Source organism: Cupressus sempervirens, chromosome 10, assembly GCF_028749045.1.
Source record: "Cupressus sempervirens isolate cs-2001-9-10 chromosome 10, ASM2874904v1, whole genome shotgun sequence".
NCBI classification, from domain to species: Eukaryota; Viridiplantae; Streptophyta; class Pinopsida; order Cupressales; family Cupressaceae; genus Cupressus; species Cupressus sempervirens.
The window spans coordinates 79,607,731-79,679,819 of record NC_143127.1 but is presented as its reverse complement, the minus strand read 5'-3'; positions in this window follow the sequence as shown (position 1 = coordinate 79,679,819).

Below are 72,089 nucleotides of genomic sequence, written 5' to 3'. Positions count from 1 at the left end.
TGTTTAGTACAACCAAATCCATTGAGTATAGACATGGCCTCTTCAACATTATCCAGGAATTTCAGTCGCCACAATGAGGACCTTTGTTTTAGTTTTTTTGCGGCATCAGCTGAAGAGATGTTGAATCTAGTGGTAATGAAGTACAAGAAGAGATTTTATGAAGGGGCATTGTTGCTGTTGGCATCATTATTGCAATCTGGAAGCACAAAGAAATTAGTGAACGACTGGGATAAGGTTTGGAAAAACAGGTCATGCCACACAAGTGAGTAGAAGAAGAGCTTGACGATCATGGTGGAACAAAGTGAAGTAGACAAAGAGCGAACAAGGGTTTCTTGCAATCAAGGGCTTCAACAGCATTGACAAACTAGATTGGATGAATTGTAGAGTACAACTAGATTAGATCATTCCCAATGGACTCCACGGTCATTACATGTTTTCTTCTCCCCTCATCTCCACCTTCCAACGGAGAGTAGAGGTGGCAAATTATCTACAATGTTAACATGGAGACCAGTAATAATCTAAAACCCGTAATGATGTCATTATAGTTGTTTGCCAAATAATCTGAAACCATGATCTAAAAAGCATTTTTTGACGTGACTTCTTGGCATGAGACAAATTTCAGTTGGAGTGAACTCCAATGAGAAAGCCTATCGGCTACTTATTGAGTTTTAAGTTACAGTGGAAAGTAATAATATTTAAATTACTTTTTCCATATTTTTAAAAATTTAATATTTAATATATTCTTATTAAATAAATTTGTTGGTGTAATAAATAATTTCACAAAAACTTAAATATTATTAATATCTTCACTATATATATAGATATTGTTGATCTTCCCCTTTCCTTTAATTAGTGCTCTGGTGTCTTTCTTTACTTGTGTTCCTTTTGGTACTTCTCTTTCTTTTACTTTTTTGTGTCATTAAAAATTTAGTTGTTCTTTAGATCTAGTTTCTTTATCCATTATGTCCTCCCCTCCCTCCTTGCCGTTGACCTTTTTGCCCTTGATCTTTTCCCTTCTTTTTAACCCCCATTACCCCCACCATGGTCTACAATATATATTCTTACTCATCCTTCAACTCTTTTTTGTCCTGATGATGGATCATAGAGTGTGATCTGAAACGTTGACGCAAAAACTACAACACAATCTCTTCCAAAACTTGTTGTTGTATTCCTTCAAGTATACAAGCATTAGCTTTTGCTCACAAAAGGCATATTTCTTAAGAGCATACCTATTAGGAGTTCCAACAAGGAATGCTTGTAAATCTTGGTAACACGCCTTGGATGGACCCTGAGCTGTAAAAACCTACTCATAGTGGTGCACAAAAGCTTGGAGAATGTCTAGTAGGTCAATAAGAACATGTTGGTCTTTTTAAATGCATTTGGTGCCAACTACCAAATGATGAGCCTGAACAGCATTAAAAAAATATTTAGAAGCCAGATCCTCGACCTCCAACCAATCGGAACAAGCTTTGATCTAAGCTCCTTGAGAAACATAACTATCTGCAACTTGCTTCTAGTGTCAAAGATTGGCGAGCCCAACCTAGTGATCTATATCAAATGGATTCATGGCAAGGGCTTCTGAGGCTGTATGTGGATCTTTACTTGTGGCTTCATAAGATCTTTTCTGGTACTTAGCCAACTATCTATCATAAATGTGAAGAAACCTCACAATATGTGTTAGTCTTAGAATGGTTTTTGACACTTGAGTGCCAACACACTTAATCATTTTCTACATTGGAGCCGAGTACACTACATATGCCGAGCCACAACATGAGCTGAGTCAAGAAATCCAATAGGTGCCGAGTGATCTTCAGGTGTTGAGCAGCCTTCAGACGCCAAGTGAAGATCAAGTGCCGAGTGAAGATTAACTGCCAAATGACTTTAGGTGTCAAGCATGATACAAGTGTCGAGTGACATTTGAGTGCCAAGTCATAGATGATGCCAAGCAATATAGAAATGCAACAAGTGCCGAGTAAGCCAGTTTAATATAAGTGTCGAGCATCAGAGATCAGTAAGTGCCAAGCAACACAAAATGCACATATGAGTTTGTAACATTACAAATTCAGATGTAAACCATTTTTATGGCCGACATATGATGAATCTCGAAGGATTAAAAGATAAGATCGAATCTTTTTATTTTTCCCATGCAATCAAGATGCAGCCAATAAGAAAAATGGAGACATGTAACCAATAAGAGAAGTGTAAGGAATGAGTGGGAAACAGAGATTCAATATGGATCATAGATCCATACCTAACCCTAAGTCTTCAAATGTCTTTATAAGGAAGACAAAATTACATTGAACCCAATGATGGATGGACAAGGGTGTTCAAGGGAAAACTATTCTCAGAGTGAAGAGTATCAGATCACAAAGGATCAAGATCAGGGAAAGCAGATCAAGTGCCTCTATTCAGCAATCAAAGGATTGTAATCTATCAAGTTTATTATACCTAATATTCTCTAGCAATTGTATTAGGAAGAAAACCCTATGGTGATAGGTTAGCTTAATAGCTATTTTGTAGAATCCTTTAAATAGGTGATTAAATCCTTTAACAAGGTAACACTTCATGTAAAGTGTTTGAAATCCTTTAACTAGGTCACTATTGATACAGTGTAAAGCCTTTAATAGGGCAAACCATCAGAAGTGGTTAAACTTTATTACTGCAGTGATTTTGTGGGTATCATCCCCACCCCAACTTTACCTTCTTATTTCTAGAGGGTTTCTGGGTTACCAAAATCTTGAGTGTTATGTGGTGATGATTATGTGTTTTTCATAATTGTTTGATATGTTTATATGCATGCAATCTACTTTCAGTTAAAAAGTTTTAATGTTAAAAGTACAGTACTTTTGATTCACCCCCCCTCTTAGAAGCATTATTCCTATTTGAATATTCCAACAATTGGTATCAAAGCAACAAGGTTCTCACAAGAAGAAGTTTAACAACTTGGAGAAAAAGATCTAAATATGGAAGTCTTCAAACTTGGGAAGATTATTGACAATCAAGTGATTGATGTGCAACTGGCTCTACACAAAGTAGAGGAAGCAAGGGAAGAATTGAGAAAATCCTTGAAGAGAAGGAAGGATATAGCCATAGCTGAAAATGATATAAACTACAAGGAGATTGATACCACAAAACTGTGTACCAATGGAGACACTAAAGAGTTTGATGCAGCAATAGCAAAACTGATGGAGAAAAACAAAGTTCAAGTAGACGAAATAAGATCTCTCAAGATGGAACATGAATCTCAGGCAACAATGTTATGTGAAATCACTGAACAAAAGAAAAGAGTAGTTGAGGACAAAGTCATGATGGAAAATGACAAAAGAAATCTTGCGAACAGACTTGAAGAAAAATGTACTGAATCATCAAGGATCTCAAACATGCAGATGGATACACTTGCCCAAATAATGAATCTTCATCATGAACTCAACATAAAAGATATTGAGATCTCCACTTTGAAGATGCAGAATGAACAACTACAGAATGAATTGAATAGAGAAAAAGAGGTAGTAGAGAATCTCAACAAATCAAGTGAAGCCATCAAGTACTTTGAACAATTGATGAAATTTCCAAGATCAGCCCATGATACATCAAGACTTGGATACAACAACACTGAAGTTGGAGAATCATCAAAGAGCATTGAACAAAGAAGTGACAAAGGTAAGGATTCTAAACCTACTTGTCATTACTGTAATAAAAGGGGGCATACTACTAATATTTGCAGGAGTAGAAGAATCAATCAAACAAACACCCAAAAATAAAAGTTACTGTCACATATGCAACATGCAAGGACATATGACACAAGATTGCAGATCTAGAGTTACAAGGACATAAAGATTTGATGGACATTTTTATAATTGTAAGAAGTATGGACACAGAGCATTTGAATGCAGATCAAATCCTATGTGGACATCAAATCATCAAACTAAAACAAAAGGAAATGGAAGTCAATACCATTGGGATTACAACACCAGGCATAGCTATCATTATTGTCATGAATATGGACATATACCCCAGAATTGTACAAGAACACATTTTAGAAGGAATTATAGCAAGTGGCTAAGCCAAACCACATGTTTCAGTTGCCTGAAAACTAGACACATTAGCAAAAACTGTCCTACAAGGTCAAAAGCACCAAAAATTGAATCAAACAAGGGAAAATAAAAGATTGATGAGGAATACATTAGAAAAAACATGAAGAAGACATGGAAAAAGAAGAATGAATCAAGTACATCTAATGAAAAGGTGACTTCACCCACAAGGTCAAGTGATCATTTCTCATCCAATTAATCTCAAAGATGAGTTTATGGGGTTGATAGATACAAAGAAGTATCATACATCATCCCTAAATCATGAAGAAGTAATGCAAAGTACAAATCTGCATGAAACAAGATGCCAAGACAAAATGATGTTGATACATTCTTTGGATGCCGAGTAAAATCTTAGTGGAAGCCGAGTTCCTAACAGCGACCGAGTTGATGACTGATGCCGAGTTAAGAAACTCCTATGGAATCCAAGTAAAATAAGAATTTAGTGCAAGTTGAGTAGTGTCAAAAATCCTTCATAAGTCGAGTTTGCAGTTGAGCATTTAATGCGATAGAAATAGGGTATATTATCACAATTTCAATCATTTTTCCTCATCACGATCAAGAAGCAAAGGAGATAAAGAGCACAGAGCAACTTCGCAACAGAGAATCCAATATTCCAAGCAAATTGCAACCTCCTACAATGAGTTTTCATCAATCTTAAGGTATTCTCATTTGTGCCGAGCTACATAGTTTCGTATTTCTATAAAAGAAACCCTAGTTTGCATAAATGGCTTTGAGTTCCAAGAAAACCCTAGAAAAAGAGTTGTTTAAAGTACAGCTAGTGTCTAATGAAGTTAGGCAGCCTAATTTTTGCCCTATTCTTGAAGTGGCATACAAAAATGACCTAGTCGAAGCCCTTTCTTGCATACCCCAAACGTTGTCATAGTTTAGGATGTAAGAAGATGTTACTATTGCAAGATAGGAGCCCTAGGAGACATGGAAATTAGAGAAGCCTTTGCAAAGCTATGTGTCAATAGAGTATTAAAAGATGAATATAAAATTGTTGAAAGGAAGGGTTTGACACAAGTTTTAAGTTTTCCCACCGTATTCAAGACAAAGTGGATCAGACTTGTATTGAGCAGAATTCATGATGGTAGTCTATGGTTAGAAGATGTCCCTGTCAAACTAACAAAAAGAATAATTCATAGGGTAACTGGATATCCTACCCTAGATTGGCACAAGACCTTGAGAAGTGAATCCAAGGAGGACATTGAAAAGAATACAAGTGCTCAGTGGAACAAGAGAGGAATGACTATTAATACCATTCAGGATTCTCTAATTGAGTTCGCTGTTAGAGAGATTGCCCAAAAATTCTACCAATCTAGTAGACTCAACAGTGTTCCATGCATAGTAGTAGATGTAGGTTATAAACTGGTGAAAAAGGATCATACTTATGATCTTGCTAAACTACAACTATAGCAGATAAATGAAAACCTAACTGCAATAAGAAGGACAAAGGGTGCTCAATGTAAATTTGGAGCAATTTTGGTTTGTATATTCTTTTATGTTCAGAATGAATTTCCTTCTTTCGGAAAAGTGACATGGAGGAGTGCTAAGACTATCATATCCCAAATAAATGAGTATATAGAACAAATGGGAGAAAATTTTGATACTCTAATGACAAGCTATTTTGAGGATTTCAAGAAATTCATGAAGCAAAGGGTGAGAATACCAGTTTCTTTAGTAGAAAAACATATTAATGATATATGTTTCTTAGTTGATATTGACTTCACCTACATTCAAGCTGCAATTCCAAGAGTTAGATGGCTAAGGCCATTTGGTTATGAAATCAATGTTGATGAAGCATCTGCAGCAATAACTGCATTGTTGGCAAAAGAAAAAGATAAGAGTGCCCCACATTTTGGCACTTATGATGTGGTAAGATCAAAAATAAATATGGAATTAAAAATTTCCTCCACATTGAAAAAGAAAGATAAATTGATGAAGAAAATTAAGAAGCAATTTGGTGAAGGGGTAGAGGCTGAAGCTGAAGATAATGATGATGACAATGATGATGAAGAGGATGAACAAGAGCAAGGCCCAATGGAATTAACTCAAGGCCTAGGTGAAGACAAGGAGGAAGGTGTTGAGGAAGAAGAAACCAAGGAAGCACCAACCCAGGCCGAGCCAAAGAAAAGAAAGAAAAAAGATTAGCTTCTAGCTCAGTCCAAACCAAAGAAAGCTGCTATGTCATCACCCCAAAAGCCAACAACCAGAGTTGCAACAAGGGCCTCAACTCAAAAAGCCAAAGAGAAAGAAACAAAGAAGAAACCAATCAAGAAGACATAGGATGAGCCTAGGAAAAGAAAAAGATATGTAGCTCAACCTGATACTGATGAAGAAGATCAATCTAAAAAAGTAATTCATTCTTCAGTTGATATAATATGTAAAAAGATTAATTTAAGCAATATAAATAAAGTTGATTTTAATAAGTTCACTAAAGAAGAACATAATAGAATAGAGGAATCAATTTATGGAATGATGGCATAGTTCAAGTACACCCCTCTTGAACTAGTGGACAATTGCCAGATGAACTGTCAAAAATTGTAGAAGACAGATGGCATTTCTGTTTAAGAATGGAAAAGGAGATGAGAGAATCAACCCTAGCAAGCATACTACCTGATTTGACTAAGGAGAAAGTAGAAAAAGAAATCAAAAGGCACAATGCAAGGTTTACACCAAAATACAGGTCATTCTTCATTCTCCAAAACAAAATGGAAGATATTGTACAAAGAACAACCAAATCATGGAAGAACTTGTACAAAAAGATTGAAGATTTTCTTGAAGAAGAATACAAGGAAGAAGCTTCTACTCCACCAGAAGAAAGAAGAAAAAGGAGAGAAGAGAAGATAGAAGTAGAGCAAGGTAGAGAAGAGAAGAAGGAAGAAGAAAAGAAACAAGAAGAAGAGAAGAAGGAAGAAGAAAAGAAACAAGAAGAAGAGAAGAAGGAAGAAGAAAAGAGAGAAACAGAGGAGGGGACACAAAAGCAAGATATAACAGCAATAGCTGAGCAAGAGCAGCAACAAGATCAGAGTGTGCAAGACACTCAAATTCCGCCTTCTAGCCCTCCTCATGTACCCATCACACTTGCAAAAACAATAATTGTACATGATGTTCTTGACACTTCTGCTCAGAACATCAATCCATTAATTGCAGAGGATCTCAAAGGAATCCTTGACCAATCCACACAACAAGCAAGATTATGTACAAATCCAGTATTGGTCAGTGTGGATGAATTGCAAAAACTAGTAGAAAACACTGTTAGAGATAAGGTGAATCCACAATAACCACCTTCCAACATCTCTACAACTACTAGTGGTCAACTTCAAATGCCAACAGTCATTTCAACAGGCATAGTTGACACCACAGTACATAAGCCAAGTGCAGCAGGAGAAAAAGCAATAGAACAAACAGGACAAACTATTATATCTAATCCTACAGCTCAAACACAAGGTGGACTTGCTAAAATTACAATAATTGATCAAGGTAGACAGAAGGAGGAGAAAACAGAGCAAACCCCTAAAGAGCAAGAGGCAATACAAACATTGATAAATTTTCCTACCTTAGGAACTCCTTCACAACAGCCATTACAAATATCAGCACCAGGATCAAGTTCTACCAAAGTTGCAAGGGTACTTCACTATGGAGACCCTGAACTAGATGAGGAGATAGTCATACCAAGCTATGACTCAAAAACAATAAACATTGATCAAATCAATGAGGTACAGGAAGCATTAGATAGAAGGAAGAGGCAAGAAATACTCATGAAGGAGTATAAACAAAAGCAAACAATGCATGAGATTAAAGACATCTTTATGGATACCTTCAGTATTCAGTCACCAGATGAGTCAAAGCATAGTATGGAGCAATTATCAGATATTGTTGAACAAGTGACAAATGCAAAACTAGAAACAAATGCAAAACTCATGGAATGGTCTGAAAGAAAATTTCAAGGAAAAGTTAATAAGAAAATATCCAGTGAAACAACATTTTCTCAGATAGAATTAGCAAAGGTCATAGACAAAGTCAAAAAGGTACTTGAGAATATATTCTCATTATACAAAAATTTGTGTGACTTTTTATATTTCACACAAGAGACCAGCCAAAAGATAAAGAGCCTGGAAAGAAATTTGAATATTTCTAGCATGCAGCTACCTAGAGATCCAGCTCAAAGTGAGAAGCATTTTTCTCAAATGCTTCACACTTAGAAAGAAATAGCTGTATTAACAATAGAAGAGGCCACCATCAAGGCCAAACTATTACAGCTCCAATCTTCTATAACCCCACATTTGGAAATCCTCCATAAAGAACAAGTCTATGCTGAAACTATTCTCAAGAAAGCTCCTAATCTTTCTACTTCAGAAGGACTTATTCATCTTGCTACAGAGACTGCTCTTCAACATAAATCATTGGAAATTGCTTTGCATAATTAGGATGCAGCTCTTAGGATGATTATGGAGTTAAACAACACATTTTTGGCGAAATATGATCTTAAACCTTAAAACCCTCTGACATAAGTGTCAAAAAGGGGGAGATAATAAAAACAAGGGGAGACAAGATAATGGGGGAAATAAGACAACAAAGGCGAAGCATGATATACATCATCAAATTTTGGTCACCAAGACAACATTGATAATGGTACAATCAACTCAAGGGGAGTTACAATACTTTTGAGGTATATATATTGTACATTACAAATTTTGACTATATATACCAAGCAGATTAGTGCATGTACTCATAAGGGTAGTTAAGTGTTTTGTAACGCCCCACCAAGGGATCCAAAAGAATTAACCTAAAGTTTCACTAAGTTAGCTAAACATTTTTTTTTTTAAAGTAAGAAAGTATAACATACACATAGTAGCGGAAGCAATAACATGTAATCATCGACAAACATACATTGTAAGTTACATTTCTTAAAGATCCCAAGATGTTGAGTCACGTTTAAATTTAATTAATTCTAAGTCTAACAACTATCACATACATATAAAAGAATAATCAGAAAGTCCCATGTCCATAATATACATTTGTTCCGAATGCCTCGAAGCAAATTAATTCGGAATGCCCAATCATCCACTGTACAAGTCATAGGGTATGAAAGGCTTAAAATAATATAAATGTGTAAAGATCAAGATACAACATCCTCAAATCCATGATACAAAGTACAGTAAAAATATATGAAACTATTCACCATACATGATACATCCATACATCCATAATGATAAAACATCTATCATAAAATCTAACCATCCATTATAATAATCCAAGAACATAGTGAAGGTAAATGCCAATCACGAAAACTCCAGCCACGGTGACCACAGAACGGATCTCAATGGTAAGAGTAAAAGCACTACCACCCGACCGCATGGAACCTAAATGGTCCACTCCCACCGCGCTGAGGAGATATTCTCAAGTCCCAAATAGGATAATGAAACCTATAATCATAAATACTCTCTAAGTCCAGGAAATCCTATAAGTATGCTAACTCAAGGGTTCCTAAAAAGATCGACATCTAAATCCTAGAGGTACCACAAGACACGTAGGAAACCTAATATGCAAGTGGGAAAGTGTCATCGCAAAAGTCATGTAGAAGTTACCTGAGCAATCCCTTAGGAATCCCGGGTCCCTACTGATCCTGTGGCCACTAGTATCCTCTCGTACTGACGAGGCCTACTATGGAATGCAAGGTCGTAACCAAGCGATCTCTCTACCCCATCCTAGTCTGTACTAGCACTCAAGGCATGGGAGAGAACATACAATTATCTTGTTAGGTTTATTTTCTCTCATTTAGTGTAAATGTTTTCACTTATTAAAAATGACTTACAATGGGTTTCTCAAGGCAGCCTCTTAGGGCACCGACCCCCATTGCAAGCCACTTCCCGACTCTACGCATAGATAACCTACCCTAGGCTCATGAAATCATAAATCAAAGAATCATAATAAAACCACCTCAGTCCTATACAAGCAACTGAAAAAGACATCATAAAAGGATAAGCCACAAAATTACATCAGTTCTTCATGAGCAACAGATAATATCAAATAGTAATCATATGATCACGACAGTTCTCTATCAGCAACTGAAGGCATCAATGATAAGTCACAAAATCCAATGGTTCTACAATGAGCAACCAGAAAGTATCTCAATAGTAAATTACAATACTGATTGAAGACTCCAAATGGTCAATTCAACACATGACATCATCAAGAACATAACAAACATTTCAGTCTAAGCAACCAGAAGGTAATACAAGTATAACTGATCGAGACTCAAAAATGGTTATCAAATATAACTGATCGAGACTCAAAAATGGTTAAGTTAGGTATCTTAAATACATACACCTCAGCTTCACACAAGGAAACTGGAAAGCAATAACAAACAGTAAACACAATCATGTCATAGAGCACTTCATCACATTACCATGGTCGGGTTAAGAAAGATCGGGACCAAATCATCATGACATCACATTCACAACCCCGAGCCTCTGGTAACAACCTAAACTGGTCAACGCTAAACCAACCCCATAACATTCAAAGCACAAAGACAACATCAAAGTCTCAGAGATTGGATTTGAAAGTATATTATTGAGTTAAGGTAAGGTTTATGTTTCAGTTTAATGTCGAATTCAAGTAACTAGGTTTTCACAACTACCCTTTACGATTAACCCATTTCTATAATAACTTTCATTAAATCAATAATCCAAATCTATAATTTAGTCAAATAATATTCATTATTAATTAACTTAATTAAACTAATTTTAATTAAATTAATCAATAATTGCTTTTTCTACTTACTTATCTTAATCTATTCATTAATTGTTAATTTATTAATATTTAAACCAAAATTATTAATAAATTAATATTTACAAACTATGTTTAATGCATTTAATATTTATTTATTAAATATTAATAAAGATAAAACTATTATTAATTTAAAATATAGTATAATTTTATTAATTAGAAATTTTAAATAATAATAAAATTTGTTTTAAATAATTAAAATTATATATATAAAAAAACAAAATTAGCAAAGTTTTTTTTTTAAGCCAACGTTTAAAGCCCGTCGGCTTTGCCACAGGCCTGCGATCGCAGGGCCTGCGGCGGCAGGTACTCTGTACCTGCCGTCGTAGTACGTGCGACGCAGGTACTATTGGCCCGCCGACAGTGGGGGTGGGTAAGGGGTGATTCCCTCCCCCCCACTAAATACATTAATATATATATTATTTTTTCTTTTTTTTCTTTTTTAAATAAAAACAACGAATCTATTTTTAATCAATCTCTTTTTTTAAAAAATTTAATTTTGTTTGAATATAAATATATATATATATATATATAAATTTATAACTATATATATATTAAAATAATTTCTTTTAATATATATATAAATATATGCATTGAAAAATTGTTTCCTTCTCTATATTGATATAGAAAATATAGTCAATCATCCGAACGTTTAATTTAAAATTTCAGTCTAAGATTCAACCCTTCCCATTTAAATGTTGTATACAGAAGTTTATAGACAAGTATCTAATAAATTCTAATATTGTAATGTTTAAACATTCATCATAGAGAATTCAGATTTACAAACCCCAGACACGAAGAAGACAGGAAAGGATAATTACATATTTAATCGATAATCAAAAACACAAGACCCTACCTGATCCTGATGCTATTATGAAATCCCCAGGAACTGTAAGAGAATTCGCTCCTCTCAATAACCTTCTTCCCAAAATCTTTCTTTGGTATTCGCCTTCTGAAAATCGCTTCCAAAAGTTGTCTCCCCAAAAATTCCCGTCCAACTTCGTATATCCCAAAAATGAACCCCTCAAAGTTGTGATAAGCAATTTCTCCTCAAATCGGGGCACTAATTGTGCGTTTACCCGAGAAGACTCTTTGCACAACTCAGTTAACTCCAAATTAACCTTTATTATCTTTTCTTTTATTTTGCATTCAATTTTCATGCACATTAAGTTGATTTATTAAATAAATTTATTTAATATTCTACTTGACTTCTATTTTAAATTAATTTATTACTTTAATCTCATGTGCACTTTTAAGAAATTAAAATAACATTATTAATTTCTATATTTTAATCTTTTAATTTATTACTCAGATTTAAACTCATGCTTAGATCATGCGATCTAGAATTCTTAATAATTTAATATCTTTCAACTTTTAATTTATTTTAGAACTTAATTGATAACATATTTAATTAATTTAAATAAAAATAATATTTAGCATTTATTTAAAAATGAACTCCAAATATATTATTATTAAATTAAATAAATATTATCTTGTTCTAAATTTATCTTTGAACTTTAACCTTCAAATTTAGTTCTTTTATTTAATTAATTTCTCAATTAATTAAATATTAAAGATATTATAATAATTCTCTATTAAATTAAATCATTAATTAATCTTTTTAATTAGACTTAATTAATAGAAAACACATCAAGGACTCATATAAAAACATACGAAACCCTACAAAGAAAAGCATATACTAAATCAAAACAAAAAGGTTATAATCCTGAAATTACATCATTTGATGCATTCAGAAGGTACTTAACTCAGATACTTGTCCTAATTATCAATTAGGAAAATTGGCTAAATGGTTTAGGAATTGGACTTAAGAGTTTATCTCCCCTCTCTTACCATTGAGACAGTGCGATAGGGTACGCTCATCCTGACAATTCAGGGAAGTCGATACCCGGTACCTGCAACCTGCATAAAAATCCATGCATGTACAAATGCAATATTCTAAGCTAAACAGATAATGGCAGGAAGTGGTGCATCGTGTAGATCTCGACTAGCAGGTGACTATGACTCCCTTCCTTAACCACATCAGAAACAACATACATAAATAAAACAACACGCACACCATACACATGCAGTATGGGATAAGTATCCATAAGAAACACATGGAATAATAAACCATCTAACTAATCATCATCGATAACTGAAACCATTGAATAATCATCATACATGCATGAAATATAGAGTACCAAGTAATCTCATCATATAATAAACTGAGTGTAAAACAACATTTGATAATCTCTAAAATAATAATACTAATCATCAAACATAAATTGGCCTAAAAGAGTTTGGCAATGATATCAGAAATGTAGCTCGAAAATGTAGACTAGGGGCAGGCACTACATCCACCCCCTAGACTTAGGCTTACTCCTGGAAGCCTATAAACAAATAGGGATATAAATCTCGTAATCTAGATGCATCCTCCCATGTAGCTGAAGAGTCATCAGTAGGATCCCATTGGACCCTTACCTGCTCTATGGTTTGACCCCTGAGGGTCAACTCCCGCTGCTCTAGAATACGAATTGGCTCCAAAGCCAGATGCCCGTCCTCTACCTACAATGCATTCCAATCAAGAATATGTCTAACATCAAGGATATACTGTCTAAGTACCGAAACATGGAAAACATCCTGAATGCGAGCAAGGCTGGGCGATAAAGTAAGACGATAGGCAACTGGACCAATCCTCTCAAGAATATCAAATGGTCCCACAAAGCGAGGTGCTAGCTTTGAACCCTTTCCATAACGGATCGGACTCTTCTGTGGACGCACTCTCAAGAAAACCTTCTCTCCCACAGCAAACTGCTTATCTGACCTATGGGCATCAGCATACTTTTTCTGCCTATCCTGTGCCATTGTCAAGTGCTCTCGGATACGCACCACCTATTGCTCCATGTCACGAAGCATCTCTGGACCCAACAGGATGCGATCCTCAAGGCTATCCCAACTCAAAGGTGTACGGCAAGGGCGTCCATATAAGGCTTGGAAAGGTGCCATGCCAATAGAACTATGATACCCGTTGTTGTAAGCAAACTCCACTAGGTAGAGATATTCCTCCCAATGAGTCTGCCTATCCATCACGTACATCCTCAACATATCTTTGAGAACCTGATTTACTCTCTCCGTCTGCCCATCTATCTCTGGGTGATATGCTAAACTAAAATTCAACTACGCTCCAAGATCATGCTATAGTGATATCCAAAATGCGGAAGTGAAAACATGATCCCTATCTGAAATGATCCTTCGGGGAATACCATGTAGTCTCACAATGTCACGCATGAAGACATTAGCCACTGAAGCTGCAGTGTAGGAAGACCTGATTGGTGCAAAATGTGCCACCTTAGTCAACCAGTCCATGGTGACCATGATAGCATCATGACGACGAGGAGTCATAGGTAATCCTACTATGAAATCCATAGAGATGATGTCCCACTTCCATGAAGGAACGAGATTCGGTTGCAAAAGTCCTGTCGGATGCTGGTGTTCTGCCTTGACTCTCTGACACTCAAGACATCTAGCCACAAAATCAGAAATGTCGCGCTTCATCCCGGACCAATAGAATAAACGTCTCAAATCTGCATGCATCTTCTTGACACCTAGATGTGTCGAGTAAGGTGCACGATGGGCCTCTGATAGGATCAATAAGCGAAGCTCATCCAGTAGTGGCACATAGATCCTTCCTGAATGTCTCAAAAGGCCATCTGACTCTAGGACATAGCCTGAAAACTTACGCTCCAAGGGTCTCCCTAAATTGATCTCACTGCACACCTCCAGATACCATGAATCAGTGGGGAGTGCCTAAAGTATCTAACACCTCAAATCGACACTAAGAGTCATAGATGATATCACATGTTTCTTGCGACTCAAAGCATCAGCTACAACATTCTCCTTCCCCTGGGTATACTTTACCACAAAGTCATATTCACACAAAAACTCCATCCAACGCCTTTGCCTAGCATTCAGATTAGGCTGCGTGAATATGTACTGAAGACTATGATGATTGCTATGTAGTTCAAATCTGTGTCCCAACAAGAAATTTCTCCATCTCACTAAGGCATGAACTACTGTGGCTAACTCAAGGTCATGTGTAGGATAATTCAACTCATGATCCTTGAGTTTGCGTGATTCATATGCAATCAATCGACCATTTTGCATTAGAACTGCTCCAATACCCTCAAGGGAAGCATCCGTACACACCATGAAACCACCTTCTAGATTAGGTACTGCTAAGATCGGTGCGCTGGTCAGAAGCTCTTTGAGTTTCTGAAATGCTTCTACACATTTTTCTATCCAAAGAAACTTCTTTCCTTTCCTCTGAAGGGAGGTAATAGGGTGTGCTATTCTGGAGAAGTTTTGAACAAATTTGCAATAATAACTAGCTAGACCCATGAAACTACAAATCTCTAACACAGTAGTGGGTGCAGGCCAATCTACTATTGTCTGGATCTTCGCAGGGTCTACAGAGATACCTTCGCCTAAAATAACGTGTCCCAAATACTGTATCTCTGATTGAAAGAAATCACACTTTGCCGCATTGGCATAAAGTTGATTATCTCTTAAGCACTGCAAAACTAAACTCAAATGTTCCTCATGTTCCTTTTGGGACCTAGAATATATTAGAATATCATCGAGGAACACAAGAACAAATCTATCAAGATAGGAATGAAACACCCCATTCATTAAGCACATGAAAACTGATGGAGCGTTCGTCAGCCCAAAGGGTACCACTATGAACTCATAATGCTCGTAGCAAGTTCGGAAGGCGGTCTTATGAATATCAGCCTCCTTGATGCGAAGTTGATGGTATCCTGACTTAAGATCAATCTTAGAGAACACTGTAGCCCCCTTGATCTGATCAAATAAATCATCAATCCTTGGTAAAGGATACCTGTTCTTTATTGTCACCTTATTCAGCTGTCTGTAATCAATGCAAAGGCGCAAAGAACCATCCTTCTTCTTCACGAAGAGCACTGGAGCTCCCCATGGTGATACACTAGGTCAAATACTACCCTTGGCCAAAAGTTCCTCTAACAGCAAACGTAACTCACTTAACTCCTGAGTGGTCATACGGTAAGGAGCTCTAGAGGGTTATGTGCAGGATCATGGTGTGCCAAAAAGTGGCAATGTGAAAAAAAAAGAGTTGGAAGGTTAAGCCGAGCCTTATCAGATATCCGATATCATATCGGATATCCGATTTTAAATCCAATATCCGACTAATAATTAAAATCATATAATAGTATGATATATTATTTAATATTATTATTATTGATATAAAATAATAATAATATTATTAAATAATATATCATACTATTATATTATAATAATATTATTGTTTAATATTATTATTATAATTATTATTATACTATAATATAATAATATTATTATTATAATAATTATTATACTATAATATAATATTATTACTATAATTATTATTATACTATAATATAATAATATTATTATTATTATATTATAATCGTATAATATTATACTATAATAATAATATTATAATAACATATTATATTATAATAATATAATATAATATTTCATATATTATAATATATAGTAATGTAATATAATATATATATATATAATATAATATAATAATAAAAAGTAATATCTTATAATATAATATATAATAAAAAAGTATAATATATTATAAATTATAATAATATAGTATAATAATAATATTTTATATTATAATATATATAGTAAAATTAATATAATAAATATAAAATATAATATAAAAATATATAAAATGTAATATATATGCTATATTATATATATTATAATATCGGATATCCGATACATGTGCATGGATTAAACACAAAATCACAGACCCGCGGCCCTTATTTTCACGTGAATTTGGGCCAGTCAGATCGGATATCAAATAATAAATCGGATATCAGATAGCAAATCAGATATCAGATATCAGGTATGTTCCCCCCCCCCCCTGACTCATTTTTAACCTAAATTTAATAGATTTTAACAAGATTTTGTTTGTTTTAGTTGAATCTAGGGTTTTTTTGACAAAAATGGTTAAAATTTAGATTTTTTTTTAATATATATTACGTTTTGCAATTCAATAGGAATGGCTGATCAAAATGATGACACTAAGGCAGGGAATAATATTCCTTGCAACCCACCACCAAACGATCCAGTATCCCCACAAAACCGTCCACCAAATGATCCTCTAACTCCTCAAAACCCTCGTCAAATCGAGGATTTGATAAATGAAAATCTCACTGAGTTGAGAGGTTTGCATAGAACATACAATAATGTACCTACATAGGCTCCTATGTTATCCACGTTAAACACCATAGTGGATAACATTGAAACTCTTACAAACCAACAAAATGCCGCTCTTCGTTGGCGTGATGAAATGCACTAGATGTTTGATGATGGTTTGGATTATGATGAGGTTGTGGCCCTCAACATAACCAAAGACGATTTGGAAAGCCTTTTTGCTAACCCAGAAACGGGTATACCAGTTGACCCAAAAAAAACCAAACTATCGATTAAATGGTGCACAAATGACGCCATACATGCAAATTTTTGGGACCGTTGGTGGATTGTATTTGATATGCCTCCACATGGAAATTTAGACATACCATTTTATTTCCTTAAAAAATTATATGCAGAATTTGTGTTGAAACATAAAGTGAACTATTGGAGCATGAAGCCCAACATGGGCTTAGGACTAGGAGCTCCTCAGGATAGACCCTCTTCCCAGCAGAAGAAACTTGGCACTTTTGTCCCCCCCCCCCCCCCCTGATATCTCCCCCCCTCCTCGAGTGTAGCATCCAGATATTATGGCAGAGGCTAGCTCTCAGACCATCAGAGCCATTCATAGGCTGAGTAGCCTAATGATATCTCAGGCTAGGTTAGTCTTGCCTCCTCGTGTTGATGATGTTGGTGTCAGTTCATCATCGGCTAGCTCATCACAAGTTTGTGTGCCTCACACTTGCATTACATGCAAGAATATTTTCCTGGGTCCCATAGGTGATCTTCTTGAGTATCATTTTGTATTATACGAGGATACACCAGACGCACATGCAGAGGCTACATACCTTGATGCAAGAGAGGAGGGGAATGTAGAGGCATGGACTCCTTCGGTGTTAGTACGTGTATACATATTTTTGTTATGACATATGTGATTTAAAGTTAATTTTTATAATAGAGTAATTTTAATTTTTAAGCCATACTGACTTTTACATGTATGTGATCTTCATTCTTGTTTAGTTGATGACTGAGGAGGAGCTCAGACAGATAGATGATGCTACACTCTCAGCCATTTCATTTGGCCTTGAGACATCTACGGTACATTATGTTGTGTTCGCATTTATTTTTTCTATTTGATATTGTAGCATATATGGTTGCTAATCTTTCTTTTATCTTGCAGATACCACCTGCCCCGATGGGACAAAGTGCGGGGGGTGAGCCAGCATGCATTGACAAAGGAAAGGTAATTAGATGTTTTCTAATTGATTAAATATTTATGCATTCTTGTAAAATGTTTGTGGTAATCTCATTTAATTACATTATTTATTGTATATAGGGTGTGGCTACTGGCGATGAGCCTGTACAGATTCGGCATCCTTGATCATCAGGGATTTACATTCGCACAGAGAGCCCCATTGTATGTATAAGTATCATTTATTTTTTATTTTTTTAATTCATGCAGAGGAAAGTATGATTGTTGTTCTATACAATTTCTATGATTTTTTCCGTACCAATAATGATTCATGTCTTGCATATGTTCATTACAACTTAAATAGGCTTATATGCACCTGTCCAACCGACCAAGTTGGTTACAAAGGTTTATTTAATCAAACAAATACCAAATTACTACTTTCCCTCCAAAACTAATATGACCGTTTGAATTTGAAATTCAAATTTCAAACTATAGTTTTTATGCATTCCCTAACTTTCTAAACTATTCCATTGACTCAAAATTGGTCATATGGATTTGTTAAATGCAACTAAGTAAATCTCCAGAAAATTGAAGTTTTTATTATTTCTTCTCCAAACCACCGTACACTCTGATCTCCCCCTTTCAACTGAGATCACATATGACATATATAAAGGTCTACATGACCGTTGGAACAACCATATAGGCGTTCCCAACCATAAAACAAAAAAACAACCACTTTTTGCTAATACTATTTAGACTCTAAATACCCTATTCTAAGGCCTTTTGGTCCCATGGAGTCACTTGGTTTATAACCACACCAAAATGCTTGTGGGCCTTACATGTGCCTTTATTACAAAACATAAACCAACTTGTAAAATATGGACCAAACCTTTATTTCAACTTCCTAATCTACTTGAATCCTCACTTTCATGGAGTGGCAAGGTGTTCGGCAACAGAGATACTTGTTCCCCCCTGCCACATAGGTTAGGTGCCCTGCACCACCTTTCCTCTCTCTCATACTGAACACTAGTCCACCAAGTGAGTGATGTTCCTCTCAGTCTTGTTGTTGCTACTTTTACCTTCTTATCTGCCTCTATGTCTTCAAGATCAAAGTAGTTCTCAAGGGCCTCTATCCACCCTAGCACTTCTTCACTATCCATTTTACCCTGGTATATTGGAAAATCAATATGGTTCTTCCCACCATTACCTTGTATTGCCTTAATGATTCTCATAAATCTCCTTTCTTCAGGATCATCTATTGTCTCATGCTCTTGCCTTGCATTACCAACCTCTTCTTCTTCATGGTTCTCTCCATGATTTCTTCCTCTAACCTCTTCTCCTCTAGGTTCTTGCCTTTCCTTTTCTAAGGATTATATCCTTGCAATAAGCTTCAGCCTCTCTCTTCTCATCTGTGTTTCTTCCCTCACTCTAGATGCTTCAAGTTCTCTCCTCTCTCTTTTCTCTTTTGCCAACTCTTCTCTCAATTCTTCAAGTAGCCATTTGATTTTTAGGAGGCATTTTCACAACAATTTTTCTTCCTTCCCAAGGGCCAACTCACTGATTCTCTTTCTTTCCTCACCAAGAAATCTTTGGACACCACTTATGTACCTTTCAACTCTGGGACACACAAGGAGGAATTAGACACACCAAGGCTTCAACAAAGGGACCAACATACTAAGGATTTTCAAGATTATAGGTCTTGGTCACACTCCTAAACACCCAAACTTCAAAACCCTCCTTAAAATGGCTTAAAAACTAGGGCCTGCTTGTCCAAACCCCAAAACTCAATTCTAGAACGTTTTGACTTGTCTAATGACAAGATATGATCATGACAACCTACATGAACCTATCAAATGACACATCTACCATATGAAATCCTAAAATCCTATCTCGTGCCCAATTACAACTTTCTTCCACATATGAGTCCAACATTATAACTTTGTATGCTTCCATGAGCCATAATTGGTGCAAGGATTGCCCAATTGACTTCAAGAGATGTTCCATGACCTCTGTAATGCCTTGGATCTTCAATGTTCCCCTGATGAGCATGGGATGCTCTTGCATCACTTATCTTCATAAATAAATTCAAAACTAATTTTCGTGATATTAACAACTACTATTTTGTATCTCATAGGAGACTCCTAGTGCACATGAGGTTCGATGGGATAGTTATGTAGATTTGATGACGCAGCCACTCACTCCTGAGGAGGAGCCTACAATATTAAGTTGTAGTTTGAATTCATGATTAAATATGTTATAAATTTAGCATGCTATGAATTATAATGTTATAGTTTAAATTGTAGATTCATCTGACAAAGGTATTTGAACATATACAGCCCACAATCACAGAGGTACCAGCATTGCCGAGGGCATACGAGAGGACTCCTGGCCGGTGCAGGAGGTCGACAAGAGAGGTATTTATTATGAAACTTTGATAGTATTAATCTCCAATACGGAAAAGATCATTATGCATTTGAGTAATTCAATGTTAGATACGTAGAATCATATAAATTTAGTAGTCTAACTTTGGGTTTTCCTTTTTTGTTTATGTAGGAGGCATCCGATCCACCTAGTGCAGTGAAGAGGCTGCATTTTGATCATCCACTAGCACCCTAGGCTAGTATAGTTTTCGTAGGATGCATCATGAGACATTTTGAGATGGCATATGCCACATTGTATATAGAAACATTGATATTATACACATTCTGATGGCACGATCAGCCACATTTTGTATATGGATCTATGTATTTTGATATATATATATTTGAGTACTTTGTCTATGGATACATGATCTTTGATATATATTTGTGTAAAATTTTGTCTATGGATACATGTATTTTGATATATATTTTTATCATTTACGTGCACAATGATATACATATTAATTTAGTATCTAGTATTGTTCAATTTATCGTGGATCATGTGTCATGCCCTAAATTTTACTAGTAAAAACACAAATTTTTTTTTTTTTTTTTTTAGCTTATGAAGTCGAATAAGAAATTACATATTGTAAAACAAGGTTATCATTGAATAAGAGTTCAAGACTCATGTGAATAGTGTGAAGGTGTTAACATTTTAGTCACAGGTGGTTTTCAAATAGATTGGATGACAGTCTAGTTCAAGTTCGTGTCACGAGTCAAATGAGCAAGTTCAAGATACAACAGTCATAAATTAGTGAGGTAATTCATATCCTAACAAGCCTCTGATACTAATATTCTATTAGGGTCTGTCAGTTGTATCATATGGACTAGGTCGTGATTCTAGCATGTAAGGGAAGGGGATCAGAATTACTTATTATCCTCATTACCAATGTACACACATTCATTAATCATTACAATATATATTAATGTGACAATTAGTATATTACTATATCCTCATTATCTATCAACATTTCTTCCTCACCAAATTATTGAGTGCACAACAAGATTGTAAGCAATCTACTAAGTTTTAAATTTATACAATCAATGGTATCACATAACATCTATGGATTGTTATTATCAACTAGTCATTTACAATACCACAAGGAGAAAACTTTCTTTCACATTTTCAAATGATAACAATGATGTCAAAGCAAATCTGTGACTCGTACCAATGCTTTCATAACAATATAAACTCCAAATGAAACATGCATATACAACCTTATCAATATTTTCTTCTACACGTACATTAGGTAAAAATGATACAATCTCCTTCCATCACAATGGGGCAACATAAGGGACTTTTCAAAATCATAAGGAACATGGACATTGAAAGATATGGACAATGAGTAGCATGAACATTGTCCAACATGATCGTTGAGAACATGAACAAGCTGGTGAATCCTCCTTCACAAATGAGGGCACAATGTCAAGTTTTCTCATCCAACATCAATATGCAAGATGATCATTCCAAGCCATTTCCATTGCTCCCTTGGACACAAATCTTCATATGCAACACAACAAAATAACAAGGACCATGGGTGCTTTCCACCCAACCATAGGCCTCCAAGAGACCACCCCCGCGCTAGGGAACAAGGCTCAAACTGGGATACACATACAATCTTTCAATGCATAAATATTACATTTCAAACTTGAACAATTTCCCCCCAAGACTATTTCACAATGGCTTCACAAATGGAACCATAAACATAGGGTGAAGGTGTGTTCTAAAATGGAGACTTGCCATACCAAACCATATTTGCAATAAACAATTTTCATGCCCTCTCGGGGCTATCATAATTCACCAAATTTCATGCCCTCTCGGGGCTATCATAAATGAACCATTTAATGCCCTCTCGAGGCCTCCACATTTCCTCCTCCAAACCCACTACCATCAGTTGTAACTCCTCAAACTTCCTTTCTACACCATACTTTCCTTATCACCCCCAGCAAGATATGAAATGTTATGGCATACAATGGAGCCCATACTCCAAGGTTCTCAATACATTTTTCAAACCCAACTTAAGCCCTTCACCCTGGACTTCTCTTCCCTTCCCACAAGGGTGAGTGTAAGTCCCAATCCCATAACAATACTCAAGCACAAAACAAGAAAACAAAACCAAGTAGAAATAAAACAAGAAATTTTGGCAAACACCCCACTAGTTTGGCCAAGACCCTCTAATAAAGCCTTCCCACTAACTTATTTTAGCAAAAACACTAAGCCACTCCATCCTTACGAACTTTTCTCCTCTAACGATTCATCAATAACCCTCACGAGCTCTGAGTTATGACCCTCGAAGGATCGACCTCAAAATGCACTTAGAGCACCTTGAAGACTCCTCGGTATGGGGTGGCCGCAAATGATGGATGGTCTTCGTGGCAAGAACAAGGGTGTAACTAGGATTCAACCGCCCATCCGAAGCTAATGGCACTGACGATTCGATGCCAAGATTAGCGGTTTCAAAGTTACGCTGTGGTGCACCTATGAACTGAGGCACACTGCAAGTTTTGGCATCGAGCGAGATCATTGTGTTGAATCCAAACGGAATGTGATCTCTCAAAAATGAGATAGGTTATTTTAGACCTCAGGATCACCGTCCTGTAGCATTTGACAGTTCATCGACAGCCCTCACGAGCTCTGAGTTATGACCCTCGAAAGATCGACCTCAAAATGCACTTAGAGCACCTTGGAGACTCCTCGGTACGAGGTGGCCAAAAATGATGGATGGTCTTGGTGGCCAGAACAAGGGTGTGACTAGGGTTCACCCGCCCATCTAGAGCTAATGGCACTGACGATTCGATGCCAAGATCAGTGGTTTCAAAGTTACGCTGTGGTGCACCTATGAACTGAGGCACACTGCGAGTTTTGGCACCGAGCAAGATTGTTGTGCTGAATCCAAATAGAATGTGATCTCTCAAAAATGAGATAGATTATTTTAGGCCTCAGGATCATCATCCTGTAGCATTTGACAATTCATCAATAGCCCTCACGAGCTCTGAGTTATGACCCTCGAAAGATCAACCTCCAAATGCACTTAGAGCACCTTGGAGACTCCTCGGTACGGGGTGGCCGCAAATGATGGATGATTGTTTGAAGACTACTCCATGTGTCACTATCTTTCTTGAAAAAAAAATTGCTTTTGAACATCAAGCTTGAAATATTATCAATTATTGTCAAACTTTTTCAACCAAGTCAACATGTCAAATGCAAATATTTGTTTGCATTTTTTGCTAAGGGGAGTTTCATAAATTGACTTTGATTTTCTATGTCTCTAGTGCTTGAACATACTTTAAATGGCTCTTTGGTCTTAGAGCTATTGGTATTTTCTAACTTCATGGTCTATGATATGCATACTAAGAATTTCTTTCACTAAATGGTTTCCTTGATCTATTGACTACACTTAAATTTGTTCGCTTGTCATCTCTCTTTCTATATGTTCAATACAAAGAGCTAGAAGAGACAAATAATCTTTCTTACCTTCATCTCTCTAAGCACATGATAGAAATCAATTCTAAACTTGAGAAAAGGTTAGAGGAGAATATTGCATTCTTAAATTAATCTCCCTTAAGACCTTTACATACACACGGGGCATTCTTAAATTAATCTCCATGGAAGAAAATTTCATAAAACTAAAGATTCCATAGTGTTGAAACATAAAATCCAAGATCTCATTTATGATGGGATTTTTGATACCTCTAATGACTCATCCACTCATAGCCTTCATATCCAACTTCATATCATGTCTGTATGCATGTGCTATCTTGCTTATTGGCTTTAATTGCTTATCCTACATGATATCTTCTTTCATGGATTTTATGGCTTATCCCAAATGTGCTTTATACAACTTTTCAATATGAAAGTCTTTCAAAACATTATACAATATTATGACTCTTTATGCTTTCAAATGCTATGATTGGTTGTAAAATGGAAGAAATCAAGTATTCTAATTGTTCATCCGTACTTTATGGATTTTTCTTATTTGATTAGTTTGATAAAAATAGTTTTAATAATCATAATGTCAGCTTTATGTCAAATAAGGAAAAAACCAAATTTGTAATAAGATATCCGCATGCAATTATCTTTCATATAGTTATAAATGCTCTTAAAATTGTCATTATAGCCTTGTATCACATGCAAATATGATTTGGAAGAACTTGTTCAATATCTTCCTCTTATAATTCCTTACAAAGAACCTACCAAAATACAAAAACCATATACAAAAAACTACACATTTTACATCATAATACATCATAAATTTTAGAAATTCTCCCCAATACAACCCCCCTCCAACTCTTCATGATGTACCTACATTCCAATATCATACAAAAATTAGTAACTTATTGTATTAAACAAGATAATCATCAATTCATTAAATCATTATGAAGAAAATAACATAAGAAGTATATATACCTAGTCAAGTATTCCAATAGGGTCCTCTCTCTATTTTAGGGTCTCCAACAAGGCTTCATGATCAGCATTAGCGATAGTAAAAAGTTCTTTTACTTTTGGTCTTCCTTGATGCTTCAATAACTTTACATTTTTTGCTATAATAAGATGCGAATATATGAGAATTACTTTGTGCTTCTGATAGTCTTCGAATGCAGGAATTCTGTTCCTTCTAAGCATGTATGTTCGCAACCATGTTCCAACAACAACCACTGAACCAGTAGGATACGTGAATCCATCATCATCTGTTATCGGTTGTGCAAGTTTTTGTTTTCCTCTTACACAACGTGCTAACCAATAATTGGATTTCTCATCATTCCCCTATGGTGCAACCAATGCAAAGACATGTCCTAGCTGAAGTAGATCTAATAGATGATTATGATCAAGTGAACTTTCCATGTCATCATTTTTGATAGAGGGTATGATAGACAATGGAGTAAGATAATGTGGAGCCCATGTGTCCACCCACTCACTTGACTCACAGTGATCCCAATCACACTGAAAACAAGTACGACAAAAACAAGCTAGTTGTCGTGTCCAAATGGTCCATGTACTAGAATTAGAGCTTCGAAATGAATGCATTTTTGATGAGTTTGTCACTGTAGCACAATCTGATCTATCACCTATGGACCCTTCCTCAACTAACCAAAAGAACCTACGTACCACTGAATTAAGAGTCCCCCCCTGTGATAATGCTAAACTACACCAATCAACAATGCTACAAGCATCAAGAAGCTCTGTTGTTGAAATCTTCAGTTGCTCCTTAACTAGAGATCTCTTCACACATGCCCCTGCTCCATCATGTTCCCCTTTTCCATGGCCAGACTCAAAAAAACTCCAAATATGAGGCATCCCTCTCTCTACATGCATCCTACACAACCAATAAAACATGCGAGCATTCTTGAATTGACCTATACAGTTATCTGACTGAATGATATGTCTATCCATAGCAATTGCATGCTCGTGGAAGAAATTAAAAAAATTCTCGAAACAATGTTGCACAAACTCATGAGAGTGAGATCTATCATCACTCATATAAAAATGATACTCTCTAATAATCTTTTGATTATCTTCTGCACTATCAGGGGCATGTCTATATGTTATGTGAACAAAAATTGCAATTTGAATAGAGTTGTAATACTGAGATTGTGTCTCATTTTGAGGTTGCAATGTGTAGTTCTCAGCAAAATCAACAACTGATATAATAGTGCCAATGGGAAAAGTCTCCTTACACGTTCTAAATTGTTGATCCAACCACTGAGACCTGTGACTATGTCTTGCATACTTGTAAAAAATATTTTCCTTGAAATCTGAAATAAAATTAGCCACATTGATATCTTTTCCAACCAATTCACATCTAGAGCTCTCACTCCCACTCTTCAATGTGTATTTCACCATTTCATAGACCCTTTTTTTCACTATTTTCTTTCCAAGATCTTGTTCACACCCCTCATGGAAACATGTGTCAAACTTGGATAAGCCACCACATTCTGAACACTTCTCATTTAAGCAAGCATTTTTATAAAAGGAACAACCATCAACTCTACGACATAAGAGTTGATCTAACAAGTCTCTTGATGATTTTGGAAGCCCACTAGCCCCACAATCCTCCAACATTTCCTTACTATGCAAAATAGAACGGATGGAGCATAATAGTTCATGGTGCATAGAAAACTCAACATGATATTTGCAACAACATGTATTTCAAATTTTGAGTGGCACACAATAAAATGGCTTCAAAGATTCAAAAGCCCTTTGTGATATATGAACACTTGGATGACTCTCTCTAAATTTTTTGAACAACATAGTTTGACTTACCTCCAAATAGTGTTTAGGATGTGGCGTGCGGTCTCTGATACCAATTCTCAACTTTAAGACATCTTTAGCATTGGGTGATACTCGTGAGTTAGAGTGCCAAAATTGTATAATTTCTTCCTTAACATCGTCGGATAGCTTCTTATCAAAAAGTGGAAGTCTCCCACCAAATGCCAATGTTTCATTTTGAAGAGGATCATCAATTTTATCTCGTCGACTAAGTGCTCTTCTCAAAGTAGTACGATTTAGATTCAAATCAATACAAGTTTGTCTCATATATCTACCCTTTCTCAAATGATGACTTATGAAAGAGGTTTTAATAACCCTTCGAGCAGCTCTATTATCTTTCTCTCTGCTATTTTTTCCAACGCTATTGAGAGCACTGAAAAGATTCTTCACAATAATGGCATTTCTTTCCAACTTTTTATTGACACGAATTTTCAATTTGGAAAGCATAGGTCTCATCTTTTGCATCTTTAATAAGTGCATGAAAAGCTGACATTGCTCTACCGCTGTCTTGTTGCCGAAAAACATATGATATAGTCTTGAAGCCCATAACCGAATGGTTCTTTCTGATTTTTTTCCTTCCAAACTAGTCATAATCGTTTCATCAATTTCAATTATCCATTTTGGTGTTTTAGAACCTTCATGTCGATTATAATTAGGAGATATGTAAGGTTCTTGTGCATTAAGTTCCTGTGCATTGTCATCTTCGACATGGTCAATTATGCAATTTGGATTATGACTTGGTGGCATTTCTTCTTCAAAATTTTCAATCTCTACATTTTCAATTTCCGCATTATCATTTTCAATAGGTACATTTTCATTCCCCAACTGTACATTTTCATTATCTGACTCTATGATTTCACCTTCTATTAATTCATCGTCAACTTGATTGATATTTAGCATACCTTGTCTTTTTTTTCGGTGTTTCATTTTATCCTTTTCCCTATATGCTGTAATGTCTTCATTGGATATCTTCCTTTTACGTTTATTCTTTCGACGACTGCTGCTCCCCATTTAGATGACAAATTCGAACACCTAAGGTTATATTTTCGAATTCTTTTCGATTGGTTGGGCCCCAAAACACGACTTTTTACAAATCCCATGAAAAAAGAGGTAAAAAAGTAATGTTGTCGGGTCTGTAGGGACAGTCAAATATTTGAAATTGATGCCAGTAGAATCGAATATCCGATAATAGATCGGATATCCGATATAGGAAAAGGACTTTTGGGGGGAAAACTTGCTAAGGTTTTCCTCCTTTGCCACAATAATATTAATATTATGAAAATATTTGGAGGCAAACGACTTTAATTTATAACTAAGTTAATAGTATATTAGTATTAGTATAAAATATCAATAATATTAATATAAAATAGTATTAATATACCTATAGTATCAATATTATTATTATACCTATAATAGTATTAATATTATTAATATAGATATAATAGTGTAAATATATAGTGTTTATTTATATTAAGCTACAATATATAGTATTAATATATATTATTATTATAGCTATAATAGTATTATTATTATTACTATACATATAATAATATTAATATTTAGTGTTTATTTATATTATAATTATTATCCTAAAATAGTATAAATAGTATATCCTAAAATATTACATTATATATAGTAAAATATTATGTTATTATATAGATATATTAATAAAATATATATTAATATAATAATATTTATAATATATATTATATTTAATAAAAATATTATGTTGTTATATATTTATATTATATTATTATACATATTCATATAATAATATATAATACAAAGAGGGTCGCCATTTAATGGGTCAAAGGGGGTCATAGGTCACCCTATGACCCCGTTTGACCCATATGAACGACTCGACTATGTCCCAAGAGGTCCTAGGACCCCTAGGGACATACGTCGTCATTTAATGGATCAAAGGGGGTCATAGGTCATCCTATGACCCCTTTTGACTCATATGAATGATTCAAATACGTCCCTAGGGGTCCTAGGACCCCTAGGGACATATGTCGTCATATAATGATCCAAAGAGTGTCATAGGTCAACCTATTAACCCCTTTGACCCATATTACCCATTCAAATATGTCCCTTGGGGTCCAAGGACCCCTAGGGACATATGTCGTCGTTTAATGGGTCAAAGAGGGTCATAGGTCACCATATGACCCCCTTTGACCCATATTACCCATCCGAATATGTCCCTAGGGGTCCTAGGACCCCTAGAGACATATATCGTCGTTTAATGGGTCAAAGAGCGTCATAGGTCACCCTATGACCCCCTTTGACCCATATGAAAGATTGGAATATGTCCCTAGGGGTCCTAAGAACCCTAGGGACATATGTCGTTGTTTAATGGGTCAAACAGGGTCATAGGTCACCCTATGACCCCCTTTGACCCATATTACCCATTCAAATATGTCCCTAGAGGTCCTAGGACCCCTAGGGACATATGTCATCGTTTAATGGGTCAAAGAGGGTCATAGGTCACCCTATGAACCCATTTGACCCATATTACCTATTCGAATATGTCCCTTGGGGTCTAAGGACCCCTAGGGACATATGTCATCGTTTAATGGGTCAAAGAGGGTCATAGGTCACCCTATGACCCCCCTTTGACCCATAATACCCATTTGAATATGTCCCTAGGGGTCCTATGACCCATAGAGACATATGTCATCGTTTAATGGGTCAAAGGAGGTCATAGGTCACCATATGACCCCCTTTGACCCATATTATCCATTCGAATATGTCCCTATGGGTCCTAGGACCCCTAGCGACATATCTCATCGTTTAATGGGTCAGAGAGGGTCATAGGTCACCCTATGACCCCCTTTGACCCATATTACCCATTCGAATATGTCCCTAGGGGCCCTAGGACCCCTAGAGACATATATCATCGTTTAATGGGTCAAAGAGGGTCATAGGTCACCCTATGACCCCCTTTGACCCATATGTACGATTCGAATATGTTCCTAGGGGTCCTAAGACCCCTAGAGACATATGTCGTCATTTAAAGGGTCAAAGAGGGTTATAGGTTACCCTATGACCCCATTTGACCCATATTACCCATTCGAATATGTCCCTAAGGGTCCTAGGACCCCTAGGAACATATGTCATCGTTTAATGCATCAAAAGGGGTCATAGGTCAGCCTATGACCCCCTTTGACTCATATGAACGATTCAAATATGTCCCTAGGGGTCCTAGGACCACTAGGGACATATGTTGTCGTTTAATGGGTCAAAGGGGGTCATAGGTCACCCTATGACCCCCTTTGACCCATATGAACAATTAGAATATGTCCCTAGGGTCCTAGGACCCCTAGGGACATATGTCGTCGTTTAATGGGTCAAAGAGGCTCATAGGTCACCCTATGACCCCATTTGACCCATATTACCCATTTGAATATGTCCTTTGGGGTCCGAGGACCCCTAGGGACATATGTCATTTTTTAATGGGTCAAAGAGGGTCATAGGTCACCCTATGACCCCCTTTGACCCATATTACCCATTCGAATATGTCCCTAGGGGTCCTACGACCCCTAGTGATATATATCGTCGTTTAATGCGTCAAGAGGGTCATAAGTCACCCTATGACCCCCTTTGACCCATATGAACGATTCGAATATGTCCCTAGGGGTCCTAGGACCCCTAGAGACATATGTCATCGTTTAATGGGTCAAAGAGAGTCATAGGTTACCCTATGACCCCATTTGACTCATATTACCCATTTGAATATGTCCCTAGGGGTCCTAGGACCCTTAGGGACATATGTCATCGTTTAATGAGTCAAAGAGGGTCATAGGTCACCCTATGACCCCCTTTGACTCATATTACCCATTCGAATATGTTCCTAGGGGTCTGAGGACCCCTAGAGACATATATCATCGTTTAATGGGTCAAGAGGGTCATAGGTCACCCTATATCCCCCTTTGACCCATATGAACGATTCGAATATGTCCCTAGGGGTCCCAGGACCCCTAGAGACATATGTCATCATTTAATAGGTCAAAGAGGGTCATAGGTTACCTTATGACCCCATTTGACCCATATTACCCATTCGAATATGTCCCTAGGGGTCCTAGGACCACTAGGGACATATGTCGTCGTTTAATGGGTCAAAGGGGGTCATAGGTCACCCTATGACCTCCTTTGACTCATATGAACGATTCAAATATGTCCCTAGGGGTCCTAGTACCCCTAGGGACATATGTCGTCATTTAATGGGTCAAAGGGGGTCATAGGTCACCCTATGACCCCCTTTGACCCATATGAACCATTCGAATATGTCCCTAGGGTCCTAGGACCCCTAGGGACATATGTCGTCATTTAATGGGTCAAATGGGGTCATAGGTCACCCTATGACCCCCTTTGACTCATATGAACGATTCAAATATGTCCCTAGGGGTCCTAGGACCCCTAGGGACATATGTCATTGTTTAATGGGTCAAATGACCAATGACCCCCTTTGACCCATATGAACCATTCGAATATGTCCCTAAGGTCCTAGGACCCCTAGGAACATATATCTTCGTTTAATGGGTCAAAGAGGGTCATAGGTCACCCTATGACTCCCTTTGACCCATATTACCCATTCGAATATGTCCCTAGGGGTCCTAGGATCCCTAGGGACATATGTCATCGTTTAATGGGTCAAAGAGGGTCATAGGTCACCCTATGACCCCCTTTGACCCATATTACCCATTCGAATATGTCCCTAGGGGTCCTAGGACCCTTAGAGACATTTATTGTCGTTTAATGGGTCAAGACCTATGACCCCCTTTGACCTATATGAACGATTCGAATATGTCCCTAGGGGTCTTAGGAACTCTAGAGACATATGTCATCGTTTAATGAGTCAAAGAGGTTCATAGGTTACCCTATGACCCCATTTGACCCATATTACCCATTCGAATATGTCCCTAGGGGTCCTAGGACCCCTAGGGACATATGTCGTCGTTTAATGGGTCAAACGGGGTCATAGGTCACCCTATGACCCCCTTTGACCCATATGAAAAATTTGAATATGTCCTTAGGGTCCTAGGACCCCTAGGGACATATGTCATCGTTTAATGGGTCAAAGATGGTCATAGGTCACCCTATGACCCCCTTTGACTCATATGAACGACTCAAATGTCCCTAGGGGTCCTAGGACCCCTAGGGACATATGTCATCGTTTAATGGGTCAAAGGACCTATGACCCCCTTTGACCAATATGAACCATTCAAATATGTCCGTAGGGTCCTCGGACCCCTAGGGACATATGTCTTCGTTTAATGGGTCAAAGAGGGTCATAGGTCACCCTATGACACCCTTTTACCCATATTACCCATTCGAATATGTCCCTACGGGTGCTAAGACCCCTAGGGACATATGTCATCGTTTAATGGGTCAAAGAGGGTCACAGGTCACCCTATGACCCCCTTTGACCCATATTACCCATTCGAATATGTCCCTAGGGGTCCTATGACCCCTAGAGACATATATCGTCGTTTAATGGGTCAAGAGGGTCATAGGTCACCTTATGACCCCCTTTGACCCATATGAACGATTCGAATATGTCCCTAGGGGTTTTAGGACCCCTAGCGACATATGTCGTCATTTAATGGGTCAAAGAGGGTCATAGGTTACCCTATGACCCCATTTGACCTATATTACCCATTCGAATATGTCCTTAGGGGTCCTAGGACCCCTAGGGACATATGTCGTCGTTTAATGGGTCAAAGGGGGTCATAGGTCACCTTATGACCACCTTTGACTCATATGAACGATTCAAATATGTCCCTAGGGATCCTAGGACCCCTAGGGACATATGTCATCGTTTAATGATTCAAAGGGGGTCATAGGTCACCCTATGACCCCCTTTGACCCATATGAATGATTCGAATATGTCCCAAGGGTCCTAGGACCCCTAGGGACATATGTCTTCTTTTAATAAGTCACCTATGACCCCCTTTTACCCATATTACCCATTCGAATATGTCCCTTTGGGTCCGAGGACCCCTAGGGACTTATGTCATCGTTTAATGGGTCAAATAGGGTCATAGGTCACCCTATGACCCCCTTTGACCCATATTACCCATTCGAGTATGTCTCTAGGGGTCCTAGGACCCCTAGAGACATATATCATCGTTTAATGTGTCAAGAGGGTCATAGGTCACCTTATGACCCCCTTTGACCCATATGAACGATTCGAATATGTCCCTAGGGGTCTTATGACCTCTAGAGACATATGTCATCGTTTAATGGGTCAAAGAGGGTCATAGGTTACCCTATGACCCCATTTGACCCATATTACCCATTCGAATATGTCCCTAGGGGTCCTAGGACCCCTAGGGACATATGTCATCGTTTAATGGGTCAAAGGGGGTCATAGGTCACCTTATGACCCCCTTTGGCCCATATGAAAAACTTGAATATGTCCCTAGGGTCCTAGGACCCCTAGGGACATATGTCATCGTTTAATGGGTCAAAGAGGGTCATAGGTCACCCTATGACCCCCTTTGACCCATATTACCCATTCGAATATGTCTCTTGGGGTCCAAGGACCCCTAGGGACATATTTCGTCATTTAATAGGTCAAAGAGGGTCATAGGTCACCCTATGACCCCCTTTGACCCATAATACCCATTCGAATATGTCCCTAGGGGTCTTAGGACCCCTAGAGACATATGTCGTCATTTAATGGGTCAAAGGGGGTCATAGGTCACCCTATGACCCCCTTTGACCCATATGTACGATTCGAATATGTCCCTAGGGGTCCTAGGACCCCTAGGGAAATATGTTGTCATTTAATGGGTCAAAGAGGGTCATAGGTCACCCTGTGACCCCCTTTGACCCATATGAACGATTCGAATATGTCCCTAGGGGTCCGAGGACCCCTAGGGACATATGTCGTCGTTTAATGGGTCAAAGAGGGTCATAGGTTACCCTATGACCCCATTTGACCCATATTACCCATTCGAATATGTCCCTAGGGGTCCTAGGACCCCTAGGGACATATGTCGTCATTTAATGGGTCAAAGTGGGTCATAGGGTGAAAGGGGCTCATAGGTCACCCTATGACCCCGTTTGACCCATATGAACAATTTGAATATGTCCCTAGGGGTCCAAGGACCCCTAGTGAAATATGTCATCATTTAATGAGTCAGAGAGGGTCATAGGTCACCCTATGACCCCCGTTGACCCATATTACCCATTCGAATATGTCCCTAGGGGTCCTAGGACCCCTAGAGACATATATCGTCGTTTAATGGGTCAAAGAGGGTAATAGGTCACCCTATGACCCACTTTGACCCATATGAATGATTGGAATATGTCTGTAGGGGTCCTAGGACCCCTAGGGAAATATGTTGTCATTTAATGGGTCAAAGAGAGTCATAGGTCACCTTGTGACCCCCTTTGACCCATATGAACGATTCGAATATGTCCCTAGGGGCCCGAGGACCCCTAGGGACATATGTCGTCGTTTAATGGGTCAAAGAGGGTCATAAGTTACCCTATGACCCCATTTGACCCATATTACCCATTCGAATATGTCCCTAGCGGTCCTAGGACCCCTAGGGACATATGTCGTCATTTAATGGGTCAAAGTGGGTCATAGGGTGAAAGGGGCTCATAGGTCACCCTATGACCCCGTTTGACCCATATGAACAATTTGAATATGTCCCTAGGGGTCCAAGGACCCCTAGTGAAATATGTCATCATTTAATGAGTCAGAGAGGGTCATAGGTCACCCTATGACCCCCGTTGACCCATATTACCCATTCGAATATGTCCCTAGGGGTCCTAGGACCCCTAGAGACATATATCGTCGTTTAATGGGTCAAAGAGGGTCATAGGTCACCCTATGACCCACTTTGACCCATATGAACGATTGGAATATGTCTGTAGGGGTCCTAGGACCCCTAGGGACATATGTCGTCATTTAATGTGTCAAAGAGGGTCATAGGTCACCCTATGACCCCCTTTGACCTATATTACCCATTCGAATATGGCCCTAGAGGTCCTAGGACCCCTAGGGACATATGTCATCATTTAATAGGTCAAAGGGGGTCATAGGTCACCCTATGACCCCCTTTGACCCATATGAATGATTTGACTATGTCCCTGGGGTTCCTAGGACCCTTAGGGACATATGTCGTCATTTAATGGGTCAAAAGGGGTCATAGGTCACCTTATGACCCCCTTTGACCCATATGAACGATTCAACTATATCCCTAGGGGTCCTAGGACCCCTAGTGGCATATGTCATCATTTAATGGGTCAAAGACCTATGACCCCCTTTGACCCATAATACCCATTCGAATATGTCCTTAGGGGTCCTAGGACCCCTAGAGACATGTCATCGATTAATGGGTCAAAGGAGGTCATAGGTGACCCCCTTTGACCGATATGAACGATTCGGCTATGTCCCTGGGGGTCTTAGGGACATATGTCCTCATTTAATGGTTCAAAGGGACCCCCTTTGACCCATTAAAAGATGACATATGTCCCTAGGGATCCTAGGACCCCTAGAGACATATATCGTCGTTTAATGGGTCAAAGAGGGTTATAGGTCACCCTATGACCCCCTTTGACTCTTATATATTAATAATATACATATCAATATAATAATATATATATATATACACATATACATATTACATTATTATATTTAATCAAAATATTACGTTATTATATAAATATATTTATAACATACATATTAATATAATAATATTTATAATATATATTATATTTAATAAAAATATTACGTTGTTATATAAGTATTATATTATTATACATATTAATATAATAATATGTAATACATATTACATTTAATGAAAATATTACGTTATTGTATATATTAATAACATACATATTAATATAATAATATATAATACGTATTTTATATATATATAAATTACGTTATTATATTTAGTAAAAATAATAATAATATATATTATATTTATAGATTGTAATAAGATTAACATAAGATATTATTATATATTACTAGATTATATCTTGTATGTTTACATTACGTTATTATATATATAATATATTAAAATATGCATTTACATATTAATATAAGTGAAATAATTTAAAAATAAAAAACTAGAACGTTTAAATCGAATTTCCCTCCAAAATTTGAAGATTTTTGGAATTTGACTACCGAGCCATATCGGATATTCGATGTCAAATCGGATATCCGATCAGGCTTTGTATTTACCAAGCCTACCCGGTCAACCCCAAAGACGTGTTTATAGAGAGTTTTAGTGATACTCAGACTTCGGGTAGCCATTTGACAATGTTATTTTGATCGAAATTGAATGAAACGAAATAGGTTTTTTAATATCGCTCTCTAGATTCCATCATTATAATTTCTGTCAATTTTTGAGTTCGATAAGTATTTATTAGTTAATTATCAATGAAGATTATTGTAAAGTGCTGATTGACATACTGAATGAAAAATAGCTATAACTTTCAAACGGTATAACATTTTTTAAATCTAAAAGTTGCGTCACATTCTATACTTCACCTAGTATAAGAAAAAAATAAAAAATAAAAAAATTGATCAAATTTTCCATTAGTTAGGGTGGTCAGACATGGGACTTTTTTTAATCCGAAAAAGTTTTGGTAGAAAATTCATATTTAATTATTTATTTGGAATAAAAATATCAAAAAATATGCATCACATCGGGGCATGAGTCTAGTTTTTATATCTATAATTATATTAAAAATATATTATGATTTGATTTTGATTAAGGTGTTCAGACATACACCTACTTTTTATTTTCGCCTTGAAATTTTCTTAGTACTGCATTAAAATTCAAGCTTTTGACCAATCAATTATTTTTTTCTCCTGATAAGGCCTAGTAGTTTAGAAACTACATTCAATTTTCTACAAATTATTTTCTTACAAATTTTTGATATAAAGTCCATAACCACTTCAAAATTATGTGTCAAGTTGACATAAACCTGATTTGCTGATTTTTCACTGCCACTTAAGGCCATAGTTTGGTACACCATGATCTTGCACATACCCAGAGATAGGTTCCGCTCCTAGAGTGAGCTCAATGCTAAAATCAATGTCTCTCTTCAGAGGCATGCCTGGAATCTCACTCGGAAAGACATCAGCATACTCCTATAAAATAGGGTGATCTAGGGTCTTCCTCGTAGAGTCTTCCTCATCTAGCTCATTTACCGTAACGAAAAATACCTGACATCCCTTACGAAAGCTTCACTTTAATTGCATAGCAAAGATCATCCATAAGGATATAGGCCTCGGTATCCCCACAATCTCAACATCCTTCCCTTGGTCATCCTGACACATAATGGTCTTCTTTCTGCAGTCTATACTAGCCCTATGAGAGCCAAGCCAATCCATACCTAAGACCACATCGTAGGAGCCAAGAGGAATAACTCGAAAATTGACTAAAGTTTCAAACCCTCCTACGCTAAGTCCACACTTATGAACTACAGAATTTGTGGAAACTTTAGCGCATGAGGCTAGTTCCACTTGCCAACCATAATCTTGCTTAACCGACTCCAGCTTACACTTATCAACTAGAGATGGAGAAATGAAAGAATCTGTAGCACCCGAATCAAATAATACAGAGAGAGGTGTACCTTAGATAGCTCCTGTAGTCTCAACTACTGTCCCCTGATGGTCTGCCTGACGGTGATCCACCGCTGCAAATACTCTATGAGATCCACCTGCATTTCCAACTGTAGGCTCAGATGTTGTTGTCCTAGGTCCTAAATACTGAGATGCTCACTATGGGCAGTACGCTGCAATATGACCAATCTATCCACATGAATAACATCCCATGCTTCTACCAAATCCTCTCCCTATAGGTGGTGCATTCGACCGCTGGTGGCTACCCCTGCTAGCAAAAGACTGGCTACTCTGTGCAGGCCGAGATTGCTGATTCTGTTTATTACGTTGAGCATTGTGATTGATCCTAGAGTTGGATCCACCGCCACCACTCTATGCCTGAGGGTAAAATCCCTTATGCTGTTGAGGCTGCTGCTGAGAATGCTGATTCCTCCTAGGGAAGGGAGGCTTCCTGATTCCACCGGAGTTGTGGTTGCCCTTAGATCCTACTATAGTAGGCGCTCCCACAAATCCCCCTTGCCCAAAGTTGACACTCTGCTCTACCAGGATAGCTTGATGTACCGCATCCTTGAGGGTCTTAGGCTCAAATACCTTAACACCCCCAATAAAACGGTTGTTCAAGCCTCGAATGAAATGTTGTGCCAACTGCATTGGGTTGTCATTGAATCTCGAAAAAGGCATGAGCTCATAGAACTTGCGCTCATACTCTACAACAGTCATAGTGAACTGTCTCAAGTTATGGAACTCATCTGCTCTATGCTGCTTCCATTCCTCTGGTAGGAATCACTCATGAAAACTCTCCAAGAAAATCTCTCAAGTGACACTACCCATGTTAATGCCCAACTTCTTCTCCTCAATAGTCCACCAGGTGGCCCCAAATAACTCTAGATTGGTAATGGCAAATCTCGCTTTGACATTACTGTCAAAGTCCTACATAGCAAAAATCATGTCAAGGGCAATAAGCCACTGTTCAGCTACATACCCAGAACCTTGCCCATTAAAGGGCTTGATCTTGGACCTCTGAAGGTCCTTCATCTGAGAAGATACTATGGACCTATGTCGATCCCTCTGAGGACTCCTAGATCTGTGTCTATGCTCATGTCCTGCTTGGTGTGCTCTATCCTACTCAAGAACAGGAGGTAAGCGATTAATAAGGGTTCGCATCATTTTCCTCAAATCAACCTCCTCAGAGTCGGCATGTCCCTCTTCGTGGTTCTCTTCCTGATGTTCACCGACATGCTCTTCCCTATTCTCTTCCTGAATGGGGCTCTCGTGGATAGACTCATGAACACTAATATCTCTGCCTCGTCCACAGCCTCTGTCACGGCCAAGGCTACGGCCTCTAACAGAAGATCTCATCCTAGATACCATCCTACAATAATATCCAAGACACAAGATGCTAAAATAACCATAAAACATACTACTGAAACACATAGATAAAAGACACATGTTTTGCAAACAAGATATTTTCAATTTTCAGTTTACCTATAATTTTAGTTTAAGTATAATTTCAGTTTTTAAGTCTTGAGTGTTGAAGTATGAAAAATAGGTAACTAATAGTATACATATTGTTTCAGTTCAACTAGTTTCAAGTTTCAGTTTAAGGTTTGCATTTGTATTCAACTAGTTAACACTAGTGGCATTCCAATATACCCATAGCTCCCAATGTAGAAACCCGGGCTCTGATACCAGATGTAACGCCCTGCCAAGGGATCCAAAAGAATTAACCTAAAGTTTCACTAAGTTAGCTAAACATTTTTTTTTTTTTAAAGTAAGAAAGTATAACATACACATAGTAGCGGAAGCAATAACATGTAATCATCGACAAACATACATTGTAAGTTACATTTCTTAAAGATCCCAAGATGTTGAGTCACGTTTAAATTTAATTAATTCTAAGTCTAACAACTATCACATACATATGAAAGAATAATCAGAAAGTCCCATGTCCATAATATACATTTGTTTCGAATGCCTCTAGGAAAATTAATTCGGAATGCCCAATCATCCACTGTACAAGTCACAGGGTATGAAAGGCTTAAAAGAATATACATATGTAAAGATCAAGATACAACATCCTCAAATCCATGATACAAAGTATAGTAAAAATATATGAAACTATTCACCATACATGATACATCCATACATCCATAATGATAAAACATCTATCATAAAATCTAACCATCCATCATAATAATCCAAGAACATAGTGAAGGTAAATGCCAATCACGAAAACTCTAGCCACGGTGACCACGGAACGGATCTCAATGGTAAGAGTAAAAGCAGTACCACCTGACCGCGTGGAACCTAAATGGTCCACTCCCACCACGCTAAGGAGATAGTCTCAAGTCCGAAATAGGATAACGAAACCTATAATCATAAATACTCTCTAAGTCTAGGAAATCTTATAAGTATGCTAACTCAAGGGTTCCTAAAAAGATCGACATCTAAATCCCAGAGGTACCACAAGACACGTAGGAAACCTAATATGCAAGCGGGAAAGTGTCATCGCAAAAGTCATGTAGAAGTTACCCGAGCAATCACTTAGGAATCCCGGGTCCCTACTGATCCTGCGGCCACTAGTATCCTCTCGTACTGACGAGGCCTACTATGGAATGCAAGGTCGTAACCAAGCATTCTCTCTACCCCATCCTAGTCTGTACTAGCACTCAAGGCATGGGAGAGAACATACAATTATCTTGTTAGGTTTATTTTCTCTCATTTAGTGTAAATGTTTTCACTTATTAAAAATGACTTACAATGGGTTTCTCAAGGCAGCCTCTTAGGGCACCGACCCCCATTGCAAGCCACTTCCGACTCTACGCATAGATAACCTACCCTAGGCTCATGAAATCATAAATCAAAGAATCATAATAAAACCACCTCAGTCCTATACAAGCAACTGAAAAAGACATCATAAAAGGATAAGCCACAAAATTACATCAGTTCTTCATGAGCAACAGATAATATCAAATAGTAATCATATGATCATGACAATTCTCTATCAGCAACTAAAGGCATCAATGATAAGTCACAAAATCCAATGGTTCTACAATGAGCAACCAGAAAGTATCTCAATAGTAAATTACAATACTAATCGAAGACACCAAATGGTCAAGTCAACACATGACATCATCAAGAACATAACAAACATTTCAGTCTAAGCAACCAGAAGGTAATACAAGTATAACTGATCGAGACTCAGAAATGGTTATCAAATATAACTGATCGAGACTCAAAAATGGTTAAGTTAGGTATCTTAAATACATACACCTCAACTTCACACAAGGAAACTGGAAAGCAATAACAAATAGTAAACACAATCATGTCATAGAGCACTTCATCACATTACCATGGTCGGGTTAAGAAAGATCGAGACCAAATCATCATGACATCACATTCACAACCCCGAGCCTCTGGTAACAACCTAAACTTGTCAACGCTAAACCAACCCCATAACATTCAAAGCACAAAGACAACATCAAAGTCTCAGAAATTGGATTTGAAAGTATATTATTGAGTTAAGGTAAGGTTTATGATTCAGTTTAATGTCGAATTCAAGTAACTAGGTTTTCACAACTACCCTTTACGATTAACCCATTTCTATAATAACTTTCATTAAATCAATAATCCAAATCTATAATTTAGTCAAATAATATTCATTATTAATTAACTTAATTAAACTAATTTTAATTAAATTAATCAATAATTGCTTGTTCTACTTACTTATCTTAATCTATTCATTAATTGTTAATTTATTAATATTTAAACCAAAATTATCAATAAATTAATATTTACAAACTATGTTTAATGCATTTAATATTTATTTATTAAATATTAATAAAGATAAAACTATTATTAATTTAAAATATATTATAATTTTATTAATTAAAAATTTTAAATAACAATAAAATTTGTTTTAAATAATTAAAATTATATGTAAAAACAAAATGAAATTAACAAAGTTTTTTTTTTAAGCCAACGTTTAAAGCCCGTCGGCTTTGCCGCAGGCCTGCTGCGGCAGGTACTCTGTACCTGCCGTCGCAGTACCTATGACGCAAGTACTGTCGGCCCGCCGACAGTGGGGGTGGGTACGGGGTGATTCCCTCCCCCCCACTAAATATATTAATATATATATTATTTTTTATTTTTTTTATTTTTTAAATAAAAACAACGAATATGTTTTTAATCATTCTCTTTTTTTTTGAAATTTAATTTTGTTTGAATATATATATATATATATATATATATATATATATATATATATATATATATATATATATATATATATATATATATATATATATATAACTATATATATATATATATAACTATATATATATATATATATATATAACTATATATATATATATTAAAATAATTTCTTTTAATATATATATAAATATATGCATTGAAAAATTGTTTCCTTCTCTATATTGATATAGAAAATATAGTCAATCATCCGAACGTTTAATTTAAAATTTCAGTCTAAGATTCAACCCTTCCCATTTAAATTTTGTATACAGAAGTTTATAGACAAGTATCTGATAAATTCTAATATTGTAATGTTTAAACATTCATCATAGAGAATTCAGATTTACAAACCCCAAACACGAAGAAGACAGGAAAGGATAATTGCGTATTTAATCGATAATCAAAAACACAAGACCCTACCTGATCCTGATGCTATTATGAAATCCCTAGGAACTGTAAGAGAATTCGCTCCTCTCAATAACCTTCTTCCCAAAATCTTTCTTTGGTATTCACCTTCTGAAAATCGCTTCCAAAAGTTGTCTCCCCAAAAATTCTCGTCCAACTTCGTATATCCCAAAAATGAACCCCCCAAAGTTGTGATAAGCAATTTCTCCTCAAATCGGGGCACTAATTGTGCGTTTACCCGAGAAGACTCTTTGCACAACTCAGTTAACTCCAAATTAACCTTTACTATCTTTTCTTTTATTTTGCATTCAACTTTCATGCACATTAAGTTGATTTATTAAATAACTTTATTTAATATTCTACTTGACTTCTATTTTAAATTAATTTATTACTTTAATCTCATGTGCAATTTTAAGAAATTAAAATAACATTATTAATTTCTATATTTTAATCTTTTAATTTATTACTCAAATTTAAACTAATGCTTAGATCATGCGATTTAGAATTCTTAATAATTTAATATCTTTCAACTTTTAATTTATTTTAGAACTTAATTGATAACATATTTAATTAATTTAAATAACAATAATATTTAGCATTTATTTAAAAATGAACTCCAAATATATTATTATTAAATTAAATAAATATTATCCTGTTCTAAATTTATCTTTGAACTTTAACCTTCAAATTTAGTTCTTTTATTTAATTAATTTCTCAATTAATTAAATATTAAAGATATTATAATAATTCTCTATTAAATTAAATCATTAATTAATCTTTTTAATTAGACTTAATTAATAGAAAACACATCAAGGACTCATATAACAACATACAAAACCCTACAAAGAAAAGCATATACTAAATCAAAACAAAAAGGTTATAATCCTGAAATTACATCATTTGATGCATTCAGAAGGTACTTAACTCAGATACTTGTCCTAATTATCAATTAGGACAATTGGCTAAATGGTTTAGGAATTGGACTTAAGATTTTATCTCCCCTCTCTTACCATTGAGACAGTGCGATAGGGTACGCTCATCCTGACAATTCAGGGAAGTCGATACCCGATACCTACAACCTGCATAAAAATCCATGCATGTACAAACGCAATATTCTAAGCTAAACAGACAATGGCAGGAAGTGGTGCATCATGTAGATCCTGACTAGCAAGTGACTACGACTCCCTTCCTTAACCACATCAGAAACACCATACATAAATAAAACAACACGCACACCATACACATGCAGTATGGGGTAAGTATCCATAAGAAGCACATGGAATAATAAGCCATCTAACTAATCATCGTCGATAACTGAAACCATTGAATAATCATCATACATGCATGAAATATAGAGTACCAAGTAATCTCATCATATAATATACTGAGTGTAAAACAACATCTGATAATCTCTAAAATAATAATACTAATCATCAAACATAAATTGGCCTAAAAGAGTTCGGCAATGATATCAGAAATGTAGCTCGAAAATTTAGACTAGGGGCAGGCACTACATGTTTTTGTCACTCATGTCAAAGGGGGAGATTGTTAGTCTTAGAATGGTTTTTGACACTTGAGTGCCAATACACTTAATCACTTTCTACATTGGAGTCGAGTACACTACATATGCTGAGCAACAACATGAGCTGAGTCAGGAAATCCAATAGGTGTCGAGTGATCTTCAGGTGCCGAGCAGCCTTCAGGTGTCGAGTGAAGATCAAGTGCCGAGTGAAGATTAACTGCCAAATGAGTTTAGGTGCCAAGCATGATACATGTGTTGAGTGACATTTGAGTGCCGAGTCATAGATGATGCCAAGCAATATAGAAATGCAACAAGTGCCGAGTAAGCTAGTTTAATATAAGTGTCGAACATCAGAGATCAGTAAGCGCCGAGCAACACAGAATGCACATATGAGTTTGTAACATTACAAATTCAGATGTAAACCATTTTTATGGCCGACATATGATGAATCTCGAAGGATTAAAAGATAAGATCGAATCTTTTTGTTTTTTCCATGCAATCAACATGTAGCCAATAAGAAAAATGGAGAAGGCATGTAACCAATAAGAGAAGTGCAAGAAATGAGTGGGAAACAGAGATTCAATATGGATCATAGATCCATACCTAACCCTAAGTCTTTGAATGTCTTTATAAGGAAGACGAAATTACATTGAACCCAATGATGGATGGATGAGGGTGTTCAAGGGAAAACTATTCTCAGAGTGAAGAGTATCAGATCACAAAGGATCAAGATCAAAGAAAGGAGATCAAATGCCTGTATTCAGCAATCGAAGGATTGTAATCTATTAGGTTTATTATACCTAATATTCTCTAGCAATTGTATTAGGAAGAAAACCCTATGGTGATAGGTTAGCTTAACAACTATTTTGTAGAATCTTTTAAATAGGTGATTAAATCCTTTAACAGGGTAACACTTCATGTAAAGTGTTTGAAATCCTTTAACTAGGTCACTATTGATATAGTGTAAAGCCTTTAATAGGGAAGACCATCAGAAGTGGTTAAACTTTATTACTGCAGTGATTTTGTGGGTATCATCCACACCCCTGTTGAGATAATGGGCGTTGCACACATTGCATAATATTGTTATTTTATTATTTTATTTTTATTATGTAATGTTGTACCTAGATGGACGTGCAACATGTAAAGATTCCCATGGAATATTCTTGATGAGTTGTATTGTAACATTGTGAAAATATTTTATGTAATATTTAATATTGGGGAAAAGAATTAAATGCCCAATATTAAATGTGGGGTCAATGGGTTAGGTAGCACATGGTTTTAGCACATGGTTTATGTAATACCACTTGGTGGTTTTGTGAGACTTGCTACTATATAAGCAGCCACAAGGGTAGTTGTTGTGGAGAGAGAGTAAGAGTGACAAGGAGAAGATAAAAGGCAAGAGTCGAGTGGGACAAGGCTTGATAGGTTAGGCAAGGGAGCATTTGTGAAGGTTGAAAGCATGGCATGGGATGTGTGGATTCATGCTTGTTCACATAGTTTTCTCGGTTGTGGCTATGGCCATGAAGGCTTCCATGGTTGTATGGCAATGGTATTTTTTGCTGAATAATACATGGTGATGGATGCTTTTGGAGGCTAGATTTTTTCCTCAATGAGGGTTTCCTAGGGTATATCTTGTGTCACATTTTATGGGTATGTTGTCTATTCTCGTGCATGTGGATTTTAATTTCGTTTTTATTTCAGATCTATTATGGGTTATGTGAAAACGGTTATATTCTTTGTTGCCAAGTTTCCTTTCAAGTGGTATCAGAGCTATGGTTTTATTATTGTAACCCTAGATTGAATCCATGGGAATGCATGAGAGGATAAAAGAAAGGGCAAGATATATGAATGATTTATTGCAGATCTGAGGGTTTTAGGTTTGCTGTTATGATGGGATGTTAAAATATTTGGGCATGTGAAATTGTTGGACAAAAAGATTTTTTTTGGATGTTTCATTTAAATGAGGGTTTTGGGGGGTAGCATGTAGAAATGACCTCTTGGGTAAAAACAGACCTCACCATTGGATCTGGGTCGACATTTCCATAAATTTTGATATATAATATGCCCTAGTTTGGCCATGTTCAGAGGAAATGAAAGAGTTTTTTAGTTTCAGCCCATGATGGCCGTCAAATTTAATCCTGTCGGAATTTTCGTCACTGAAAAAAAAAATTTAAAAATGAAAAATCGTACTGAAAATGGTAAAAAGACTATCTTAGTAAAACGGCCATAACTTTCTCTCAGAATATTAGATTTCAGAGTTCTTATAGGCGTTGGAAAGCTAATTCAGAGCACTACAAGATGGTGTAGGTTTAGTTCTATGATTTTGATATTTTGTCAAGTTTTAAGAGCCCTAAAGACAGATGTTTTTTATTTTAAGTACGGATTAGGGCATAACTTGGGCATATAGAGTCAGATTTTGGACTTCAAGTAGTCAACAGAAAGCTCTTGGAGAGCTCTACAAATTGGTTTAGATTTGGTGCAGGTTTGGCATGATTTATTTGATGATATATTGATATGAACAGTTTATAGGTATATCTTGACTATGGTAACATTGTGAGTTTATGACATTGGAGATTTAAGATTTGATGTCATTGTATACTCAGTTCATATTTCAGATTGGTCTCATGATGATATGGTTATCAATGTTTGGTTTGGATATGCATGATGACTTGTTGGGTCTACAAGTTGTGCAGTGTTGTAAGCGGTCTATACTTACAGGTTGCATTTATAGCTTGGTTATGGGTTGTCTTTGCCCATTGATCTTTCATTATTGATGCATATTCAGATTGGTGCCTTGGATTTGGGTTGTATATGCCCTAAGTCACATGATTTACTGATTTTATTCTTCATGTAGAAGGGATGAGATGTTGTTACCAGGTACAGTCATGGTGGAGGATTATGGTTGACTATTTTATGCTGACAGGTTGGACATACTTTGAGAGCCAAATGCTCGGTTCATGGATGTGATCATGGTGCCATGGATTTTGGCATGACATGATTGGATATACAGGTACATCCTTGATGTTCATTAGCTTGCATTTCTGATTTAGTTATGGTGGTATATCTTCTTGGTTGAGGATCATGGTTATTTTGTTTCTTTTGAGGAGCTCATGATGTGCACTTTGAGTTCTTTGATGGTTTGATGCTTTGGTTGATTCTCATGGTTAGAGGATGGTTATTTTTCATCATGATGTCATGGATAGCTTCGATACGCGATTTAGTGGGAGCTTGTGACAGTGATGGGGTGACAGTGCAGGATTAGTTCTTGGTTTGATTTGGATCTTCATATAGGAGATGGATTTTATGATGCCATAGGTGACTTGGTACCACGGTTGAGTGGGAGTTGTTGGCATTGATTTGTTTATTGAGTGTTTGCAGATGTTGGAGGTTTGTTATAGATCCTGTTGCTGCAAAAGTGTCTTTGACATTTGCATGGTGCACTTGTTATCTTCATGGTGTGTGAAGATGGTTAGATCTTGAGGACTCATGGAGTTCTTGGTTATCTTCATGGTATGTGGAGATGGTTCTTCCTGGTATGTGGAGATGGTTTTCTTCATGGTGTATGGAGATGGTTGCATCTTGAGGACTCACAAGGTTCTTGGTAAAGGTGTGGTTTATGCTTTTTATTTGGCATGTTATCCTTGGTATGAGGATGGTTTCTTTATTATGTCATGGTATACTCTTGATACGCGTTTATAGTTGTGACATGTTATGGTGTGTTCATATGGAGCATGTTATCTCTTTAGTTGAGATGGTAAGATCATGTTGTCATGTTTATGTTCCTGAGGCCATGGTTGGAACTTTGACATTGATCTTGGTTTAGTTTCTTGGTATTGAGTACACTGATCATAAGCTGGATACTTCATGATATTGCTATGTTTCATTTGGATTTGGCATGGATTGATTGGTTACAAGTGCTCATGGATACTTAGAGATGGAGGTGACGCTGATTTCTCTTGGATTAGAGAAGTATTTGTTGGGACGGTTGATGGTTTCAACAGGAAGTCCGAGGGGCAGTCACCTGATATGGACTTGAGAGGAGATTGTTCTTAGATGAGTCTTGGTTGGATACTTGGGTATCTTGATGAGCATTCTCATTCCCCACTCTTGGTCTACTTGGCGGTTTGCTACTTGAGAGGTATAGCCCATTGTTTCTCTCAGTTGCATTATATTTATGCTTGTCTTTCATGGATATGGATCTTGAGCTATGGTACATGAGTTAGTTCTGGAGGGTTCATTTGAGAGATGGTTTAGCATTGTTTATCTCCATGTGCATATGTTGTTATGCTGGTTGAGTTTGGGAGATGGTTTTATATTGGGCATATTCCTTGGATTAGGAATAGTTATTCCTTGGATTAGGAATAGTTATTCCTTGGTTTAGGAATGGTTTTATTGAGTTTGATCTTCTTGTGAGAGGCTTACATCCATGATTAGTTATATGGTATGGTTTGGGTGTTGTTGATGCTTCTTGTTGGGGTTTTATAGAGGAGATCATACTTGCACAGTTTACATCTAGAGGTGTGTATAGAAGGACATGATACAGGTTATAATTTGCATGGTTTCTCTGGTCTTGGTTATCTTCCTGGATGTTCTGTTTTGCCTACATTGGAATTGAGATTGGTTAGAGATTGTGATCACTGGTTTGTGCTCATGTATGTCATGTGAGAGATGACATGGTTATTCCTTTATCTCTTTCCTTTGTTGGTTGTGGTGAAATTGGGAGACTTTTGGAGACTTGTTATGAGAGTTGTTCTTGTAGAATATCAATTTATGTATTGTGGATGTCCTTGATACTACATGGATTCACTTCTTTGAGATGTGTTGAGTGGATTGGTTATAGATTTGACATTATCTTTTGCAGTGGGAGCTTCTTGGTATATATGTGACAGGTATTGCTCTTGAGGCTTGTGATTGCAGGTTATAGATTGGATATGTCGATGATATGAGATTCGCTTGTTATACCTTTGAGGTATGGATAGTTGGATGGGTTTGGCACTTGCTATGGGTGCTATTTCAGCTATGGATATTTTGACAACTATGGATACATGTGATTACCTTTGGATCAGGTTTTTGTGCTTGGAATTTCAGTTGGTACAGGATTTTATGATCTTCTAATGCGACAGGTTGGGTGGCTTTCTCTTTGGATGGCTTCTATGTATGTCCAATGGGAGTGGCATAATAGGAGGTGAAATCATTCATGTTTGAGATGCTAGATACTTTGATTTTGTTGCGGGTACCAAGTTGGAGCACTTGGTGTATTTTGATCCATGATGGTGGATGTGCTAGGAAGGATTGTTCCCTTGTTCATTTATGTGGCTACAGATTGACCCTATGCAATGTATACAACAAGTGGGAGATTGTTGAGATAATGGGTGTTGCACACATTGCATAATATTGTTATTTTATTATTTTATTTTTATTATGTAATGTTGTACTTAGATGGACGTGCAACATGTAAAGATTCTCATGGAATATTCTTGATGAGTTGTATTGTAACATTGTGAAAATATTTTATGTAATTATTTAATATTGGGGAAAAGAATTAAATGCCCAATATTAAATGTGGGGTCAATGGGTTAGGTAGCACATGGTTTTAGCACATGGTTTATGTAATACCACTTGGTGGTTTTGTGGGACTTGCTACTATATAAGCAGCCATAAGGGTAGTTGTTGTGGAGAGAGAGTAAGAGTGACAAGGAGAAGATAAAAGGCAAGAGTCGAGTGGGACAAGGCTTGATAGGTTAGCCAAGGGAGCATTTGTGAAGGTTGAAAGCATGGCATGGGATGGGTGGATTCATGCTTGTTCACATAGTTTGCTCGGTTGTGGCTATGGCCATGAAGGCTTCCATGGTTGTATGGAAATGGTATTTTTTGGTGAATAATACATGATGATGGATGCTTTTGGAGGCTGGGTTTTTCCCTCAATGAGGGTTTCCCAGGGTATATCTTGTGTCACATGTTATGGGTATGTTGTCTATTCTCTTGCATGTGGATTTTAATTCCGTGTTTATTTCAGATCTATTATGGGTTATGTGGAAACAGTTATATTCTTTGTTGCCAAGTTTCCTTTCAACCCCAGTTTTACCTTCTTATTTTTGGAGGGTTTCTGGGTTACCAAAATCTCAAGTGTTATGTGGTGATGATTATGTGTTTTTCATAATTGTTTGATATGTTTATATGCATGCAATCTACTTTCAATTAAAAAGTTTTAATGCTAAAAGTACAGTACTTCTGATTCACCCCCCCTCTCAGAAGCATTATTCCTATTTGAATATTCCAACAATATGGAGGATTCCATCATTCCACCATTGAATTCACCCAACTTGGGTGTGGGGCCAAGGCTCAAGATTCTAAACTTAAAGAATGTGGGCAATAGTCGATGGAGGGGACAACAAAGAAGTGTTGAGATAAAACTAGGTTTGACAAGGATGAAGCTGAGCTATTTTCCAAGTGATAGAAAAGATAATGGGGGAGTGATCTGACAGTGTCACATTTGGCAGAGGTATGATACGTAGGGCATACATGTGAGAAAATGAAAAAAGGATTGAACTATAAAAATCATAGCCCTAACAAGTCTCTTTAAGAATCTATCAAACCCAACTTGAAAATTGGACCATGTATGCCAAACTCCATCCAAGTGGTGGCAGCTAGTATTGGGATAAAAAAGACCTGTCTTATTCTGCATGTAAAACTAGGGCACTCTTTCGCTAGCTACCCATCGAAAAGGGAAAAGCCCTTCCTTGTTAGTGGTTAGCTTAACCATGTTGAAGTCCCCACAAAAAACCCAAGTCATAGGTGGCAAATTAACTACCAACCAACGCCACAGGTTTGAAGGCTCAACAACATCATTAGGGGCATAAATGTTAACAATACCAAAAGAATGATTATGAAAAGATAGTAAAATTCAAACCACCCTATGTAGAGGGTCATATCCATATGAAATAATAGAAGAAAGTAAATGAGGGCAAAGAAGAGTAACCACTACACCTCGACTAGCCTCATGCTAAGAAGCAAATATGACACTATCTAGCCAAATAACCTTACAATATAAGGTAAGGAGAAATCTAGAAAATTTAACTTCTTGAAGACAAAGCACAACAAGATTACCAAGCCGATGCTTGGTGTCATGAAAAAAATATTTTCTAGGGAAGTCTGTCAACCCCTACACATTCCATGAGAGGCAATTCATGGTAGACCAGCCTGCATGTCATCCTCATCTCTAAGAGAGGAGAAACTATTATGCAAAAATATGGGAGCATCAAACGAGGAGTCATCAAGAGAGATGACCCTCTAAATCTTCTCCCCATTATCAAGATACTCATCGTGGCCATCTAGGATGTGAGACTGATGTAGGTTTTGCTGAGAAATCATCGACACCACTTGCGGTGCTCAAATCCATAAAGGATGAGGATTGGGAGTATGAACACTCACTATCCCCTACACTCTAGGGTTTGAAATAGGAGATGAAGGAAGCAAAGGGACAGAAGGCTTTGGTTGAACTAGGTTTGAGCTAGGTCTACCATTATCCACAGGAAAAGAACTTGCCTTAGTCGTAGCTAAACCCTCACCTTTTTTTCACCACCATAGTCCATTCATCTTTCTTAGCAGCCATAGCTGGCTTGGCTTCTGAAATAGGTGGATGTTTGTGATCTAACAAAGGAAAAGCCCTAATCTTTTTCAATAGAATAGCACTAAGAATAGGTATTTGAAAGGTTTAGGTAAAGAACCTTATGAGTAAAGGTGGTACCACTAATCTGGATATCCACTGATTCTTTGAGGTTCCTAGATAGGTTGACCTCAACACAAACCCTATGCTAGCATCGAAAAGCTTGTCCATATCAAGGCAAATAACCTTACTAACGGTTTGTGAAATGGTTGACAAAATTGACGAGCATTAGATAGGTAGCCTAGGGAACTCCACCCAAATAGGGACCTTAAGCTTGCTATCATAAAAAATAGCAAAATCACACAACCAGCATTGAAAAACTAAGAGGGAGAACCTAATAGTCCAGGGTCCTCAAATAAACACATGTTCAACTTGGCCCAAGATGCCAAAGAGAAAAATAAAAAAGCCTTTGGTAAGGCTTTGAATGCCTTTAAGGCGAACACCCTAAGGTGTCCAAACCTTGCAAACCTATTCCCACAATATACTTTTAGAAGGAGTGTGGCCCACAAAATACCCAATGAGGGTTTTCTATTCTAACCAAGTGCATGCACTATCAAACTCCTTGATATACAAAACTATATCTAGAGAGGAATTACCTCCTGAAACACCTTGGGGACAAACTTGTGTGATTTCTTGTTCAACTCGCTTGTTCAATGAAGCCAGTATCTCCAACAGCAGCAACTCCAACTCCAACATCAATTGTTGAGTTGGAGAAAGCCGAAGCCATTATAAATGAAAATTATTTATGCAATAAATACAATATGACAAACAACAAACCAATGAAGGCTTAGACTGAAGCCATACCAAACCAAGCAGAGCACATTTTATTCTCTGATAACAAAAATACATAACAATTTTTTTCAAATAATAATTTTTTAAATTTATTTTTAAAAATTTAAAATCTAAACATTAATTGAAGTCTAGTTTTTGTCAAATTGTAAAAGTTATGGTGTGATAATTAATGTTACAAGGTTTTGATTTTCTTTTATTTGTATTAAAAATTCTTCAAGAAAAACACTTTGGTTGTAGTTTAATTGAAGGTTAAGTTGTAGCCACAAATTCAAATGATAGATAAAGCATCAATGCAAAACAAAAATATTTTCAAGGAGAAACAAAATTTAACGAATCCTAAAGCCTTGCCAAAAGTTATGAACACAGAACACTCATCCAAAAAAAGGGGGTCCTAAAAGAGAAATTTGATTGAGCCAATTAGAAGTGAATTAAATCAATTATATCAAATTTTAAATTAATAAATATTTATTAAAACTTTAGTAATAATCAAACCCAAAAAAATATACAAACATCTAATTGGTTTTACCAAGTGACCAACCATTGATTAATTCAGGAGAATTGAATACAATAGTACATTGTCTATGGCAAGTAAAATAAGTAAGTACTTAATAAAAAAATATTTTTGATATAAAATTAGTAATTCAATAAAAATGCATTAAAATCTAATGGAGTAACATTTTTTCATTCTAAAAATGAAGTCAATAATAGAAAGACTCATTTATATAAGTTAAAATGCTTACATAAATTATGTATATCCACTTTCTTACAATAATATTTATACATATTTTAACATAAAATTATTAAGTTAATTAATTAACAAGTTTAATTTTATTTTAACTAAGATTCTAATCAATAATTGAGTTTTAACATCTACCAAAAATCTCTAACAAAAATGAAATATCAAAGAGCCTTACCAATTATTTGAGTCAATCGTGTAATTTGTATATAATATAAAACTCATAAAAAATTAACAAAACCTTAGAAATATGCCAATTAAACAAATATTGAAGAATTATTTTTTTTTCGTAATTGAGATAGATATCTTTCCTCTCTTGTATTAATCATTTTTCCTTGCTTACCTTCTTTGTTCTAGTTTTCTCTATCGTTCTTTCACTTTTATATATCTTCCCTCTCTTATTCATATTTTGTCTCTATCTCTATATATCCCTCTCCATGCATAATAGAATTTACTAATAAAATAAAAGATAAAATGTAAAATTTGTAGAAGGGACATCTTCTTAGACTATTAAAAAATAAGTGATGCATTCAAGGAGATTTTTTGATGTAAGAAATTTCTAATATTGAATGATAATAATTCTTCTAGTATCTATGTATCAAGATGCCAATGACTAGAAAAACTAGCATACTAAAAATAATAGACATTCTATCACAATACAAAAAGCACAACTCCACCATAGAGAAGACTATCATTATTAAAACTAATACAATCCTTGGACTTCAATTTTTTATTTGACCAAATTGACTAGCCAATAGAATCAAAGTATTAAATTCTATTTAATGAAAATTCTATAATATTAACTTATATTAATTAAAAGTTATAATTTTTCTTTTTTTAAAGAAATGAAATTAAAAAAATCTCTAAAAAAATCATTATCAAATAAGAGTAAAATTAAAATAATTTAAATTCTGGAAGTTGAATTTTTTTGATATCTAGAAGAATCCACCATTCTTTGAACTTATTAATAAGTACTTTTGAATTGCTTGACTTTAAGCTCTCTACCTCATTGTCCAACATCTAGAAACTACTGGTCAATGAATCTTTCTATCCAAGAGATAAATACAAGCATATTCGCATCCAATTCTTGCATATCATAGCTTTTACAACCCTGAGAAGTAAAGAGCTAGATTGGTGTGCATATGTAAATATGCGAGTAAAAGAATATTTTTTTATTAAGGATGTATAGGAGCATCTATAATAAAGATAGTGTTGTAAGAGATATTATGATGTTGGAGAGCATTATAGATAGAGTTCTATAGTGTAGTTGTAGGAGCATTTCTATATAGGAGTTGTAGGAGCCTTTTCATGTAGTTTTAGCTATTTGTTCTATTTAATCCTAACTTAGTGTTTCACTAGTGATAATCACCATTTTATGCCTAGTTTGAACACTCATCATAGTCTCCTTTTTTTGATTGCATGTTAACTGCAAGAGAAACTTGGGCTTAATCATCACTGTAATTTTCTTTTGCAACCCGTGGTTTGCCAATGTATAAATCATGCATTGTTATGTATATTGTACATGATTATTGACCACAATGTAATCAAAAGTTATTCTTTATTCTGAGATCTATTTCTTGAGTTTTTTTTCCTTAGATTTTGCTCAATCCAAACTCAAAAAATAAAAAATATGAGATTCTAGTTATGAAAAATCAGCAACAATAAATCAAAAAATTGGCCTAAAAATATGTTGAAAAGAAGACACAACCACTCAACCATTTTCTCAGAAGATTGTGTATTCCATTAATTCCTTATGAATACTAATTTATTATTAAAAAAAATCATACCAACTACGATTTTGTCTTTTCAAATCAAGGATACGTATACTAGATAGGCTTATGAAAAACTCATAACTATTATTATTTGTTTGAAAAGGATTAGACATATACGTATCACAATACTTGTAGATGGTCCAGATTCTACAAAATCAGCATTGTCACTATTTAGATTCCAAAAACCATACTTCACAAATATTTTTTGCCAAACTTCATATTTTATAGGATACAAATTAGAAGATGCTTTTACACTCAAAAAATAGGAACAATCTTTACAAAATGACTGTTATTGCTCACCTTCCAAAGACTTCAACCACATTTGTGTTTTTCCCACAACATAATATTGATACCTGAAAAAATGAAATTGTTGACACATGAGCAATGCTGCCATATGATTTTTATCATATGCACTTAAAGAAAAAAATCTAAGACATCAACCAAAACTAAATTCATGGTAGCAACATAATCATTCAAATACTTGAGTCTTTCTCTTCTCTTGCAAGGGACAATGAAAAGTGGAAATTTCTTCCATAGCCTAACTACTCATTGCTGGAAACTTCTTGATAGTTACGTGTTTGGGAATCTGAACTTGGTCCCTCTAAGACATAAAAATTCATTGGTTCAAAGGGTGTTCAACTTCATTTGGTTTTGGGGTCTATGTGACTATTATGCCTTTTATAAAAGTTAAAGCCATGATCTTTATAAAACAAATAAGATCTCTTGACATTGGTTATCTTATCCTAACCTCAGATCTCTAAGGTCTTTAGTGTCCTTCCCATGCTAGAAAAAAAAGAAAAGAGTACTCATATGGGTACCGATTACTAAATTAACATAAAGATAAGCATGTCTTAATAAATTTAAAAAATTTTAAATAGGTGATACAATGAATATTAGCTCTTCTAATCTGAAGGTAGAGTGTGTTCATATTGGTCAATCATCATCCAATGTTTAAAAAACAATTTGCGTCAATTATCTACACCAAATAATAAGTTAAAATATTAGCTCTTAACAACTTTATATAGTATTATACTCTAAATCTGTTAAGCTATGGGAATTATATTCCTATAATGAGATTTACTTGTACACGCCCAATGTCAAGTTAACCTATACAAATGACCACTAAAATCTAAACCTATAAGAATATATCAAGAGAGAGAAAAAAGAATCTATATTTTGCTCCTTGCTACTATTTCTTGAGTTGGTCTAAAAATGAGCTATATGCTTACAAAGTATAAACTCCTATTTTTTCAGTTGCTTGAAACAACTTTAATAAGCTCGAACTAGTACTATTACTATTACTCTTCTAGGGATTATTTGGATGTAGTTGTACATTTATTTTATTACTGTTAATACTAATTGAGCTTATTAAATATAGATACATAGCTCTTACCAATCAAAAAGCAGAAATGTCATATTTTAAAATTTCTAGAAAGAAAAAAATATAATCAACTACAATATTTTGTTGCATAAAATTTTAAATTTTTATCCTAATTGGTTAGTTGACTAGTCAAATAGAAAAATATGGACCAAAATAGATTTTCTAGCAGGAACTAATAATTCACCATAAACTATAGGTCAACAGACACTGTTTTGAAAATAAGAATTTTAAATATAGAAAAAATTTAACTATCAACTAAACAATTGGAATAGAGTAAAGTGAGTAATGTAAGGAAAATCAACGTAGAAATTGATGCATGAGACAGTATAACTCCTTTCTTTAAGTAAATTTTTTTTAAAAATTTAAATTATTTCTATTTATAAAAATCAATTTCTTCATTATTTTTAATTTTAAAACATTGTTTTTTAAAATTTTCTTTCCATTCCTTAATAAACATTAAATAATAAATTAATTAAATGAGCCTCTATGCATGATGCGGTATTTTCTATTCACGAATGCAAGTAAAACAATCTAACGCACTTTTTCTTTTAAATGAAACTTTTAGAAAACAGATTTTAAGTGATCATTAAAATTGCTTTTATATATAGAAATTTCTTAATTTAGAAGTGTTCTTTATTTATTTTATTTATTTCATGTTTGCATCCCCGAAACCTTTTACGAGTACAAAGACAACTTATTGTTGGAACATAAAATATGAAAGTCATCGCTTTGAGGCAAGAAATCATGGAAGGGAAAGTGAGGAAACAAATTTTTGTAACAATGAAAGATCGAAAGAAAAAGATTACTGCAGAATGGGTGGAGCGGCTAATTCAGATGGATTGTAGAGAAGGACAATATGAGAATAAATCTATTAATATTAATTTTATTGTATTGAATATGTATTTTAGATATGTTAGACTTATGATATTCCATGTAATTTGAGTAGTTAAAATTAACTAATTTTCAAAAAAATTTAGAGCTAGTCATATTGTTCTTATAATCATGCATGACAAAATAATTTTGAAATTTTAAAATATTATAACATAGCATAGGCTAACTTAATTAGTTTTCTTAGTTTGTATCATGTTAAGACGATGATGTTATCTAAATAATTGATATTGAAATCTATTATTAAAAAAAATACCATGTTTATAATGAAAAATAAATTATTTTAAATTAATATATTTGATACATTACATTATATTGTTTTTAATATAAAAATATATTTTATTGTAATAATCATTTCTATCCAATGTAATTTATATTTTTATTAAATAAAATACTAAATTATATATATTAAAATGTTGTAACTTATAAATACTATTTTAAGTAGATATTAATAATAACAATATATTTTAGTAATAATTAACTTAATTTTAAATAGATTAAAAAATTTTATTTAGCTCCTCTTAATTATTTTACCTATAGTTGTTATCATGTGACTTAATTTTAAAGTTACTTTTATCTATTTATTTAATTTTTTAATAGAAGAATGACCTTGAATACTTCAAAATTACAATTTTCATTATTGTAAACATTGAAGTTAAGACTAGTTTAGACAAGATTAAATAGTATATGAACTCCTTCCTTTTGAGTGCAAAACTAAATTAATCTAACAACAGTTCATTTCCCTACCAACTCAGCACTCGAACCTTTAGTACGAGGTTAATGATGAGATCGTAAAGTGATCCATATAGACAGTTGAACATCTTTGGCCTTACGTGAAAGAGACTGCACACCGTAGACAAGATAATCAGTATTTTTGGTCCATTAGTCAGAGTTTCTACACATAAATTATACTGCCAATGCCCTATATTTATGAGTTGCATTGTTTTTTATTTTAAACTTTTAATTTCTTATACTTCTAGTTTATTGAAATACTATTGAAGTCATATGTACATTTTTGGTTTATACTCGTGGTTTCTTGATATTAATATTGCTATGTACATTAAGGCATGTATTTGTAATAATGTAATGATGGAGATTCAAGTACAAGCTAACAAAGTGGCTTTGAAGGTGGCCCAGTTGTAAGAAGTGCTTAATTGTTGGGGCAATGCCCCTTGTACCATTGCTAGAGTACCTCCAGATGCCTCGGTTGATACCTTGATGTCTAGAGGACACTATCAAAGGCACAACTCTTCAGGCCATTGCTCACATACTCTGCATTCCCAGGCTTCCTGCCACCACTCTCACAGTGGTGGCAATGATGGAGGGAGGCACCGCTCAGTTTCCTCGCCCCGTGGTGGCACTGGCTGGTCCCTAGCTCCTCCTCCCGATGCTCAATGAGTGGTCTTTGGGAAATGGCCTTTTCACCTAGAACTGGCTATTTCACCTTCACAACCAGATATTAAGGATGTTGACCAGGCTGTTGATGCTACTGCTGATGGTTGGATTGTTCCAGTCTGCCTCGCAATCCCAAAGATGATTGGGGATTCCATGATCATGATGAGCCACCTCCCTCAGCAGGCACTGCTTTAGCCGCCTGAGGGTTGCTTTTTATGTCTTTTTGATGAATAGTTTATGATTCTAACTTTGGCCGTGTGAACTCTCGCAGGGTGATCTTGTATCCCCCGACCTTTTTTTGTGAATTGTAATCTTAGTATATTATTTATTAATAGAAAAGGACTATTCATAAAAAAATTATATACTATTGAAGTAATAATTTATTTACTCCTTTTTTTTTCCTTTTTTTTAATCAATTTTTTAAATTAATTTTAAATAATTAATTATATATTATACTTTTACTAATTCTTATATACTTTTATTTGTATTTTTAAAATTATATATATATATATATATATATATATATATATATATATATATATATATATATATAAAGGTTACCATTATTTATCTATATATGAACTTAAAAATGAAATAATAATAGTAATTAAACTTTCATATTTCATGCATCTTAAAATAATTAATTAAATTACATTAAAAAAAATTATATATTACTTTTTTTGGTTGTTTTTATTATTTCTACGGTGATTTGGCTATACATGATCTTTTTTAAGATTGTAAAAAATAATTATTTTTTTCTAAAGTGTACACTATTATAGTATTTTTTTTTTTAAAACTAATAATAATGGAGATTTATCAAAAATGATTTTTAAAAAAATTGTCTTTGAATTTGTACTATCCATCTAAATGGTGTCTAAAAGCTATTAAAAGAAGGTAATTTTTGTTTGATAAATAAAAATTATTCAATTTTCTTTCAAATTAAAGTGTACTATCTAATATTGACAATTAAGAATGTAATCTTTGTTTGATTTATAAAAAATATTGAATTTTGTTTGACATAAAAGTGTATTATCTAATATGATCAATTGACTAATTTGAACAAATTAATAATGGAATAGAAAGTATTTGTGTGAACTAAATGAATCAATTATAAATAAAAGTTTAATATTCTTTTCATTGTTCTATGTTATTTTACTTTTACAGATAAATATGTTGTCTATTATTTATTAAACTTAACATTGGAGCTAGAGCTATATTTTGTTAATTTATTGGCTTGATATCACCATTTGTATAACATGAAATATCATGGCTTAAACTAGGACAACAAGGAAAAAGAAAGTGTTGAAACTCGTGGATTGTAAATAATGTTAGCACCTTTCTACTTTAGATTTAACATTTATTTTAGTGTAAAAGTACAAAACTATGTCACCTTTCAAGTTGACTTATCAGAACGATAGAATTTGAGGATTTCTATCTAAAAGTCTAATTTTTTTAAACATATGATCTAGATAGATTCATTCTAGGTAATTTATTTATGGTCTCACACTTTTTGAATTGGAAATGTCTATTAAATAAATGTTTTATACTAGCTTGTATCCAATTACTAAAGAAATAAAATTATTTCAGAAAAGTGGTGTTTCAATAACTCTAACTACTTTTTATGATATTCTTTTAGTAATATGTAAACACCATTTTATAGTGTTTAGAGTCAAGAATATTCTTATATAGAGTTTATAGTGTTTTAATCAGATATAGTATATTATAATTAAAAACTTCTACAACCATGTATTTTAACACTTGAAAATATGTCAATTTTGAGAAAGAAAAAAATATTAGATCATATCAAAAAAATCTAAAAACTATATGATGTTCTAGAGGACAGAGTCCTTTTCTAGATTGTATAATTTTTCTATGAGATGAAAACTATCAATTTAAGATAAGTTGAGATTTCAATCCTCATAAAAGAGAAAATATAGGTCTAAACCTGATTTTTATTTTAGATTGTTCTATATATATATATATATATATATATATATATGTTTATTTCCATGTAGTTTTAAGGTGGAAACTAGACTCCTAATTTCAGCATTTTTCAGTACCTAAAAATTTATCTATAAAAATTAAGAAAATATATCAATTTTTATTCCAAATAATTATTAAAAATTATAATTCTAAACTTTATCCATTTCGACACATTTCATTAGTTTCCTTCATTTCCAAATTCAAAATAATAATACCAATTTTATGTCATTGAAGGTGAACAATTATACTTGTGTTAGCCTTTTCCTTTACAAAAGGGTGACATAGGTTTGTGCTTTTACCCTTTAGTTTTTTAGGTAATGGAAATTCCTCAACAAACCATTCTCATAATTGATGTTTCAAGTTCTACTTATAAAATAATGGTCCACTCCATCTACTAAGTCAAATGTGTTAGTCATCTCGAATGGGCATAATAAAATAGAAATCCAAAATAAATTGTACTTAAAGTGTTAATCTCTCATTTCTAACCATCCATTATTGGTTGCATAACACAACCTTTGTATTTTTTATTGTAAAAATCCTAGGTATGTAAAGTTAATTAGCAAATTTTCCATTAATTAATGATATCTTTCTTTTTTTAAATCAAATAATCCATATAGAAATATTTACATATAATCATTATATATATATATATATATATATATATATATATATATATACATATATGTATATATACATATATGTATATATACATATATGTATATATACATATATGTATATATACATATATGTATGTATATACATATATGTATGTATATACATATATGTATATATATGTATATACATACATATATGTATATATACATATATGTATATATATATATATGTATGTATGTATGTATATACATACATATATATATATATATACATATACATATATATATACATATATGTATATATACATATACATATATGTATATATACATATATGTATATATATATATGTATATACATATATATATACATATATATCTACATATATATATATATGTGTGTATATATGTGTATATATATGTATATATATGTGTATATATATGTATATATATATATATATATATATATATATATATATATATATATATATATATGCTCCATGATTTGTATTTATTGGTGTTATTTGAGTATGTAGCATCATAACTAAAATTTAAATAAAAGAATATTCAAAATAATAATGTCCTCTTATTAAAAAGGTCACTTGAATTCTCTAATATGTTTTGAATTAGAATAATAAGAAAATTTAATTAATTAATTTGAAAAAGATCTAATATGAATTTGAGTTGTAGACATTTTTAATGTTGTATTGAGCAAAGTTGATTATTATTATTATTATTGTAGTCTTATTTGTTTCTTTAGAATAGTTAATTTTGGTACCAATCTTAACTAAATTAGCAATATTTTACTTTTATTAAATTGAAGTTTCACATATAAATGTTACTCAATTTTTTATTAGTATTGAATTTGTGTATTAATATTATACAAATTTTAAAGATGATTAAAAAAAAAAGATAGAAAAAATATTATTTTGTTTTTAAATTTTTAAAACATAATTGTAACTATGCATTAGCTCATATCTTTTTATTTATATTTATTCTATACTTTCATGGAAATATGATGAATAAGGGATTTTATGGTATTAATTTGAACTCTCAATAGTTTTATAATCTTCACAAAATACATGACATGTAAAATATTAAAACTAAATTTAAATATAATTAAAAATTATATCACCAAAAAGTATCTTGATGAAATCTCATTCAAATTAGCCTAAGTTGTCCAACTCAAAAGTGGATAGTGTTATTATGTTAAGGTACAAATTTTTCCAACTTAAAAGTATAATATAATAGTCCAACTAATTTTTGTTTTGTTTTGTATAATGTTAAAAAATAACCATAATAGACAAATATGTCCAAAGTGTGCAAAACCGAACTAGAATTTTATGATATGTAAGATAACATATGTAAGATCATCTAAAATGATAATTTAGCTCTAAAATGAGGTAAATATGTAAATTGACCTCAATAATTAAAATATATAATAATATTATTATATAATCTTATACTATCATCAATAGTATATCATAGTATTATTAAATTCTAAATTATTATCATATTTTATTATACAATTAGTATATTACATTTAATATTATCTTTTTATTAATATTTTAATTTAATTACTAGTTTAGCACTCAAGTATATATTACTAAAATTTATATTGTATAGAATTAGATATATTCACAAAGGTTCTCATCAAAGAGAAGTTCGAATGTGCAAGGATTTCTCTTGGGCTTGGGAAGAAAAGGCAAAGAAAAATTTAAGCAAGGTATTGAGTGATCAATTGCAACATTGGTTGTCCCTTAGGTGGGAGTTTGTTAATATGTTGAAAACCAATGGTCATCATATTATTTTCCCTCCAATAGTGTGTTTCTTGGTTTTATGAGATCTCTCGTATGTAAAGTAGTTGGAGCTTATTTATATCATGCTCCTACTCATTTGTAAACTATACTTTTATATTAATACAATACTCTACAATCTCCACATAGCCACATTTGAAAAGTATAAATGGGATGTAGTATTTCTCTTATTTAATTGTTTATTTATTTATTGTTTACATTTTTGCTTTCAAACCTTACAAATTTGTGATTTACCCACCACATTACCATTTTAGTCCTAGCATTTGGCCTAAACTACCTAAAGCCTGCAGCAAACACCCACTATCTATTTATCAAAATTCACAAAAGCTCACCCTACTCCTCCAACAAAGAGAAATATACCTTTACAGCGGAGCCAACTGCCAAAATTTAGTTGATAATGTCCACGTAGCCCTATATCATAGAGTACGATTAAGACATAGATAATAAAACTATACTACACAGTATTAGAAAAATAGAATGCTAATCAAATAGATTGCTAAACATAGGCAATGAAACAATTCTAACATGCACTAAAACTAAATATTGAGATCTGAAATAATGAAATTGCTGAAACATGAGAAATGTAGTCACTTTATCATATGCACTAAAAGAAAAAATCTAAGATATCAACTGCAACTAAATTCTATGGTAGCAATGTAATCTTTTGAATATTTGGGTCTTTCTCTTCTCTTGCAAGTGAAATTGAAAAGTGAAAATTTCTTCCATAGCCTAAGTAGTCGCTGTTGGAAATGGTCATTGTTGGAAACTTCTTGATAGCTACGTGTTTGGGTATTAGAACTGGGTCCCTCCAATTCATTAAAATTCATTGGTTCAAAGAGTGGTCAACTTCGTTTTGTTTTGGAGTCTGTGTGACTATTATGAAAAGTTAAAGACACAATCTTTATAAAATAGTACTACTCCTTTTTGTAAGCTAAACTTTAAAAAGATATTAAAATTCTTTCTATTTTTAAAAATCAAAATTTTCTTTATTTTATTTTAAAATATTCTTTACAGTAGGCTTTAATTTTTATTTCATTTTCATTCCTTAATAAATAAAAATGAATAAAATGAGCCTCTTGATGCATATTTTATTTTGACCAATGCAAAGTAAAAGAATCTAGCACAATTTTTATTTTATTTTGACCAATGCAAAGTAAAAGAATCTAGCACAATTTTTAGAACACAATTTTAAGCAATCATTAAAATTGTTTTTATATATATAAATTTCTTAATCCTTATTTCTTAATTTAGAAGAAGTGTTCTTTATTTATTTCATGTTTCTGTTAGGATAAACCATGGACAGAAATAAAAACTACATGCAAATATAACCAATAACAGAAAAATAATAGAACACACAGAAATGAACACAAAGCACCAAGATTTAACGTGGTTCACCCAATCCCTAGGCTACATCCACGAAACAGCAAGTCTGATCTTATTACAATCCAGTGATTACAACCTGATTACAATCTGTAATCCCTTACAACTCAATACCGCCACAAGAACCAATTTCGCATCACAACATAATGAAAAATACCCAACCCTAAGCCCTTTTATACAAGTATTAAACCACTTTAGGGTTATAACATGTCAGCCATATGTCGGCCATAATATGTCAGCTACCATGTCGGCCACGGCCCAAAAAATTTTTTCCCCGAACCCCACTATTCATGAAGTATGTACAGTACTTTCCTAATCAGTCACCACAATCTAACAATCTCCCATTTGAGGACTGATCAGGCTCCACACTAAACAACAATCTCCCACTTGGAGACTGATCCTGTAGCAATACAACTACCACATGGGGCTCCAACTGGATCAAACCACCCTAGACTCTGTTGTTCTTTTATTCATGTTCAGTCTAAAAGATCGACCAAAGCTGAAGAGGAGTTCAACTTCTCCCTTGTTACAACCTTTGTCAACATATCTGCTAGATTGTCATTGGTATGTATCTTCTCTAGCTTTAACTGTCCATCCTCCAAAACTGACCGAATGAAATGGTACCGCAACTGTATGTGTTTGGTCTTAGAATGCAGAGCTGAATTCTTAGCAAAATGAATGGCACTCTGACTATCTATAAACAAATAATTATCCTTCTGAGGATGTCCCAATTCTTCCAAGAAGAACTAAAGCCATATCATCTCTTTGGCTGCCTCTGTAGCAGCAACATACTCTGCCTCTGTAGTGGATAAAGCATTAATCTTCTGTAACCTAGAAACCTAGCTCACAGCTGCCCCACCAATAGTAAAGACATAACCTTTAGTACTCCACCTGGTATCAATATCCCCTACCAAATCTGAGTCAACATAGCCCTGTAAATCAGTAGTAGAGCCCCCAAAGTGTAAACACTTATTGGATGTCCCTCTCAAATATCTGAGAATCCACTTGACAACATTCCAATGCTAAAATTCTGGATGACTCATATATCTGCTAACAACTCCCACTACATGTGCAATATCTAGCCTAGTGCATATCATAGCATACATCAAACTTCCTACAGCTGAAGCATAGGGTACCTTGGACATCTTATCCTCCTCTTCCTGTGTCTTGGGACAGATCTCCTTAGTCAATTTCAAATGACCAGGTAAAGGTGTGCTGACAGATTTAGCATTCTCCATATAGAAACGTTGCAACACCTTCTCAACATAATCGGCCTGAGATAGCGTCAAGGTTTTATTCTTCCTATCTCTGCAAATCTTCATACCAAGGATTTTTTTTGCTGCCCCCAAATCCTTCATAGCAAATGCATGTGCTAACTGGCATTTTAGCCCCTTAATATGATCCATGTTAGACCCAGCTATAAGCATATCATCAACATATAGACATAAAATAATGTAGCTATCATCATCCAACTTCTTAAAATAAACACAATAATCTGAATGACACCTGTTATATCCATGCTCATGCATAAAACTATCAAGTTTCAGATACCATTGCCGAGGTGCTTGCTTCAAGCCATATAAACTTTTCTTCAATTTGCACACTAAGTTTCCCTTACCTTTGACCTCAAAACCCTGTGGCTGAGCCATATATATTTCTTCATCCAAATCACCATTAAGAAAGGTTGTTTTAACATCCATCTGCTCTAAATGAAAATCTTCAGTAGCCACAAGACTTAAAACAATACGAATAGAAGTCATTTTAACAACAGGAGAAAATATCTCATCAAAATCAATTCCCTTTTTCTATGCAAATCCTTTTACAACTAACCTAGCCTTAAATCTTTTCTTACCTCCTTCCTCTTCTTTCAACCTGTAAACCCACTTATTCTGTAAAGCCTTTTTACCCGTAGGCAACTTGCACAAATTCCATGTCTTATTTTTTAGCAGAGAGTCCATTTCATCTTTCATTGCAGACTCCCACTAAATCTTAGTATCCACCTGCACAGCTTCATCATAACTATCAAGTTCACTAGCATCAGTAAGTAAAATAGAATACAAAGAGGGAGAAAACCTTTGTGGAGATCTAATTTTCCTTGTTGACTGTCTAACATTTACTGGTGTGTGTGGTATTTATTTTTGCAGTTGTTGCACATCATGAGGAATGGCTGGAACATCAGCTTTTGGAGTATCATCCAATACTACATAATCATCTTCTTTCTTCTCATGTTGCTGCAACAGATCTTTGTACAACACTTTCTCATTGAATATGACATCCCAACTTCTAACAATTTTAAAATTTTCAAAATCCCAAAGCCTATAACCAAATTCATTAATGCCATATCCAACAAAGACACATTTCTTTGATTTAGCTTCTAGCTTGGTTCTATTTTCAGAGTCTATATGAGCAAAAGCTTCACAACCAAAGGTCTTGAGAAAAGAATAACTCACCTTCTTACCAGTCCATGCTTCCTCTGGAATACCACAGCCCAAAGGAGTAGAGGGACCTCTATTAATCAAATATACTGCAGTATTGAGAGCCTCCGCCCACATGTGTAAGGGCAACCTAGCATGCAACCTCATGCTCCTTGCGTGCTCCATTATAGTCCTATTCATGCATTCAGCCACTCCATTTTCTTGTGGAGTCCTTGGAATAGTTTTCTGTCTACGAATACCATTAGTGGAGCAATAATCTTCAAATTCATGAGTGCAATACTCACCACCATTATCAGATCTGAGACATTTTAATTTCTTACCAGTCTCATTTTCAACCAAGCATTTCCATTTATTAAAAGTTTGAAATACATCAGATTTCTGTCTAAGAAAATAAACCCATACTTTTCTAGTTGCATCATCAATAAATGTAACATAATAATGAGAGCCACCAAGGGAAGATACCTGAGCTGGTCCCAATACATCTGTATGCACAAGCTCTAATTTCTCCTTTTTGTTTTCCTTCCCTGTCTTTACAAAAATCACTCTCTTTTGTTTTCCATACACACAACTTTCACAGAAATCCATATTCACACATTTTAGACCTGGTAAAACTTTCTTTGAATGAAGTACTTTCATACCTTTCTCACTCATGTGCCCAAGTCTATTGTGCCACAGTGCTGTATTAGAATCTACAGCAGCTATTTGTTCTCCCTGCTCAACTGCAGCAATTGTTCCTAAACATTCATTTTTCTCTGAAACAATCAAAGTAGAAGGAACAATATGACTTGTACAAAGATATAAGGTGCCTACTTTGACACCTTTTGCTACTACAAGGGAATCTTTTGAAACCTTCCAATTTTTATCATTAAAAGTAACTACACAACCCTCATCACCGAGTTTCCCTACTGAAATTAAATTCTTACTTAGTTTTGGAACATGTCTTACTTCATGTAGTAGCCAATGATTCCCATTCTGCAACTTAATCTTAATTTTTCCCTTTCCAACAATCTGATAGGGTTCATTATCCCCCAAATAAACAAGCCCAAAATCTCCTTGGACATAATCAATGAAATAACCTCTATGAGGTGTAGCATGAAATGAAGCACTAGAATCTAAAACCCATAAATCATCAACACTCTCTAAAGATAGAAGCAAAGCATCCTCTTCGGATTTGTTACTTACCACATTTGCCTCCTTGTCTCCATCTGATTTATCTCCTTCATTTTTCTTTTGATTCCAGCAATCTTTCTTTTTGTGCCCTGGTTTCCCATAGTACTAGCAATCATTTGGTCCTCTCGATTGAGACCTCTTCCCCTTTGACTTTCCTCTTGATTTCTCACAATTTCCAGAGTTACTTCCTCTTTCAATCGTTCTGCCCTTGCTTTGTGCATTTAAAGCACTTCCTGATGTAGATCCACCTGAGGATTTCCTACGAGTTTTCTCACTTAAAATAACACCGATCACATCATCATATTTTAGGGTACTAGATCCAGGAACATAATTACTCATAGCCATTACCAAGTCATTCCAACTTTCAGGTAAAGAACACAAAATCAAGAGAGCTCTAATTTCTTCATCAAAATTGATACCCACAGAAGATAATTGACTAGTAATAGTATTAAACTCATTTAAATGATCTGCAATAGATCCACCTTCTGCCATTTTCATATTAAATAAATGCTTCATGAGAAATACCTTGTTTGAAGCGGAGGGCTTTTCATATAGTGTCGCTAGGGTTTTCATCAAATCTTCTATCGTCTTTGCTTTTGTAATATTAAATGCAACTGATGGTGCCAAGCATAACTGAATACTTCCAAGTGCCCTTCTATCCAAGAGATCCCATTCAGCCTCTGACATAGTTCCCTGATTCTTGGCTTTGCCTTCCAACGGCTTCCATAAATCCTTCTGATATAGATAGTCTTCCATTTGCATCTTCCATAATTAGAAGTTCTGCCCATTAAACCTATCAACCCTCAGCTTATCCTCATCTGCCATCGCTCCCACTCAACCATGAGACTCCCACTTAACCGTGAGACTTTCCTGCAGAGGATAACTGAAAGACAACCTCGCTCTGATACCACTTGTTAGGATAAACCATGGACAGAAATAAAAACTACATGCAAATATAACCAATAACAGAAAAATAATAGAACACACAAAAATGAACACAAAGCAACAAGATTTAACGTGGTTCACCCAATCCCTGGGCTACGTCCACCAAACAACAGTCTGATCTTATTACAATCCAGTGATTACAACCTGATTACAATCCGTAATCCCTTACAACTCAATACCGCCGCAAGAACCAATTTCGCATCACAACATAATGAAAAATACCCAACCCTAAGCCCTTTTATACAAGTATTAAACCACTTTAGAGTTATAAAATGTCGGTCATATGTCGGCCATAATATGTCAGCCACGGCCCCAAAAAAATTTCGGAGCGATGCCGCGAACCCTACTATTTATGAAGTATGTACAGTACTTTCCTGATCAGTCACCACAATCTAATAGTTTCATCCCTCAAAATTGTTTTTATACATAAAAATTTATTAATTCTTTATTCATTTCATGTGTCATCCCGGAAACCTTTTATGAGTACAAGACAGCTTATTGTTGGAACATAAATTTTGAAGTTATCGTTTGACGCAAGAAATGAAAGGGAAAGTGAGTAACCAGATTTTTGTAGCAGTGAAAGATGGAAGGAAGAAGATTAATGCCGAATGGGTGGAGCGGCTAATTGAGATGGATAGTAGAGAAGGACAATATGACAGTGAGTTCCACCATATATGGCGCATTACAATGGCAAATCTGTGTACTGGCGTTCCTTTTTCCATGTTGATAACCGCCTTCTACAAGATATACAGAGAACATGAAATCATGCCAGAATTCTCCCCTCAATTGCGACAAGATGGTGTGGCTGGTGGAAGTGATTTTCCCGACAAGAAAAGCGAAGAACTGCCAGATTTGGACTTTGACTTAATTGAGGAGATTTTGAGAAGACTTCCAGTGCCTTCGCTAATGAGGGCAAAGACTCTTTGCAAACGGTGTAACAAGGCAATAACAGCCGCTACTTTCAATGCAATACAAGACAAAGAATACAATTTTGTGATGCAAGACTTGAGGGAGGGGTTTCACGGAATTGCCATGTTCAGCAGCTCACTCAATCACTGGTTCCGAATTGCCTTACCAATACCACAGCAGGAACGGGCTTCGAATTCTGACCTCGATGGTCAGCTTTACTTGTGCGCAGCAGCAGCAGGGTTTTTCCTCTTTCTTGATTGGCATGATACGGAAAGTAGACCGTTAATCATAATAAATTCAGTAAACATGCAGCGCAGGGAGTTGAGTCCTCTTCCAAACTGCTATAAGTGGATTCAAGGGACTGCTGTGGAACTGGTCGTTGCGAAGGAGTCTGGCCCACATGACTTTGATATTATTGCTCTAGGGCTACAAAGAGGGAATACATGGCCACGCCATTGTATTCTACTCTACAATTCTACCGCAAGGAAGTGGACGAGTGTTTCAATCGTCGATAGAATTTGCTCATGTAGGGTGCATGCTTGGACTAGTGTTGTACACGATGTGTTCTTCTACTTTACGCATGACTATGGTGCTCAACTCGGTTGTTTTCACATTGCCTCTATGAATCTCCATTTTAAACTGATTGGAGAAGGGTCGCCTCCATGGATTCACAGGGATGATCATGCATATAATAAGTATGCCTCTTTGCCATCTTTAGTTGCATGCAATGGGATGGTGGTCTTGGTGGGGAGCATAGAGAAAGGAATTAAAGGGTCCATATATTGCGGTAGATTCCCTTTCATTCGGCATACTCTTGTCCAGGGATATGGTAATTGGTTCACAATAATAGTAACAACACATGGTATTGGTCTCTTATTTCTATTGTTCCAAAAGATCTGTTAAGAGATACGGTGGAGTCATCCCATGGAACAGATTTCATGGTTGCTGCTCATTTTGATAACATTTGGCTTACGATTAGGGGAAGCAGGAATTTGTTGAGCCTTGATTTGAGATGCATGGAATGGAATGGAGTGTGTTGTCAGGTTGTCCAGTTGAAGATATCACTGTACCTTTTCAAAAAGTGCACTTTGTGGAACTTTGTCTATTGGCAAGTTTTCATAGTAGATGTTCTATTAGAGATCTATTGACATTTGTTTTGGTATGTAATAAGTGGCATGTACTTCCTGTTATAATCATACCAAATAATAAGAGAAAAAATTATTGTCTACTTCAAGAACAATAATCTTTCATAACTTCAATTTAATTTGATATGTATTTATAATTTTCAAAATTATTAAGTTAAATTAATAGTAAAATAGAAAAAGAGCTGCACGAGGTCTAATAATCGATATAGTATCTTTATAAATATATTTAGTTATCACTTTTAAAAACTCCAAAAAATAATAACACGTACAAATAGCCTATAAGAAGGTAATAATAATCACAATATATTTTGGTAATAATTAATATATAATCTTAAATAAATTGCATATACTTTTTGTTTAGTTCCTTTTAATTATTTTACCACTAGTTATTCTTCCTTAATCTTTAAATTTGTTTTTTTAATTTAATTTTTTTATAAGATAAAAAAGTTTTTTTCTTTACAGCCTTGAAACACTGAAAGTTAAGACTAGTTCGCATGAGATTAGCATATGAACTCCTCTCTTTTGAATGCAAAACTTGATCTAAATTTATCTTACAGTTAATTTCCCTGCCAACGCATGCTGCTGAATAAAACAGCCGTGGAGACTATTGATTTTAAAATAAAGACTCTTTATGAAGTATAGAGAATTAATTTAAAACATGTTTTATTCAGTTGTAATCAGTTTGAATTATGAACATATATATGAACATGATACTCTTCTATAAGTGAAAGTGAAAGTGAAGATGAACTAAGGTAAACTGTATGTAAGCATTTCATGACTTCATCGCAACATCAAATTTCTTTTACACAAACCTCATCAGACTTCAATCCACAAATTATGTTTGTAATATAAACTATCCTTTTTGTCTTGCTTCTCTCGTTCCTCGCCTAACCATTCAATTTTGCTATTTCTGTCTATCATCCAATCCATTCTCTGCCCGTCACTACGAACTGTCAGTCTTCCTCTGTCTGCCGAATGATTTCTAGTTATTGGAGTTATTTGATGTTGTAGCACCATATGTAATATTTATATAAAACAATATTCAGAATAATAATGTGCTCCTGTTCAAGAGGTCATTTGAATTCTTTAATATGTTTTGAATTATAGTGATGAGACTTTATTAATTTTAAAAAGATTTACTATTTGATTTGAAGTAGATATTTAATGCTGTAGTGAGTAGAGTTGATTATAGTTATTGTAGTGTTATTTCCTTTTTACGAATAGTTACTTTTGGTACTAATGTTAATTAAATTAAAATCATTTTATTTTTATTGAATTGAAGTTTTATATATAAATGT